The sequence below is a fragment of the Pristiophorus japonicus genome, chromosome 19 (assembly GCF_044704955.1).
Source record: "Pristiophorus japonicus isolate sPriJap1 chromosome 19, sPriJap1.hap1, whole genome shotgun sequence".
Taxonomy (NCBI): domain Eukaryota; kingdom Metazoa; phylum Chordata; class Chondrichthyes; family Pristiophoridae; genus Pristiophorus; species Pristiophorus japonicus.
The window spans coordinates 8,993,794-9,065,882 of record NC_091995.1 but is presented as its reverse complement, the minus strand read 5'-3'; the positions used below and the strand labels follow the sequence as shown (position 1 = coordinate 9,065,882).

Below are 72,089 nucleotides of genomic sequence, written 5' to 3'. Positions count from 1 at the left end.
ACCTCTATCCACCATGCTCGTTATATCCTCAAAGAATGCCAGTAAATTAGTTAAACATGATTTCCCCTTCATGAATCCATGTTGCGTCTGCTTGATTGCACTATTCCTATCTAGATGTCCCGCTATTTCTTCCTTAATAATAGCTTCAAGCATTTTCCCCACTACAGATGTTAAACTAACTGGCCTATAGTTACCTGCCTTTTGTCTGCTCTCTTTTTTAAACAGAGGCGTTACATTAGTTGCTTTCCAATCCGCTGGTACCTCCCCAGAGAATTTTGGTAGATTATAACGAATGCATCTGCTATAACTTCCGCCATCTCTTTTAATACCCTGGAATGCATTTCATCCAGACCAGGGGACTTGTCTACCTTGAGTCCCATTAGCCTGTCCAGTACTACCCCTCTAGTGATAGTGATTCTCTCAAGGTCCTCCCTTCCCACATTCCCGTGACCAGCAATTTTTGGCATGGTTTTTGTGTCTTCCACTGTGAAGACCGAAGCAAAATAATTGTTTAAGGTCTCAGCCATTTCCACATTTCCCATTATTAAATATATTTTTGTTGAGCACTATGAAAGAGCTCCTTAAAAGTCCTCCACAGTTCCTCAATTGTGCCACCGTTTAGTCTGTGTTTCCAGTCTACTTTAGCCAACTCTGCCCTCATCCCACTGTAGTCCCCTTTGTTTAAGCATAGTACACTCGTTTGAGACACTACTTCCTCATCCTCAATCTCTATTACAAATTCAAATTCAACCATACTGTGATCACTCATTCCGAGAGGATCTTTTACTAGGAGATCGTTTATTATTCCTGTCTCATTACACAGGACCAGAAAAAAGATAGCTTGCTCCCTTGTAGGTTCTGTAACATACTGTTCTAAGAAACAGTCCCGTATGCATTCTATGAATTCCTCCTCCAGGCTACCCCGTGTGATTTGATTTGACCAATCGATATGTAGGTTAAAATCCCCCATGATTACTGCCGTTCCTTTTTCACATGCCTCCATTATTCCCTTGATTATTGTCCGCCCCACCATGAAGTTATTATTTGGGGGCCTATAAACTACGCCCACCAGTGACTTTTTCCCCTTATAATCTCTAATCTCCACTCACAATGATTCAACATTTTGTTCATTAGAGCCAATATCGTCTCTCACAACTGCCCTGATATCATCCTTTATTAACAGAGCTACCCCACCTCCTTTCCCTTCTTGTCTATCTTTCTGAATTGTCAGATACCCCTGTATGTTTAATTCCCAGTCTTGGCCACCCTGCAAACATGTTTCTGTAATGGCCACCAAATTATACCCATTCGTAATGATTTGTGCCATCAACTCATTTACTTTATTTCGAATGCTGCGTGCGATTAGGTAGAGTGTTTTAATACTAGTTTTTAAACCATGATTTTTAGTATTGACCCCTCCTGCAGCCCCTTTATATTCATACATATTGTCCCTTCCTATCACCTTGTGGTTTACACTTACCCCAGTGCTACTCTGCTCTGTTGCCTCCTGCCTTTTGCATTCTTTCTTGGGTCCTGTTCATCTGAGCTCTCACCCACTCTAACTAGCTCAGAGCCCTCTCCTGGGTTCCGAATACTCCTTGCATTGAGGCACCGAGCTTTCATGCTTGCCTTTTTATTACACTTTGACCCTTTAGAATTTTGCTGGAAAGTGGCCCTTTTTGTTTTTTGCCTTGGGTTTCTCTGCCCTCCACTTTTACTCATCTCCTTTCTGTCTTTTGCTTTTGTCTCCATTTTGTTTCCCTCTGTCTCTCTGCATTGGTTCCCATCCCCCTGCCATATTACTTTAACTCCCCCACAACAGCACTAGCAAACACTCCCCCGAGGACATTGGTTCCGGTCCTGCCCAGATGCAGACCGTCCGGTTTGTACTGGTCCCACCTCCCCCAGAACCGGTTCCAATGCCCCAGGAATTTGAATCCCTCCCTGCTGCACCACTGCTCAAGCCACGTATTCATCTGAGCTATCCTGCGATTCCTACTCTGACTAGCACGTGGCACTGGTAGCAATCCCGAGATTACTACAAAGAGGCAGCAAGTGAGTTTAATGTCTGGTGAACAGACTGGAAAAGAAATGTAACAACCACAAACATTTTCCCACAGCATCACATACAACTCAGTACATAAGAGCAGCAGCCATTCGGCGGATCCCACAAGCAGTGTGTAAGAGGGACTGCCCATTTAAAATGGAGATGAGGAGGAATTTCTTCTCTCAGAGGGTCGTAAATCTTTGGAATTCTCTGCCTCAGAGAGCTGTGGAGGCTGGGTCATTGAATATATTTAAGGTTTTTGAACAATAAGAGAGTGAAGGGTTATGGGGAGTGGGCAGAGAAGTGGAGGCCAAGATCAGATCAGCCATGATCTTATTGAATGGTGGAGCAGGCTCAAGAGGCCAAATGTTCTACTCCTGCTCCTATTTCTTATGTAATTCTCTAGATTGATTCCTGGGTGAGAGGGCTGTCTTATGATGCGAGATTGTGTTGAATGGGCCTATACTCTCTGGAGTTTAGAAGAATGAGAGGTGATCTCATTGAAACTTACATGATTCTGAAGGGGATTGACAGGGTAGATGCTGAGAGGGTGTTTCCCCTGTCTGGAGTGTCCAGAACTAGGGAGCACAGTCTCAGAATAAGGGGCGGCCATTTAAGACAGAAATGAGGAGGAATTTCTTCTCTCAGAGGGTGATGAATCTTTGGAATTCTCTGCCCCAAGGAGCTGTGGAGGCTGGGTCATTGAAAAAATTTAAGGTGGAGATAGACAGATTTTTGAGCGATAAGGGAGTCAAGGGTTATGGGGAGCGGGCAGGGAAGTGGAGTTGAGTCCATGATCAGATCAGCCATGATCTTATTAAATGGCGGAGCAGGCTCAAAGGACCAAATGGCCTACTCCTGCTCCTGTTTCTTATGTTCTTATGTTCTTTCAAGAAGAGCAATGAGTTGTCCTGGTCAGAATATCTCCTTTCATGGAAACAGGATGATCTGTTCACAGTTGCTTGTGGGATCTCGCAAAATGGCTGCTGGATTTATGTGCAGGGTTACACGTGATGCTGTGGGAAATGTTTTCAGTTGTTACTTTTCTTTTGAAATCTGTATACCAAGCATTAAACTCACTTGCTGCCTCTGTGTAACATGATTACCACATGTGCCACCAGTTATTCACCGCGCCTGATATTCAATTCCCTTAAAGTGAACAGACGGGTGTATAACGGGCGATAGGTCGAATTTCAGCCTCTTGGAACTCTTTGGGGTGAAATTGTTCCTGGGCAGTAGCACCAATGGGCAATAGCGAATCAGCAGCTCCATTTGGAAAGGTAAATTGGACGGTGGTGTAAAGCGGGCTGTGCTACTGCTCAGGACCGATCTCATCGGCACCCCTTGGGTTTTACCCTGCTGCTGGAGGCTGCACTTTGTTCTGCGCGGCCTGTATCTTTTAATGAGCGGTCCCTTTAAATGTCTGCGCATGTGCAGTATTCACAATGTAGAAGCCTGTGAGTGGCCTGCGCACCTTAGCGGGAATATTGCCCCTGCCCCTGCCCTCCCAGCAATGTTTTGGGGAGTCCGATTCATGGGATGCTCCTGCCCGCTTCGGATTAAGGGCGCCACACAAAGCTTTAACTCAGCTTTTCTCTTTAAAACTGTGCCTAGTTCTGGTCAAAATGTTAGGCTCTTGTCAACAAGGGCAGACATTGATGATGAAGTCCAACATCACCTTCAGTGTGCTACTGCAGCCTTCGGTCGCCTGAGGAAGAGACTGTTTGAAGACCAGGGCCTCAAACCCGGCACCAAGCTCATGGCCTACAGAGCAGTGGTGATACCCGCCCTCCTATGTGGCTCAGAGACATGGACTACGTACAGCAGGCACCTCAAAGCACTGGAGAAGTACCCACCAACGCTGCCTCCACAAGATCCTGCAAGTCCATTGGAAGGATAGGCACACCAACATCAGCGTTCTTGCTCAGGCCAACAACCCCAGCACCGAAGCACTGATCACGCTCCATCAGCTCTGTTGGGCGGGTCACATCGTCCGCATGCCCGATACGAGACTCCCAAAACAAGCGCTCTGCTCGGAGCTCCGACACGGCAAGCAAGCCCCAGGTGGGCAGAGGAAACGCTTCAAGGACACCCTCTCAAAGCCTCCTTGATAAAGTGCAACATCCCCACCAACACCTGGGAATCCCTGGCCCAAGACTGCTCAAAGTGGAGAAAAGGCACCCGGGAAGGCACCGAACAGCTCGAGCCTCTACGCCGGGAACAAGCTGAAGTCAAGCGTAAACAATGGAAGGGGTGTACGGCAACCCAGATACCCCACCCACCCGTCCCTCCAACCACCGTCTGCCCCACCTGTGACAGAGACCGTAGGTCCCGCATTGGACTCTTCAGTCACCTGAGAACTCATGTTTACTGTGGAAGCAAGTCATCCTCGACTCCGAGGGACTGCCTAAGAGTGAGAGATATTAGAAAAAGCATACAGAGGCACTGGAGAAAGTGCAAAAAAGGTTTTCTAAGGATAATACCACAAATGAGAGGTTACAACTATCAGGAGAGACTGAACAGGCTAAACCCCTTTTCTCTTGCATAGGAAATAGTTACCTGGCCCCCGATCAGCCCGATGCACTTCAGCAGAGTGCTGGTCTGATCGCTCGTGGCCGAAGGGGTATCTAAAAAAATGAGAAACTGCATTTTTGATATTTTTTTGAACTTACCTTGCCCTTTAACTTTCCCGAAGCGCCCAGTCTCCTGATCAGTGCCGGTGTTGTCGCCCGGAGATGCTGCAGGGGATGGAATCAAAGTTTGGGTCTGGAGCGCTACCAGAGCCATGCGCACAGTGATGACGTCAATATCTCCGGGCAAAGGTCACTATCTCTGGCGCAACGTCCTACCACTGCCGCAAACCTCCCGCCGAATTTAGCGGGAGTCGTTCATCTCACCATGCCCGGTCAGTAAGTGGTTAGCGCCCTGTTATCACCCTTCCCCCCGCCCCCGAGGTGATAACAAGAGGCGCCAAGGAGACCAATTTCTAGGCCAGAGGGTTGTTCTGATAGAGGTCTTTAAAATGATGAAAGGGTTCGATAGGGTAGATCTAGAAAAGATGTTTCCACTTGTGGGGAGGGGTGTTCAAAGCTAGGGCCATAAATATAAGATAGTCACCAATAAATCCAACAGGGAATTCAGGAAAAACATCTTTACCCAGAGACTGGTGCGAATGAGGAATTTGCTACTACATCGAGTAGTTGAGGCTAATAGCAGAGATGCCTTTAAGGAGAAGGGAGATAATTACATGAGGGAGAAAGGAATAGCAGGATATGTTAATAGGGTGAGTTGAAATAAGGTGCGAGGAACAGGGGCAGATTAACCATGGGGTGGATGGGGCTGTGGCCCCAGGCCCACCAAAGAGCATAGGCCCACCAAATAAATATAGGAAAAAATATATAAGGAATCTAGTATTGCAATGTTACCAGAACCAGGATATATACCTAATTGACACAGAATATATGCTTTTATTGTTGAATTTACTGGCCTATATTTTCATACTCAGAATCAGAATCATATACACAATGTAATTGTAGTGTATGAAATGATACAATGAACTCCATACTGTGAGCCAGTGACCAGGTGTAACCTGGTCAGTCTTTAATGGCTTCCAAAGGTGAAGTTCAGGTTATGTACCAGGCCCACCATGAGTGTACCTATGACCCTCGGACCTCCGACGGTAGTGCCCCCCAGGTGGTGGGCAGACCTTATGTACATACATTACATCATCCCCCCCTCACCCCCTCCTAGTTCTTGGCACAAGTCCATATTACAAGTTCAGATGTTCGGAGTCCTTCGCTCCCTGGTTGACCGTCTCAGTACAATTCCAGTGCTTTCTGAGGCTCTCACAACTTGGAGCTGGGCGTTGACCACAGTGGGTACTTCTGATGGCTGGACGTGAGTTGGATGGTCGTCTAAGCTCGCGGTGTCTTCTTCCAACTGTTCCGGTTCGTCAGTGTGTCTTAGCTTGATTTGATCAGTGTGTTTCCTGCACACTTGCCCATTCTTGAGCTTAAGCATATACACCCGGTTACCCTCCTTATCTGTAACATTGCCTGGGAGCCAGTTGGGCCCTTGACCATGGTTAAGTACATACAATGGGTCATTTACAGATATGTCGTGTGACACTGCGGTGTGGTCATGATACCACTGCTGGCGTTGACGTCGGATTTCGACATGATCATTAAGGTCAGGATAGACGAGAGAGAGCCTGGTTTTGAGGCCTCTCTTCATCAATAGTTCTGCAGGTGGGACCCCAGTGAACGTGTGTGGCCTTGTCCTGTAACTGAGCAATATGCATGACAGGCGTGTCTGCAAGGAACCGTGAGTTACACGTTTCAGGCTCTGCTTGGTAGTTTGAACTGCCCGCTCTGTTTAACCATTGGGCGCGGGTTTGAACGGAGCTGACCTCACGTGTTTTATGCTGTTGCGTTTCATGAAACTCTTGAAACTCCAGGCTCATGAAACACGGTCCGTTGTCGCTGACAATGATGTCTGGCAGACCATGTGTGGCAAACATGGCTCTCAGGTTCTCAATGGTGGCAGTGGAAGTGCTGGATGACATGATCGCACATTCTATCCATTTGGAGTATGCATCCACCACCATGGAAAACATTTTACCGAGGAAGGGGCCCGCAAAGTTGATGTAGATTGTAGACCATGGTTTGGATGGCCATGACCACAGACTGAGCGGAGCTTCCTTTGGGGCATTGCTTAACTGCATGCAAGTGCTGCACTGATGCACACATGACTCTAAGTCCGAGTCAATGCCAGGCCACCGAACATGGGACCTGGCGATGACCTTCATCATGACAATACCGGGATGCGTACGATGTAACTCCCGTACAAATCTCGCCCTGCTTTTCTTGGGCATTACAACACGATTACCTCACAGTAAACAGTTGGACGAGATGGAAAGCTCATCTTTGCGACGGCTGTATGGTTTGGTTTCATCACCCATTTCCTTGGGGATGGTTGACCAGTCCCCGTTAAGAACACAACGTTTTACAACCGATAGGGTCGGATCCTGGCTGGTCCAGGTCTTAACTTATTGAGCAGTGACAGGCGACCCTTCACTCTCAAAGGCATCCATGACCATGAGTAGCTCTGCGGGCATTGGCGTTTCCACCTCCGGTGTGGGCAACGGTAACCGGCTCAATGCATCAGCACAGTTGTCGGTGCCTGGTCTATGGCGAATGACATAAGCATTGGCAGATAATGTCAGCGCCCACCTCTGGATGCGGGACGATGCGTTGGTATTGATACCTTTATGTTCCAAGAACAACGGTATAAGCGGCTTGTGATCAGTTTCCAGCTCGAAGCGAAGCCCAAACAGGTACTGGTGCATTTTTTTTATCCCCAAAATACATGCTAAAACTTCTTTCTCTATCATGACATAGGCTCTTTCCACCTTGGACAGGCTTCGAGATGCGTTTCCAACTTGTTGTAGTTTGCCTGACTCATTGGCTTGCTGGAGTATGCAGCCGACCCCATAGGATGACGCATCACAGGTCAAAACTAGACGCTTGCATGGGTTATACAGTACCAGTAACTTGTGGGAACATAACAGATTTCTAGCCTTCTCAAAGGCTCTGTCTTGAAGTTCACCCAGTCATCTCCTTTCCAGAGTAGCTTGTGCACAGGCTCTAATATTGTGCTCAATTTGGGTAAGAAGTTACCGAAGTAGTTGAGAAGACCCAGGAACGAACGCAGCTCCATCACATTCTGGGGCCTTCTTTGATGGCCTCTGTTTTCACATCTGTAGGACTGATTCCGTCTGCAGCAATCTTTCGTCCAAGGAATTCGACCTCTGGTGCCATGAAAACGCACTTCGAACGTTTCAACCTGAGTCCCACTTTGTCCAGACGATGCAGAACCTCTTCCAGATTGTGCAAGTGCTCGGCGGTGTCACAACCTGTGACTAGGATGTCGTCTTGGAATACCACGGTCCTGGGGAATGGGTTTCAATCGGCTCTCCATGTTTCTCTGAAATATAGCTGCCGCCGCACGAATGCCAAAAGGGCACCTGTTGTAAATAAACAGTCCTTTGTGCGTGTTGATGCACGTAAGTTTCTTTGATGATTCAACCAGTTCCTCTGTCATGTAGGCCGATGTTAGATCCAATTTGGTGAACGATTTTCCACCGGCTAGTGTTGCAAACAGGTCATCAGCTTTCAGTAGCAGGTACTGATCTTGTTTCGAAACTCGGTTGATCGTAACCTTGTAGTCTCCACAAATCCTGACCGTGCTGTTGCTCTTTAACACCAGAACAATGGGACTGGCCCATTCATTAAATTCGACATGTGAGATGACCCCCTCGCGTTGTAGCCTGTCCAATTCAAGCTTGACCTTTTCTCTCATCATGTGCGGGACCGCCCTGGCTTTGTGATGGATGGGCCTTGCGTCTGGGCCTAGGTGAATCTGCACCTTGGCTCCCTTGAAGCTGCCAATTCCCGGTTCAAACAGTGAGGAAAATTTGCTCAGAACTTAAGCGCACAAGTCTTCATCCACTGTTGACAAAGCTTTGATATCGTACCATTTCCATTTTATTTTCTCGAGCCAACTCCTGCCAAATAATGATGGGCCATTGCCCGGGATAATCCATAATGGTAGATCATGAACCGCTCCCTCGTGCAACACTCTTACTGCTGCATTACTGATCACTGGTATGAGCTCTTTGGTGTAGGTACGCAACTTCGCATTTATTGGACTCAGCTTGGGTCTCTCTGCCTTGGTCTCCCACAGCTTTTCGAAAGTCCTCTGGTTCATTATCGATTAACTCGCATCCGTGTCTAATTCCATGGATAACGGTACGCCGTTTAATTTTACCACCATCATTATCTGTTGGCTCTTTGTTAGGAATGCACTTATGCTATACACTTCCTCCTCGGAGCTCTCAAATGCCTCGGGCTGCATCGCCAGATCCACGCTGAATTGATCATCGTCCATGTGGTGTGTCGCAGCTCGCTTGCTCTGCTGTGGATACGTCCGCTGAAGATGCCCCGTCTTCGCACACCCTCTGCATACATACTGCCTGAAGCAGCACTGATGGGTTCAGTGATTGCCCCCGCAACGCCAACACATTGAGCGCGGATTTGCGCCCGAGCTTTGAGCAGCTCCTGTTCTCGCATACACAGTCGAGTAGGCCCTCGATAGCGAACGTTGAGCGGCTCCCTTTCTCGCATACGCAGTCGAGTAGGCCCTCGATAGCAAACTTTGAGAGGCTCCCTTTCTCGCATACGCAGTCGATTAGGCCCTCGATAGCGAACTTTGAGCAGCTCCTGTTCTCGCATACGCAGTCGATTAGGCCCTCGATAGCGAACTTTGAGCAGCTCCTGTTCTCGCATACGCAGTCGAGTAGGCCCTCGATAGCGAACTTTGAGCAGCTCCTGTTCTCGCATACGCAGTCGATTAGGCCCTTGATAGCGAACTTTGAGCGGCTCCTGTTCTCGCATACACAGTCGATTAGGCCCTCGATAGCGAACTTTCAGCGGCTCCCTTTCTCGCATACACAGTCGAGTAGGCCCTCGAGAGCAAACGTTGAGCGGCTCCCTTTCTCTCATATGCAGTCGAGTAGGCCCTCGAGAGCAAACTTTGAGCGGCTCCCTTTCTCGCATACGCAGTCAAGTAGGCCCTCGATAGCAAACTTTGAGCGGCTCCCTTTCTCGCATACACAGTCGAGAAGGCCCTCGATAGCAAACTTTGAGCGGCTCCCTTTCTCGCATACACAGTCGAGAAGGCCCTCGATAGCAAACTTTGAGCGGCTCCCTTTCTCGCATACACAGTCGAGTAGGCCCTCGAGAGCAAACTTTGAGAGGCTCCCTTTCTCGCATACACAGTCGAGTAGGCCCTTGATAGCAAACTTTGAGCGGCTCCCTTTCTCGCATACACAGTCGAGTAGGCCCTCGATAGCAAACTTTGAGCGGCTCCCTTTCTCGCATACGCAGTCGAGTAGGCCCTCGATAGCAAACTTTGAGCGGCTCCCTTTCTCGCATACACAGTCGAGTAGGCCCTTGATAGCGAACTTTGAGCGGCTCCCGGCCTTGCAGACACGGTCGAGCAGGCCCTTCCATGTGCAGCTCTGCCGGCTGTCGAAACAATTTTGTACACAGTACTGCCGTGGAGTTCCTGTTTTGTCGCGATATCTGCTTCGTACTTTTCTGCGTGGACATGCAAGCCTGGGCGATGGTGATGACCTTGCTGAGGTCCGGCGTCTCCGCAGCCAGCAGCTTACTTAAGATCGCCTCGTGGTTGACCCCGATCATGAAAACGTCACGCAGCATGTCTTCCAATGCAGGCCCAAATTTGCAAGGCCCTGCAAGACCTCTCAGGTCGGCAACAAATGCCGCTACGTCCTGGCCTTCTGGACAAACGTGCGTATAGAAGCGATATCTGGATATGAGGATTCCTTCCGTGGGTTTAAGGTGTTCCTGAACTAGAGCACACAGTTCTTTGTACTCCTTTTCTGTAGGAAGAGTGGGTGAGAGCAGAGTCTTGATGAGTGTATAGATCATGGGGCCACAGATGGTGAGAAGAACTGCCCTGTGCTTCTCTGCATCCTTGTCTTTGTTTAGGTTGTTTGCCATGAAATACTGGTCAAGACGATCGGTGAAATCTCCCCAATCCTCTCCCTCATTGAATCTCTCGAGAATTACAACAGTACGCGATCGTGATGTGCTCGCCATACTTTTGCGTGGATTTGTATTTGCCTCGTCGCCAGTTGTAGCATATGAAATGATACAATGAACTCCATACTGTGAGCCAGTGACCAGGTGTAACCTGGTCAGTCTTTAATGGCTTCCAGAAGTGAAGATACAAAGGTGAAATTCAGGTTATATACCGGGCCCAGCACGAGTGTACCTATGACCCTAGTGTTATATGTGCAAACTTGTATTTACTCCGTACAGCTACCAGAGAGCTCATCCCCTGGAGTGCGCAGAGATACCATAATCCCTTGGGAACACAAGTATTTAAGGAGGCCTCACAGGTTGGAGAGGCACTCTGGAGACTTGCAATAAAAGACTAAGATCACACGTTACTTTGAGCTCATAGTGTTCAGTCTGACTCTTTCTCCATACATAACAACTGGTGACAAGATATATAGAAACATAGAAATATAGAAAATAGGTGCAGGAGTAGGCCATTCGGCCCTTCGAGCCTGCATCACCATTCAATAAGATCATGGCTGATCATTCCCTCAGTATCCCTTTCCTGCTTTCTCTCCATACCCCTTAATCCCTTTAGCCGTATGGGCCATATCTAACTCCCTCCTGAATATATCCAATGAACTGGCATCAACAACTCTCTGCGGCAGGGAATTCCACACAACTCTTTGAGTGAAGAAGTTTCTCCTCATCTCAGTCCTAAATGGCCTACCCCTTATCCTAAGACTGTGTCCCCTGGTTCTGGACTTCCCCAACATTGGGAACATTCTTCCTGCATCTAACCTATCCAGTCCCGTCAGAATCTTGCACGTTTCTATGAGATACCCTCTCATCCTTCTAAACTCCAGTGTATAAAGGCCCAGTTAATCCTGTCGCTCCTCATATGTCAGTCCTGCAATCCCGGGAATCAGTCTGGTGAACCTTCGCTGCACTCCCTCAATAGCAAAAACGTCCATCCTCAGATTAGGAGACCAAAACTGAACACAATATTCCAGGTAAGGCCTCACCAAGCCCCTGTACAACTGCAGTTAACGAACCCAAAGATGCAGAGAACAGTGGGCATCCTGGAGAAATTTTCGGAGGGAGATGATTGGGAAACATTTGTGGAGCAACTCGACCAATATTTCGTGGCCAACGAGCTAGATGGGGAAGAGAACGCTGCCAAACGAAGGACGATCCTCCTCACCGTTTGTGGGCCACCAACGTATGGCTTCTTGAAGAATTTGCTCACTCTAGCGGAACCCATGGAGAAATCTTACGATGATTTGTGTACACTGGTTCGAGAACATTTGAACCCGAAGGAAAGCATTCTGATGGCGAGATACCGGTTCTACACCTACAAAAGGTCTTAAGGCCAGGAAGTGGTGAGTTATGTCGACGAGCTACAACGCCTTACAGGACATTGCGAATTTGAAGGACATTTGGAGCACATGCTCAGAGACTTTTTCGTACTGGGCATTGGCCACGAAACTATACCTCGCAAACTTTTGACTGTAGAGACTCCAACCTTGAGTAAGGCCATAGAGATAGCCCAGGCGTTCATTGTCACCAGTGACAATATGAAGCAAATCTCTCAGCACACAAGTGCTGCTACAAGTACTGTGAACAAAGCGATGTTGTTTTTGAATTGTAACGTACAGGGCAGGTCACACATGCCTGCAGCTGCACATCCGTAGATGTCTCAGAGTCCACCATCAAGGGTGATGAATGCAAGGCCATTAACACCTTGTTGGTGCTGCGGGGATGATCATCGCTTCCATTCATGCCGATTGAAAGGATACGTTTACAAGGGCTGTGAAACAATGGGACACCTCCAACATATGTGCAGGCGAGCTGCTAATCCTGTTAAACCTGCCAACCACCAAGTTGCAGAGGTGGACAGATCCACAGAGGATCACGATGAATCAGAGTTTCAGACCGAGGAGGCAGAGGTACATGGGGTGCACACATTCACCACGAACTGTCCCCCGATAATGCTGAATGTTGAACTAAATAGACTCCCGGTGTCAATGGAACTGGACACGGGCGCGGGCAAGTCCATCATGGGCAAAAAGACTTTCGAAAGATTGTGGTGCAACAAGGCCTCAAGGCCAGTCTTAACTCCAATGCGTACGAAACTAAGAATTTACACAAAAGAACTGATTCCCGTAATCAGCAGTGCTACCGTAAAAGTCTCCTGCAATGGAGCAGTGCACAAGCTACCACTCTGGGGCTACCGGGCGATGGTCCCACGCTGCTCGGCAGGAGTTGGCTGGGAAAGATACGCTGGAACTGGGACGACATCTGATCGCTATCGCCCGCTGACAACGCTTCGTGTGCCCAGGTCTTAAACAAGCTCCCTTCGCTGTTCGAACCAGGCATCGGGAAATTCCAAGGAGCAAAAGTGAAGATCCACCTAATTCCGGGGGCGCGTAGAGAGCACTGCTGATTACGGGTAGAGAGCAGTACCGTACATGATGAGAGAAAGGGTAGAGATCGAGCTTGACCGGCTGCAAAGAGAGGGCATCATTTCATCAATCGAGTTCAATGAGTGGGCCAGTCCTATCATCCCAGTCCTCAAGGGAGACGGCACCGTCAGAATTTGTGGCGATTACAAAGTAACTATCAATCGTTTCTCCCTGCAGGACCAATACCCACTACCAAAGGCCGACGACCTCTTTGCAATGCTGGCGGGAGGAAAGACGATCACGAAGCTGTATCTGACTTCAGCCTACATGACGCAGCAACTGGAGGAATCATCGAAGGGCCTCACCTGCATCAACACGCACAAAGGTCTTTTTATTTATAACAGATGCCAGTTTGGAATTCGATCAGCAGCGGCGATACTCCAAAGAAACATGGAAAGTTTACTGAAATCGGTCCCGCTCACCGTGGTCTTCCAGGACAACATCCTGGTCACAGGTCGGAACACAGTCGAGCATCTGCAGAACCTGGAGGAGGTTCTTAGTCAGCTCAACCGCATGGAGCTCAGGTTAAAACGATCGAAATGTGTTTTCCTGCCATCTGAAGTGGAGTTCCTGGGAAGGAGGATTGCGGCGGACGGCATCAGGCCCACCGGCGCGAAGGTGGAGGCAATCGAGAAAGCACTGAGGCCACAGAACGTGTTGGAGCTGCGGTCGTTTCTGGGACTCCTGAACTACTTTGGTAACTTCTTACCGGATCTCAACACACTGTTAGAACCACTGCATGTCTTACTACGAAAAGGGGGCGAATGGGTTTGGGGCAAAAGCCAAGAAAATGCCTTTGTAAAAGCAAGAAAATTGTTATGCTCAAACAAATTGCTTGTGTTGTATGATCCAGGTAAGCCTTTGGTACTAGCATGTGATGCGTTGTCATATGGTGTTGGGTGTGTATTGCAATAAGCTAATGATTTCGTGAAACTGCAACCGGTTGCTTATGCATCCAGGAGTCTGTCTAAGGCTGAGAGAGCCTACAGCATGATTGAGAAAGAAGCGTTAGCGTGTGTCTATGGGGTAAAGAAAATGCTTGGGCTAAAATTCGAATTGGAAACTGACCATGAGCCACTTATATCCCTGTTCTCTGAGAGTAAAGGGATAAATACCAACGCATCGGCCTGCATCCAGAGATGGGCGCTCACATTGTCCGCATACAACTACGCCATCCGCCACAGGCCAGGCACAGAAAACTGCGCCGATGATCTCAGTACGCTGCCATTGCCCAGCACGGGGGAGGAAATGGCGCAGCTCGCAGATTTCGCCATGGTTATGGAAGCATTTGAGAGTGAGTAATCACCCGTCACTGCCCGACAGATCAAAACCTGGACGAGCCAGGGTCCCTTATTATCCCTAGTCAAAAGCTGTGTGCTTCACGGGAGCTGGTCCAGTGTCCCAGTGGAAATGCAGGAAGAGATAAAGCCGTTCCAGCGGTGCAAAGATGAAATGTCTATACAGGCAGACTGCCTTCTGTGGGGCAATCGAGTAGTGGTTCCCAAGAACAACAGAGACACCTTCATCAATGATCTCCACAGTACCCACCCAGGCATCGTAATGATGAAAGCGATAGCCAGATCCCACGTGTGGTGGCCCGGTATCGATGTGGATTTAGAATCCTGCGTTCACAGATGTAATACGTGCTCGCAGTTAAGCAATGTACCCTGGGAGACGCCACTAAGTTTATGGTCTTGGCCCTCCAAACCGTGGTCTCGGGTACACATCGACTATGCAGGCCTGTTCTTGGGTAAAATGTTCCTTGTGGTTGTAGGCATGTACTCCAAGTGGATTTGAATGTGAGATAATGTCGGCTAGCACGTCCGATGCCACTACTGAAAGCCTGCGGGCCATGTTTGCCACACACAGCCTACCCGATGTCCTGGTGAGCGACAATGGGCCATATTTTACCAGTGCTGAGTTCAAAGAATTCATGACTCGTAACGGGATCAAACATGTCACATCTGCCCCATTTAACTCAGCATCCAATGGTCAGGCAGAGAGAGCAGTGCAAACCATTAAGCAAGGCTTGAAGAGGATAACTGAAGGCTCACTGCAGACTCGCCTATCCCGAGTCCTGCTTAGCTACCGCATGAGACCCCACTCGCTCACTGGGATCCCACCTGCTGAACTGCTCATGAAAAGGGCACTTCAGACAAGGCTCTCGTTAGTTCACCCTGATCTACATGAACAGGTAGAGAGCAGGCGGCTTCATCAAAGTACATACCATGATAGCCCAAATGTGTACGCTAGATTGAAATCAATGATCCTGTATTTGTATTGAATTCTGGACAAGGTCCCAAGTGGCTTCCCGGCACTGTCGTGGCCAAAGAGGGGAGCAGGGTGTTTCAGGTCAAACTTTCTAATGGACTTATTCACTGGAAACACTTGGACCAAATCAAACTCAGATTCACGGATTATCCTGAGCAACCCACCTTGGACCCTACCTTTTTTGATCCCCCAACATACACACCAGTGGCAACCGACACCACGATTGACCATGAAGCAGAACCCATCATCCACAGCAGCCCAGCAGGGCCCAACGCACCAGGCAGCCCAGCAAGGCCAGCTGCACAGCAGCCCAGCGAGGGCCCAACAAATGATTCAACAATACCAGCTTTCACACCGAGACGATCAACCAGGGCAAGAAGGGCCCCAAATCGACTCACATTGTAAATAGTTACACTATTGACTTTGGGGGTGGAGTGTTGTTATATATGTAAACTTGTATTTACTCTGTACAGCCACCAGAGGGCTCATCCCCTAGAATCCCAAAGGATACCATAATCCCTTGGGAGCACAGGTACTTAAGGAAGCCTCACAGGTTGGAGAGGCACTCTGGAGACCTGCAATAAAAGACTAAGGTCACACTTTACTTTGAGCTCACAATGTTTAGTCTTACTCTTTCTCCATACATAACACCTAGGACCTCCGACGGTAGTGCCCCCCTGGTGGTGGGCAGACCTTATGTACATACATTACAGTAATGAACATGAGCAAATATAACTATAGGTCTATTTGGATTGATTTGTCCCAGACCCATCAGGTCCTTAATCCAGCCCTGGCGAGAAGGCTTGTGTGGAACATAAAACTCTGCACAGACCTGTTGGGCCGAAGGGTCTGTTTCTGTGCTGTAAGTGTGATGTACTATGTAACCTGGCTTTGCATTTCTAGAATGTTTTAATTTTATATTGAATTCATGTAATTTACTGTGCCAGTCCAACTTCCCTCACGGTCAATTGGAATATAACCTTGGGTTAACTTAGCTCGTGACACAACACTTGCAATTGCTGCCCAGCCCAGAGGACATGAGTGTGACTGGAAACAGCAGCAGGGTTCTACAAGAGTCAGGATGTCTAGAACCTGCAGCTATCTTTGTGCAGTGCTTGCATTGTAAGTTTGGCTGCAGGGCCACAGTGAGGCAGCTCCAGAACTCAGCCCTCTCGCACAATCTCTTCCCCGGACAACAGCCAGACAACCCGGAGGTTCCAAACATGGGCAGCTCGCCTTCACTACACTTTTTGCAGAAACACCTTCAAAATAGCATCAGAACAGAGAAGACCAACCATTCTGCCCAGCAACAAGAGACATACTGCCCCTCGAGCCTGCTCCGCCATTTAATAAGATCATGGCTGATCTGATTCTGGCCTCAACTTCACTTCCCTACCCGCTCCCCATAACCCTTCACTCCCTTATCGTTCAAAAATCTGTCTCTCTCCACCTTAAATGTACTGAATAACCCAGCCTCCACAGCTCTCTGGGTTAGAGAATTGCAAAGATTCAAGACTCTCCGAGAGAAGAAATTCCTCATAATTTCTGTCTTAAATGGGCGACCCCTTATTCTGAAACTATGACCCCTAGTTCTAGATTCCCCACGAGAGGAAACATCCTCTCTGCATCTACCCCGTCAAGCCCCCTCAGAATCTTGCATTTTTCAACAAGATCACTTCATTCTTCTAAACTCCAATGTGTACAGGCCCAACCTGCTCAACCTTTCTTCATACGACAACCCCTTCATCTCAGGAATCAGCCTCGTGAACCTTCTGTGAACAGCCTCCAATGCAAGTATATCCTTCCCTAAATAAGGAGACCAAAACTGCACGCAATACTCCAGGTGTGGTCTCACCAATGCCCTGTACAGTTGGAGCCTTAATCAGGGGTCATGAGGTTGATGTCATCAGCAAAGAAAGTAGGTGCCAGCCCGGGCCAGGTGGGAGCTTGCTGTGCTTCCGTAACGAGGCCGCCCTCAGGAAATTCTGCCAGGTTGACCGTGGCAGAATCTTGCTTCACCCGCTTCAACACTGGGGCTGTAAAATCAGTCCTGCTACTGAAAGAGACAAGGCTGAGCGGTGACCTGAGCGAGACCCTTAAAATTAGGAGTGGGGTTTGATAGGGCCGATGTTGAGAAGGTGTCTTTCACTTGTGGGGGAGTCTAAAACTGGGGAACTACAGTCCTGAAATTGTGCTAAGCTTGAGCGGGAGCAGTGCTTGTTCATGGAGAGTGGGCTGTATGCACCCAGAACCTGATGTCAGACCTTTGGGGAGGGGCATTTATATTGTTTAGCATGCTAGTGGGGGAGTGTCTCCCAATCCCACAGCATCCACTGGTCGGAGGAACCTGGCTGGTCTAGCTCATTGACTCGCGGTTACCAGCCCCAATCCTCAACTTCAGCTTTGTAAATAGCCAGAACGCAGGGTCTCTGAAGGTCATAGTTCATGTGTTGCTCACACCTGGTTAATGATTTAGTGAAATAGATCCTGTTATTCTAGTTAGTTGTTTTAGTGGCAAGGCTATTTTTTTTTAAATCAACCGAAAGGAGGTTGAAATGAATGATAATGCCCTCTGCCTGATATTTACAATTCCTTCTGATCTGATAGCGAGATTCCTTCTTGTTATGTATGTAATAACTCGATAGACTGAATACTGTAAACTCACTCAGGTGCAAACCTGGCTCAACTTTATTCGGGCCCAAAGTGCCCACTTTACATAGTGGCTTGCTTTATATACCTGGCCCGCACACACGTGCGTACAGCCCAATGACCTCTGACAGTGACGCCCCCTGGTGGCTAGTAACCCCAAGCATATATACATGACACCTCTGTAAAGCATATGATTCCCTAAATTATCAACGGACTAATTTAGCAACTTTTCCAATGCACTTAGCCACCAGTGGGGGTCTTGCAGAAAAGTGGGGGTGGGCAGGCGACAATTTTCCAATCTGCTTCCTGCTCCATGCAAAGTCCCACTCATAGTGTAAGCCATCATAAAATTCCACCCATCGTGGATGACCTAGACCCAACTTACTGGGGTTTGATTGAGTCTTGTGACATCACTTAACTGGCTAAGCCATCATGATCATCATCGTCATCATAGGCAGTCCCTCGAAATCGAGGAAGACTTGCTTCCACTCTAAAAGTGAGTTCTCAGGTGACTGAACAGTCCAATACAGGAATTACAGTCTCTGTCACAGGTGGGACAGACAGTGGTTGAGGGAAAGGATGGGTGGGGAGTCTGGTTTGCCGTATGCTCCTTCCGCTGCCTGCGCTTGGTTTCTGCATGCTCTCGGCGACGAGACTCGAGGTGCTTAGCGCCCTCCCGGATGCTCTTCCTCCACTTAGGGTGGTCTTTGGCCAGGGATTCCCAGGTGCCACTCACAATGCAACAGCTCTACAAAACTGTGAGCATAGTCACAGGTGCATACATTACAGCTGGAGGAAATAAGAACGGAAGAAATAGGAGCAGGAGGAAGCCATTTGGCCGCCCGAGCGTGGTCCGCCGTTCAATAAGGTCATGGCAGATCTTCTACCTCAACTCCGCTTTCACGATTCAGTCGAATATGATGGGCCCCTATAAGGTCCTGATGGTGAAAGAACCTCTTTGGAAGGGGATGTGATTGGATGGGCCTTCCTTGGTAAAGATGGGTTGTAAATGTAAACACTTTAAAAAGGGACTGTGCTTAATCAGGGGTCATGATGTTGATGTCCTTCAAAGTGACATTCCAATGTGACCATCGCAAGTTAAAAAAAAAATTGCAAAAGATTTTTTTAAAAAAGGGACATACCAGAAATATTTATCAATGCTTCAACTTTATTGCCACACAAGGAAAATATACATTGTTATTGCTGCTTTTCAAAATAGAGTAAATTTGTTCCATCACAGGGGTTAACTCTTGGGAAAGGAAAAGTGTGATCTTACCGAGCAGGCCCGAAATGTGGTTTGAACCAGCGCCAATGTCAGTTTGTCATCCAGGCCACAGGTGGACACTGTTGCATGCCCTGGCAGTGCCAATGTATGTGTTTGGGCCCCCTTTGCACCAGGCCCCTGAATGAAAAGGTCCAGCTACTGAGAGCTGTTGTTAGAGCAACGCAAAGCGCAGCAACAAAACATCATGTTCCACAACTGGCATTTAATCATTTATTAAAAAGATTGTTTTCACCTACACTGACCTATGTCATTCAGCATGGGGGTACCCGGGCTTCCTATCAAAGGTCAGCGACAGAGGTTCCATACCTCACCACTCCCACCCACTGAAGCAGAATGTGACGGTGACACTTGATTTGGGAAATACATAGAAATTACAACACAGAGGCAGGCTGTTTGTCTCAACCAGTCCGTGTTTGGTCTTTATTCGACAGCATTCCTGATCACATGTTCCTGCCCCGTTCCATATTTCTTTATACCTCTTTTCCTTCAACTACCTGTCCACCCTATTCTTAAAAGGTGACACGGACTCTGCTTTAGTTAATAACTCCGGTAGTGCATTCAACAGGCTCACAGTCCTCTGCCCTCAACTCGTGCTCTGTCTCTTTTTTAACCAGTTTGTGCCTCCCTTCCCCACTAATTCCATACCTCTTAATCTGAAACTGCCTCCTGTGCGATACCTTGTCAAAGACTTTCTGGAAGTCCATGTACACCACATTCACTGTATTCCAATCAAGGTGTCGAGGGATAGGGCGGAAAAGTGGAGTTGAGGTAGAAGATCAGCTATGACCTTATTGAATGGCAGAGCAGGCTCGAGGGGCTGTATGGTCGCCTCCTGCTCCTATTTCTTCTGTTATTTCCCCCATCTGTAATGTATACACCTCCCACTATTTATCGGGGACTTGGCCTGGAAGGTGGTGCACGGAGCAGTCCGGTGCAATAAATGTTTTAAGTCGGTTCACGGGCTCCCAGCTTTGTAGAGCTGTTGCACCTGCTCGATGGTGGAGGAGTGGGCTGGATGGCGCCAGAGGAGCTGGCACGGTGCCTATCCTGGGCCGACGTCCGGCGCGCAGCCAATGCCATCGAGTCGCTAAAAACAGCGCTGGGCCCTGACTCCGTTAGGTGTGTCGAGGAGGCTCAAGCACGTGGGGAGATACCGTCCGAACTGATCCCTGTCCGGACGGAATTCCTCATCGGCGCCAAGCCCCGAAACCTCCCTCGGGAGCCGGCGCCTCACAACTTGAGCCGCCTCGGGGAAATCTCCTCCGTGCCTTTCAGTTCCGCGCGGAGGGGTTTCCTGTACGGGCTGCTCCTGCACACACTCCACCTTGCCATCCTCGCCTGCCGTCCGGACACGCCATGGCGCACCACCTTGCCGTCCGGAGGAGGCGGGGGTCCCCGATGGAGTGCACTCTACGCGGGAGTCCTCCCACTATTTATCGGGGACTTGGCCTGGAGGGTGATGCGCGGAGCAGTACCGTGCAATAAATTTTTAAGTCGGTTCACCGGCTCCCAGGCCGCCTGCAATCCCTGCGGTCTGGAAGAGTCCGTGTTCCATGTTTTTATGGAGTGTGCGAGGTTGCAGCCCCTGTTCCATTATTTAAAGGGGCTGCTCCTCAATTTCTGGTTGCACTTCAGTCCCACACTCCTGATCTTTGGGCACCCTGTACGGAGGGGAGCGGGTCGGTCCGAGGGCCGCCTCGTAGGACTGCTCCTGGGCACGGCCAAGGGTGCCATCAGCCGGTCCAGGCAGCGGGCGGTCGAGGGGGTCGTTCAGCCCGACTGCCTGCCACTCTTCCGTGCTTACATCCGAGCCAGGGTGTCCCTGGAGATGGAGCACGCGGTGTCCACCGGTACGCTCGCGGCCTTCCGCAAGAGGTGGGCGCCGGAGGGACTGGAGTGCATCATCACCCCCGGCAACTAAATTTTAATTTGATTTCACATGTTTTAAAGTTTAATTTGTTTTTATTGCCGGTTTTAGTGTCTCCCGAGTCAGGGGGCACTTGTATAAATTTGCCTCTCTGTGCCCTAAAAAAAACGCAAAAAAACCCCACAAAAAAACAAAAAAAAAGGGCACTTGAAAAGTGTTTGGAGTGTTTTCCCCCTATAATAAGGGGGCACGAGTTAATATTTGTTTTGTTTTTGCAACAAAAGAGTTGTAGAGCTGTTGCACCTGCTCGATGGTGGAGGAGCGGGCTGGATGGTGCCAGATGAGCTGGAATGGTGCCTATCCTGGGCTGACATCTGGTGCGCGGCCAATGCCATCGAGTCGCTAAAAACAGCTCTGGGCCCTGACTCCATTAGGTGCGTCGAGGAGGCTCAAGCACGTGGGGAGATCCCGTCAGAACTGACCCCCGTCCAGACAGAATTCCTCATCGGTGCCAAACCCCGAAACTTCCCTCAGGAGCCGGCGCCTCACAACTTGAGCCTCCTCTGGGAAATCCCCTCGGTATCTTTCAGTTCTGCGTGGATGAGATTCCTGTACGGGCTGCTCCTGCACACTCTCCACTTTGCCATCCTCGCCTGCTGCCCGGACACGCACCATCTTGCCGTCCGGAGGAGGCGGGGGTCCCCAGTGGAGTGTTCTCTACGCGGGAGTCCTCCCTCTATTTATTGGGGACTTGGCCTGGAGGGTGTTGCATGGAGCAGTCCCGTGCATTAAGTTTTTAAGTCGGTTCACGGACTCCCAGGCCGCCTGTAAGTTCTGCCGACTAGAGGAGTCCGTGTTCCATGTCTATGTTGTATGTGTGAGGGGGCTGCTCTTCAAATTCTGGTTGCACTTCAGTCCCACGCTCCTGAGCTTTGGGCACCCTGTGCTGAGGGGAGTGGGCAGGTCGGAAGGCCTCCTCGTAGGACTGCTCCTGGGCACGGCCAAGGTGGCCATCAACCGGTCCAGGCAGCGGGCGGTCGAGGGGGTTGTTCAGCCCAACTGCCTGCCTCTCTTCCGCGGTTACATCCGAGCCAGGGTGTCCCTGGAGATGGAGGACGCAGTGTCCACCGGTACGCTCGCGGCCTTCCGCGAGAGGCGGGTGCCGGAGGGCCTGGAGTCATCACCCCCGGCAACCAAATTTTAATTTGATTTAAGTTTACCATCCAAAGTTTAATTGGTTTATTTTGTTGGTTTTAGTGCCCCCCCATTTAATCAGGGGGCACTTGATTTATGTTTTCAACTAAAATAGTTGTAGGGCTGTTGCATTGTGAGTGGCCTAGCCAGTCACGTAATGTTCACAAGACTCAATAAAACCCCAGTCAGTTGGGTCTAGGTCATCCACGATGAGGTATGTAGTTGTGAGCCTGGTGGATGAACTGGTAATGTGTGGTTGTGATTGTTAAACCTTTGTTAATAAACCAACTAGTTCGTAATAGCAATGTGTTGCTATGAATGCTTAAGCAAAGAACCCATGAGCAAATACATTACACCACCCGCTATATCTGTCAGTTCCTCAAAGTTCTACCCCAGCTGCCTCGATCTCTCCCTCGTCTCCAACCTTCAATCTTTCTCTTTCTATCTTGAATTCTTATCTCTCTCTCTGTTTTCTCAATACTATTACTGTTATTCCCTCTTGAAACTGACTAAACTCCAACGACGTCCTCCTACATTCTGTTCCTCCTCATTCCTATACTGTTGAAATCAAGAGTCATCTCTTACTTTAGCTTCTTCTTTGGTAGTGCTTTGAACTTATGGAGCCCTTCATCTCCTTCCTCTGGAATCATGCTTGGGTGATAATGTTAACTTAAAGTGGCCTAAAATCCCACAGGATCGAATGGAATGCTTTTACACCCCAGCCCAATATCACTCTCTGTTGACTTCCATGAAGGTAGATTTAAGAATAACATCACATTTTGTCCCTACAGGTGACAGAGAGGGGGATGCAATTACCCTCGGTATCAATGGGCCAGCGACGGGGATGGTCACCCACCACTAATCATGATCCACTGCCCCTCCTTTGTGTCAGCTGTGGCTAAGTGGGTAGTACACTCATCTCTGATGTTAGAAGGTTGTGGGTTCAAGTCCCACTCCAGGGACTTGAACACAAAAAAAAATCTAGGCTGACATTCCAGTGCAGTGCTGAGGGAGCACTGCCCTGTCGGAGGTGCAGTCTTTTGGATGAGATGTTAAACTGAGGTCCTGTCTGCCCTCTCAGGTGGATGTAAAAGATCGCATGGCACTATTTCGAAGAAGGGCAGGGGAGTTATGCCCGGTGTCCCGGGGCCAATGTTTATCCCTCAATCTACGTAACAAAAAAACAGATTATCTGGTCATTATCACATTGCTGTTTGTGGGACCTTGCTTGTGTACAAATTGGCTGCCGCGTTTCCTACATTACAGTGACTATGCTTCAAAAGTACTTCATTGGCTGTAAAGCGGTTTGAGACTTCTGGTGATTGTGAAAAGCGTTATATAAATCCAAGTCTTTCTTTCTTGTCCTGGAAAGAAAGAACTTGCATTTCTACAGAGAATTTCACAACCTCAGGATGTTCCAAAGCACGTTACAGCCAATTAAGTCCTTATTCAAGGGTAGTCACTGTTGTAGGGAATAGTGGCAGCCAATTTGCACACAGCAAGCTCCCACAAACAGCAATGTGATAATGATCAGGCCACCTATTTTTTTTAAGTGATGTTGGTTGAGGGATAAATATTGGCCTAGCACACCGGGGAGAACTCCCCCTGCTCTTCTTCAAAATACTGCCATGGGATCTTTTACAGCCACTTGAGAGAGCAGACGGGACCTCACTTTAAGGTCCCATCCGAAAGATGGCACCTCCGACAATAGGCAGGCAGCTGCCTGTAAACTCCAAGACACTTCAAAGAACCAACGCAAAAGCCCCTGTCATCATTTGGCGGAGCCCCTGTGGCCTATAGGAGGGATGAGATTTACAATAAAGGACCTGGCAGTAGCTGGAATGTAGGAGCAGATATGCGGCACAGGACTGGCAGGCATATAGAAGGATTATTTTCAAAGTGAGTTAATGGAAGGTTCAACCCATTTATTTGAGCACATAAGCTAAGCTAAGTACTTTGTTGATAATAAATTTGATCTGAAAGTTGATTCTTTTTTTTGGCATTCTACTCAATGGAATGAGAGCTATTTCAAGCGGTCTCTCACTCTACACAAACTACAGGTACAATGTCTCAAGTCCGGCTGTCCGAAAATTGGAATTGTCTGAAAACGGGACATTTTTGTCAAAATCCCATTTGATATTCAGTAAAATAAAATCCGGAATTATTGTCCAAAAAACAGTCTAGTTATCGGCTTCGCCGTTATGTTACACATGGCGTGCGATCGGTCCGAGCCTTGCCAAATGACCCGTGGCCTGGCCCGGCCCCACCTGACCCACGCCATCATTAGTACTTTGTCTGTCTCGGTAGCACACGTAAGCTCTTCAGACGCTCTGGTGTTTATTGTGATTTTATTGAATTTATTGTCCAAAATCTGGACAAATCCAAAAACCAGCACGGTCTTGGTCCCGAGTTTGCCGGATTACCTGTAGTACAATGCTTATAGGAACAAGTGCAACTCAGGATACCTGAACTGGATTCTTCCTAAAGGATTGAAATATATTGTAACACAAGGAATAGAAATAACATATTTATATATAAATAGGATACAAAAGGTTGATTGATTTAAGGTTTGGGTCTTTTGCATGCATTGTGTACATTTTATAACTGATTTGCACTATTATTTCGAAACACACCGATTCGAGATCGACACTTACGGATTGGCTCACAAGCGCTAAAGTCACTATTATAGGGACCCGGGAGCAAGTCTCAAGCAGTTGCTGCACCTTTAAGAACATTTAAAGGGGTACTGTCGCGATTGTGATCCATCTCGCACGGCACCTCTTGCTCGTGTATAGAGGCAGGAATAGTGCACACGCTGCCAAGATGGGGCCCCGCTGAAAATTATTCACAGATCAAAGACAAACATAAGCGGGAAAATACAAACTGTTCACTTTGCGGAAAGTACAGCGTCTAGCCTGATCGGAACCATGGCCGTAAATCCCCAGCGGGGGGAGGGGCCGCTGTGGCCGGAGGGGGGGGTTAGCGGAGACTCGAATGACCAGGCACTACCCCAAGTGGCCGCAATTCCTCTTGGCCAAAGGACAGCCCTTGCACTGCTCCGAGGCCTCTCAAAAGGTATGGGTTTGCGGCTTAACGGGAGAGAGACGTTCCCACTGTGGTTCCCCCAAAAAGTGCGACAGGGAGGGGCCCTTTCCTCCACTGCTTTACCCTCCACCTATCTCTGTGGGGTGGAAGGCTGGGAACTGGGTAGGCTTACTGGGGCCTACCAGCATCATATATACGCAGCCAGGCTGGGAGTAAAGGTAGCTGGTGGCCATCCTAGTGCGAGCAGGAAAAACCCAGGTGGGGATAGGGGGTGGGCGGGGGGAGGCAGCGATCGGCCTCCCCCAATGTTCCCTCTAATTTTTTGGAATGTGCAGCCCATTCAAATTTCCGCACTTGCATGGTTTTTCCATTTAAAAGCTGGTGAGCTGACTGCACGGGACCTCCAGATTGCTGCACGGCCGTGCAGTTTCGCAGCTTAATGGGAACGTTGGCCTCAGTGCCCATTTTCCACTATCTCATCCAATTTGGCGGGGGGTGGGCGGGAAGCCAGGGAGAATATCAGATTCAGGCCTAGCTCTCCAATTACGCCATTGAATTGTGTGGCCGAATAATCCGAATGTTTAGTCTTTATAACCTTGTTTGGTAGATTATTCCCAAATATTTAGCGCTCTTTTGAGTGCAAAGGGGATAGAAGTTCTGCAGGAATTTCCAGGATCTCTTGTCATAACTTTGACAAAGCCTAGGGAATGGGGGAAGAACAGACCATTTTTCCCATTTCTCCAGGGTTTCCAGTGGGAGATGGGAAGAACGCCCCACCATGGAAATTCCCAGGTAAAGGTATTCTTTTTACCTCATATCCTAAAATTCAATCACTTTTGGCTACCATGACGGTAACATCGCCCTCCTTGTTTGCAGTGCACGCTGGATATTGTGCTCGTCATGTGCTCTGTAGCGGTGTTTTATTCACCTGCACTATTGATTAGGCTGCATAAACTGACCCCACTATTTTCGGCCAGAGTGGAGATGATTGGGTAATTCCCTTGTCAGTCACGCCGGGAGACCGCACTGCTGTAAGTGGCTGGGGTTAATTTTACGTACATCATTTCTAATATGTAACTAACCTCCACTCACTGCAATTTGCTGAAGAAATAAACTGCTTTCATCAGGAGGTTTTGCTGTAGTTTTGGTCATAACTTTTGTTTTGTGTAGTTCGAAGAGCTTCTTTTTAAATAGACTCTGTTTATGGAGTAAATAGAATGCTGTAAGGTGTTGTTTAAATAGACTCTGTTTGTTGTTTGCTAAGTAAATAGACTCTGTTGTTTGCTGAGTAAATAGACTCTGTTTGTTGTTTGCTGTTTAAATTGACTCAGTTTGTTGTTTGCTGAGTAAATAGACTCTGTTTGTTGTTTGCTGTTTAAATAGACTCTGTTTGTTGTTTGCTGAGTAAATAGACTCTGTTTGTTGTTTGCTGAGTAAACAGACCCTGTTTGTTGTTTGCTGAGTACATAGACTCTGTTTGCTATAAGGTGCTGGTTAAATAGACTCTTTTCTGTGAGGTGCTGGTTAAATAGGCTCTTTTCTGTAAGGTGCTGATTAAATAGACTCTTTTCTATAAGGTGCTGGTTAAATAGACTCTTTTCTATAAGGTGCTGTGTAAATAGACTCTGTTTGTTGTTTGCTGTGTAAATAGACTCTGTTTGCCGTAAGTTCCACCCGCCTCCACTCATTGGCTGACATAGTGTTGTTGATACTCACATGGTATTTTGTTTTAAACATAATGCCAGCATTGATTTTATGCTTGTAATGCACTGCAAGCAGGAGAAGCAGCAGCACATTCCTCCCTTCCTGGAAGTGAAAATAACTGCAGAAATCTGCTGGAGTGGATTGCCCCTCAGGACAGAGTGCACGCTGTAGGATTCTGGGGAGTGGGTCGCATCCGGTGGCCAAACCATTTGCAACTGTTAGTTGTGGGGGTGTTTGGCTTGAGTGCCCGGAGACTCAGGACTGAGTGACTCAATCACTGTATGCCCGTCAGTCCCCGCTTCCCTCTTCCCTGTCGCTTTAGGGTTGCCAACTCTAGTTGGACGTATTCCTGGAGGTATCACCACGCCCAAGTCCAACCGCCCCACCTAATCTCCAATATTTTTTATAACTAAAACAAAAGTGTTCAGAGAAAATGAGGAACAATGGCGTTTTTCACACCCTAATAAATTTTTTTTTCTCCCGGGTGTTGCTGGCAGCAGGGATTAATCTTGAATTCCTGGAGACTCCGGGAAAATCCTGGAGGGTTGGCAACCCTACCCTTGCTGTGCTGTAATTTCCCATCCCACCTCCAGTAGGCCTAGGGGTCCCATTCAGCGTCACGGTGCTTGGCCTCGATCGCCACAACTATCACCAGGATGCCGCAGAGGACCATGGCCGCGATTCCCACGGCAAGGCTGATGAACGAATAGTTGCGAGCCTGGCGGGAGGTGATCTCCGCCGATAGCTGGTCGCCCCGTGTCACCGCTGCCCGGGTCTGCGGGGAAGAGAAGGAGAACGTTAGCGATTCTCTGTCAACCTCAGTGCATCCAAAACCCTGCTGCCCGCATTCTATCTCGCACCATGTCCCTGTGCTGGCCAACCGAATATTGGCCTTAACGCTGGGGAGAACGCCCCAGCTCATCTATTGTAATGTATTTGCTTCATGGGTTCTTTGTTTAAGAAATCGTAGCAACACATTGCTACTAAGAACTAGTTGGTTTAGTAACAAAAGGTTTAACAATCACATTAAACATTACCAGTTTATTCACCTGGCTCACAACCAGCTGCCTCCTTGTGGGTTTCCTGAACCCAACCAGCTGGGTTTTATGGAGTCTTGTGAATATCACATGACTGGCTAAACCACTCACACTCAACAGCTCTACAGCTATTTTAAGTTGATCTGTAAATCAAGTGCCCCCTGATTAAAGGAGGGGTGGGGACACGCCAAACACTTTCAAACAAGTGCCCCCTTGGTTTTTTTTTTGAGGGCACTAAAACACAAATTATACAAGTGCCCTCTGGCTAAAAGGGGGGGGAGGGGGGGGGCTACTACTGGCACAATAAACAAATTTAGACATTTAAAATCAAATTAAAATTTGGTTGCCAAAGTTGATGATGCACTCCAGCCCCTCCGTCGCCCACCTCTCGCGGAAGGCCGCGAGCGTACCGGTGGACACCGCGTGCTCCACCTCCAGGGACACCCTGGCTCGGATGTAACCGCAGAAGAGAGGCAGGCAGTCCGGCTGAATGACCACCTCGACCGCCCGCTGCCTGCACGGGCTGATGGCCCCCTTGGCCGTGCCCAGGAGCAGTCCTATGAGGAAGGCTCTCGGACCTACCCGCTCCCCTCCGCACAAGGTGCCCAAAGATCAGGAGTGTGGGACTGAAGTGCAACCAGAATTTGAGGAGCAGCTCCTTCAAATATTGGAACAGGGGCTGCAACCTCGTACATTCAATAAAAACGTGGAACATGGACTCCTCTAGACCGCAGAAATTACAGGTGGTCTGGGAGCCCGTGAACTGACTTAAAAACTTATTGCACGGGACTGCTCCATGCATCACCCTCCAGGCCAAGTTCCCAATAAATAGAGGGAGGACTCCCGCATAGAGAGCACTCCATTGGGGACCCCCGCCTCCTCCGGACGGCAAGATGGTGCGCCATGGTGTGTCTGGGCGGCAGACGAGGATGGCAAGGTGGAGAGTGTGCAGGAGCAGCCCGAACAACAATCCTCTCCGCTCAGAACTGAAAGGCACGGAGGGGATTTCCCCGAGGCGGCTCAAGTTGTGAGGCGTCGGTTCCCGAGGGAGGTTTCGGGGCTTGGTGCCAATGAGGAATTCCGTCCGGACGGGGGTCAGTTCGGACGGGATCTCCCCATGTGCTAGGGTCTCCTCGACACACCTAACGGAGTCAGGGCCCAGCGCTGTTTTTAGCGACTCGATGGCATTGGCCGCGCGCCAGACGTCGGCCCAGGATAGGCACCGTGCCAGCTCCTCTGGTGCCATCCAGCCCACTCATCCACCATCGAGCAGGTGCAACAGCTCTACAACTCTTTTGGGGCAAACATAAACATTTAATCACGTGCCCCCCCGATCTGGGGGACACTCCAAATATTTGCCAATGCCTTTTTTTGTTGTTTTTTTTTGTATTTTTTTGTAGACTTTTGTGTTTTTTTTAAACCATATTTTACAAGTGCCCCCTATAAAAGGGTGGGGGGGGGGGCACACTAAAAACCCGACAATTGAAACAAATTAAACTTTTAAACTTTAAAACAAATATAAAATCAAATTAAAATTTGGTTGCCGGGGGTGACAATGCACTTCAGTCCCTCCGGCGCCCACCTCTCGCGGAAGGCCGCGAGCGTACCGGTGGACACCGCGTTCTCCATCTCTAGGGACACCCTGGCCCGGATGTAAGCACGGAAGAGAGGCAGGCAGTCTGGCTGAATGACCCCCTCGACCGCCCGCTGCCTGGACCGGCTGGTGGCACCCTTGGCCGTGCCCAGGTGCAGTCCTACGAGGAGGCCCTCGGACCTAGCCGCTCCCCTCCGCACAGGGTGCCCAAAGATCAGGAGTGTGCAGCCAGAAATTGAGGAGCAGCCCCTTTAAATAATGGAACAGGGGCCGCAACCTCGTACATTCAATAAAAACATGGAACACGGACTCTTCCGGACCGCAGAAATTGCAGGCGGCCTGGGAGTCCGTGAACCGGCTTAAAAAATTATTGCACGGGACTGCTCCGTGCACCACCCTCCAGGCCAAGTCCCCGATAAACAGTGGGAGGGCTCCCGCGTAGAGTGCACTCCATCGCGGACCCCCGCCTCCTCCGGACGGCAAGATGGTGTGCCATGGTGTGTCTGGGCGGTAGATGAGGATGGCAACATGGAGAGTGTGCAGGAGCAGCCCGTACAGCAATCCCCTCAGCTCTGAACTGAAAGGCACGGAGGGGATTTCCCCGAGGAGGCTCAAGTTGTGAGGCGCCGGCTCCCGAGGGAGGTTTCGGGGCTTGGCGCCGATGAGGAATTCCGTCCGGACGGGGATCAGTTCGGACGGGATCTCTCAACATGCTTGGGCCTCTTCGACACACCTAACAGAGTCAGGGCCCAGCACTGTTTTTAGCGACTCGATGGCATCGGCTGCGCGCCAGACGTCGGCCCAGGATAGGCACCGTGCCAGCTCCTCTGGTGCCATCCAGCCTGCTCCTCCACCATCGAGCAGGTGCAACAGCTCTACAAACCTGTGAGTATCCTCACAGGTGCGTACATTACATCTATGAAATTAGATCTTTCACGTACACCTGAGTGTGCAGACGGTGCCTTGGTTTTAACATTTCAGCAGGAAGATGGCATCTCCAACGCTGCAGCCCTCCTTCAGTACTGCATGTGAGTGTCAGTCTAGATTTTGTGCTCAAATCTCTGGAGTGGGACTTGAACCCACAACCTTCTGACTCAGAGGCAGGTCTACTGAACCACGGCTGACGCAAAAGATTGCACCCTATTGGAAAGGGTTAATCCTCACAACCACCTCTTCCCATTGACAGTTACTTACTGTATGGCCTATAGTCAGGCAGAGGGGATTCACTTCTTCACCAGAGTTGTCAACACTGGAGATGCATTGGCCATGATATTCACTGACAGCGGGAACACATTGTTTGTAAATGTGGTTAAAGATATCGAGCTGTGATTATTTGTACTGATGACATACATCAAACTAAGCCATGTTGGTTTTGAAGTAAAATGTGTGGAGACACTGAGTTTCTATTCATAGTCACTATTGGATGACCAGCAAATGGAGGGTGATTCACCACGTCACCCACCCAGGTTCATTAGAGCTGATTGGAATAACACACTGGGGTCAAAGCATCAAACACAGACACACCAGGATAAGCAGCGAGAACCGGAGACACAAGAGACATGAGCCTAGAAATTACTGCTTGTAGTGAAAGTAAGCTCATTCTTAACACATTACATCATATTCCATTGTTTGTTATTTTAACAGACGTGTTAACCTGTTTGGCATAAAGTGTCTCTAACATCGCGACACAGACGTATTTACGAGTACAAGACCCGACACAGATAGAGACACAGACGTATTAAAATACTGAAAATAAATCCATTAGAAGCAGAATTGCTGTCTAAAGATTCTATAAAATGAACAAAAGTGTTTTTTTTCCCCTCTTTATTTAGCCCCATTGCAATCCCTCTGTAGCCACTTGGGTTTCTGAATTCTACTGGGTTTAAACAACAGACAAATGGATGTTCATAAGAACATAACAAATAGGAGCAGGAGTAGGCCATTTGAGGTTGGATTGAAATGTTGTGGGGTTGGATTGTAATGTTGTGAGGTTGAATTGTAATGTTGTGGGGTTGGATTGTAATGTGAGGTTGGATTGTAATGTTGTGAGGTTGGATTGTAATGTTGTGGGGTTGGATTGTAATGTTGTGGGGTTAGATTGTAATGTTATGAGGTTGGATTGTAATGTTGTGAGATTAGATTGTAATGTGAGGTTGGATTGTAATTTTCTGGGGTTGGATTGTAATGTTGTGAGGTTGGATTGTAATGTTGTGGGATTGGATTGTAATGTTGTGGGGTTAGATTGTAATGTTATGAGGTTGGATTGTAATGTTGTGAGATTAGATTGTAATGTGAGGTTGGATTGTAATTTTCTGGGGTTGGATTGTAATGTTGTGAGGTTGGATTGTAATGTTGTGAGGTTGGATTGTAATGTTGTGGGATTGGATTGTAATGTTGTAGAGTTGGATTGTAATGTTGTGGGGTTGGATTATAATGTGAGGTTTGATTGGAATGTTGTAGGGTTGGATTGTAATGTTGTGGGGTTGGATTGTAATGTGATGTTGGATTGTAATGTGAGGTTGTATTGTAATGTTGTAGGGTTGGATTGTAATGTTGTGGGGTTGGATTGTAATGTGAGGTTGGATTGTAATGTTGTGGGGTTGGATTGTAATGTTGTGGGTTGGATTGTAATGTGAGGTTGGATTGTATTGTGAGGTTGGATTGTAATGTTGCGGGGTTGGGTGGTAATGTTGAGGTTGGATTGTAATGTGAGGTTGTATTGTAATGTTGTGGGGTTGGATTGGAATGTGAGGTTGGATTGTAATGTTGTGAGGTTGGATTGTAATGTGAGGTTGGATTGTAATGTTGTGGGGTTGGATTGTAATGTGAGGTTGGATTGTAATGGTGTGAGGTTGGATTGTAATGTTGTGGGGTTGGATTGTAATGTTGAGGTTGGATTGTAATGTTGTGAGGTTGGATTGTAATGTTGTGAGGTTGGATTGTAATGTGAGGTTGGATTGTAATGTTGTGGGGTTGGATTGTAATGTGAGGTTGGATTGTAATGTTGTGGGTTGGATTGTAATGTGTGGTTGGATTGTAATGTGAGGTTGGATTGTAATGTTGTGAGGTTGGATTGTAATGTTGTGCAGTTGGATTGTAATGTTATGAGATTGGATTGTAATTTTGTGAGGTTGGATTGTAATGTGAAGTTGGATTGTAATGTTGTGAGGTTGGATTGTAATGTGAGGTTGGATTGTAATGTGAGGTTGGATTGTAATGGTGTGAGGTTGGATTGTAATGTTGTGAGGATGGATTGTAATGTTGTGCAGTTAGATTGTAATGTTATGAGATTGGATTGTAATTTTGTGAGGTTGGATTGTAATGTGAGGTTGGATTGTAATGTGAGGTTGGATTGTAATGTTGTGAGGTTGGATTGTAATGTTCTGCAGTTGGATTGTAAATGTTATGAGATTGGATTGTAATTTTGTGAGGTTGGATTGTAATGTGAGGTTGGATTGTAATGTTAGGTTGGATTGTAATGTTGTGAGGTTCAATTGTAATGTGTGAGGTTGGATTGTAATGTGAGGTTGGATTGTAATGTTGTGAGGTTGAATTGTAATGTTGTGGGGTTAGATTGTAATGTTATGAGGTTGGATTGTAATGTTGTGAGGTTAGATTGTAATGTGAGGTTAGATTGTAATTTTCTGGGGTTGGATTGTAATGTTGTGAGGTTGGATTGTAATGTTGTGGGATTGGATTGTAATGTTGTGGGGTTAGATTGTAATGTTATGAGGTTGGATTGTAATGTTGTGAGATTAGATTGTAATGTGAGGTTGGATTGTAATGTTGTGAGGTTGGATTGTAATGTTCTGCAGTTGGATTGTAAATGTTATGAGATTGGATTGTAATTTTGTGAGGTTGGATTGTAATGTGAGGTTGGATTGTAATGTTAGGTTGGATTGTAATGTTGTGAGGTTCAATTGTAATGTGTGAGGTTGGATTGTAATGTGAGGTTGGATTGTAATGTTGTGAGGTTGAATTGTAATGTTGTGGGGTTAGATTGTAATGTTATGAGGTTGGATTGTAATGTTGTGAGGTTAGATTGTAATGTGAGGTTAGATTGTAATTTTCTGGGGTTGGATTGTAATGTTGTGAGGTTGGATTGTAATGTTGTGGGATTGGATTGTAATGTTGTGGGGTTAGATTGTAATGTTATGAGGTTGGATTGTAATGTTGTGAGATTAGATTGTAATGTGAGGTTGGATTGTAATGTTGTGAGGTTGGATTGTAATGTTCTGCAGTTGGATTGTAAATGTTATGAGATTGGATTGTAATTTTGTGAGGTTGGATTGTAATGTGAGGTTGGATTGTAATGTTAGGTTGGATTGTAATGTTGTGGGATTGGATTGTAATGTTGTAGAGTTGGATTGTAATGTTGTGGGGTTGGATTATAATGTGAGGTTTGATTGGAATGTTGTAGGGTTGGATTGTAATGTTGTGGGGTTGGATTGTAATGTGATGTTGGATTGTAATGTGAGGTTGTATTGTAATGTTGTAGGGTTGGATTGTAATGTTGTGGGGTTGGATTGTAATGTGAGGTTGGATTTTAATGTTGTGGGGTTGGATTGTAATGTTGTGGGTTGGATTGTAATGTGAGGTTGGATTGTATTGTGAGGTTGGATTGTAATGTTGCGGGGTTGGGTGGTAATGTTGAGGTTGGATTGTAATGTGAGGTTGTATTGTAATGTTGTGGGGTTGGATTGGAATGTGAGGTTGGATTGTAATGTTGTGAGGTTGGATTGTAATGTGAGGTTGGATTGTAATGTTGTGGGGTTGGATTGTAATGTTGAGGTTGGATTGTAATGGTGTGAGGTTGGATTGTAATGTTGTGGGGTTGGATTGTAATGTTGAGGTTGGATTGTAATGTTGTGAGGTTGGATTGTAATGTTGTGAGGTTGGATTGTAATGTGAGGTTGGATTGTAATGTTGTGGGGTTGGATTGTAATGTGAGGTTGGATTGTAATGTTGTGGGTTGGATTGTAATGTGTGGTTGGATTGTAATGTGAGGTTGGATTGTAATGTTGTGAGGTTGGATTGTAATGTTGTGCAGTTGGATTGTAATGTTATGAGATTGGATTGTAATGTTGAGGTTGGATTGTAATGTTGTGAGGTTGGATTGTAATGTTGTGAGGTTGGATTGTAATGTGAGGTTGGATTGTAATGTTGTGGGGTTGGATTGTAATGTGAGGTTGGATTGTAATGTGAGGTTGGATTGTAATGTTAGGTTGGATTGTAATGTTGTGAGGTTCGATTGTAATGTGTGAGGTTGGATTGTAATGTGAGGTTGGATTGTAATGGTGTGAGGTTGGAATGTAATGTTGTGAGGTTGGATTGTAATGTTGCGAGGTTGGGTGGTAATGTGAGATTGGATTGTAATGGTGTGAGGTTGGATTGTAATGTTGTGCAGTTGGATTGTAATGTTATGAGATTGGATTGTAATTTTGTGAGGTTGGATTGTAATGTGAGGTTGGATTGTAATGTTAGGTTGGAATGTAATGTTGTGAGGTTGGATTGTAATGTTGCGAGGTTGGGTGGTAATGTGAGGTTGGATTGTAATGGTGTGAGGTTGGATTGTAATGTTGTGGGGTTGGATTGTAATGTGAGGTTGGATTGTAATGGTGTGAGGTTGGATTGTAATGTTGTGGGGTTGAATTGTAATTTTGTGAGGTTGGATTGTAATGTGAGGTTGGATTGTAATGTTAGGTTGGATTGTAATGGTGTGAGGTTGGATTGTAAAGTTGTGAGGTTGGATTGTAATGTTGTGGGGTTAGATTGTAATGTTATGAGATTGGATTGTAATTTTGTGAGGTTGGATTGTAATGTGAGGTTGGATTGTAATGTTAGGTTGGATTGTAATGTTGTGGTGTTGGATTGTAATGTGAGGTTGGATTGTAATGTGAGGTTGGATTGTAATGTGAGGTTGGATTGTAATGTTGTGGGTTGGATTATAATGTGAGGTTGGATTGTAATGTGAGGTTGGATTGTAATGGTGTGAGGTTGGATTGTAATGTTGTGCGGTTGGATTGTAATGTTGTGCGGTTGGATTGTAATGTTGCGAGGTTGGGTGGTAATGTGAGGTTGGATTGTAATGGTGTGAGGTTGGATTGTAATGTTGTGAGGTTGGATTGTAATGTTGCGAGGTTGGGTGGTAATGTGAGGTTGGATTGTAATGGTGTGAGGTTGGATTGTAATGTTGTGGGGTTGGATTGTAATGTGAGGTTGGATTGTAATGGTGTGAGGTTGGATTGTAATGTTGTGGGGTTGAATTGTAATTTTGTGAGGTTGGATTGTAATGTGAGGTTGGATTGTAATGTTAGGTTGGATTGTAATGGTGTGAGGTTGGATTGTAAAGTTGTGAGGTTGGATTGTAATGTTGTGGGGTTAGATTGTAATGTTATGAGATTGGATTGTAATTTTGTGAGGTTGGATTGTAATGTGAGGTTGGATTGTAATGTTAGGTTGGATTGTAATGTTGTGGTGTTGGATTGTAATGTGAGGTTGGATTGTAATGTGAGGTTGGATTGTAATGTGAGGTTGGATTGTAATGTTGTGGGTTGGATTATAATGTGAGGTTGGATTGTAATGTGAGGTTGGATTGTAATGGTGTGAGGTTGGATTGTAATGTGGTGCGGTTGGATTGTAATGTTGTGCGGTTGGATTGTAATGTTATGAGATTGGATTGTAATTTTGTGAGGTTGGATTGTAATGTGAGGTTGGATTGTAATGTTAGGTTGGATTGTAATGTTGTGAGGTTGGATTGTAATGTGTGAGGTTGGATTGTAATGTGAGGTTGGATTGTAATGGTGTGAGGTTGGAATGTAATGTTGCGGGGTTGGGTGGTAATGTGAGGTTGGATTGTAATGGTGTGAGGTTGGATTGTAATGTTGTGGGGTTGGATTGCAATGTTGTGGGGTTGGATTGTAATGGTGTGAGATTGGATTGTAATGTTGTGGGGTTGAATTGTAATTTTGTGAGGTTGGATTGGAATGTGAGGTTGGATTATAATGTTGTGCGGTTGGATTGTAATGTGAGGTTGGATTGTAATGTTGTGGGGTTGGATTGTAATGTGTGAGGTTGGATTGTAATGTGAGGTTGTATTGTAATGTTGTGGGGTTGTATTGTAATGTTGTGAGGTTGGATTGTAATGTTGTGAGGTTGGATTGTAATGTTGTGAGGTTGGATTGTAATGTTGTGGGTTGGATTGTAATGTGAGGTTGGATTGTAATGTTGTGGGGTTGGATTGTAATGTGTGAGGTTGGATTGTAATGTGAGGTTGTATTGTAATGTTGTGGGGTTGTATTGTAATGTTGTGAGGTTGGATTGTAATGTTGTGGGGATGGATTGTAATGTGAGGTTGGATTGTAATGTTGTGGGTTGGATTGTAATGTGTGGTTGGATTGTAATGTGAGGTTGGATTGTAATGTTGTGAGGTTGGATTGTAATGTTGTGCAGTTGGATTGTAATGTTATGAGACTGGATTGTAATTTTGTGAGGTTGGATTGTAATGTGAGGTTGTATTGTAATGTGAGGTTGGATTGCAATTTTCTGATGTTGGATTGTAATGTTCTGCAGTTGGATTGTAATGTTATGAGATTGGATTGTAATTTTGTGAGGTTGGATTGTAATGTGAGGTTGGATTGTAACGTTGTGAGGTTGGATTGTAATGTTGTGCAGTTGGATTGTAATGTTATGAGATTGGATTGTAATTTTGTGAGGTTGGATTGTAATGTTGTGAGGTTAGATTGTAATGTGAGGTTAGATTGTAATTTTCTGGGGTTGGATTGTAATGTTGTGAGGTTGGATTGTAATGTTGTGGGATTGGATTGTAATGTTGTGGGGTTAGATTGTAATGTTATGAGGTTGGATTGTAATGTTGTGAGATTAGATTGTAATGTGAGGTTGGATTGTAATTTTCTGGGGTTGGATTGTAATGTTGTGAGGTTGGATTGTAATGTTGTGGGATTGGATTGTAATGTTGTGGGGTTAGATTGTAATGTTATGAGGTTGGATTGTAATGTTGTGAGATTAGATTGTAATGTGAGGTTGGATTGTAATTTTCTGGGGTTGGATTGTAATGTTGTGAGGTTGGATTGTAATGTTGTGAGGTTGGATTGTAATGTTGTGGGATTGGATTGTAATGTTGTAGAGTTGGATTGTAATGTTGTGGGGTTGGATTGTAATGTGAGGTTGGATTTTAATGTTGTAGGGTTGGATTGTAATGTTGTGGGTTGGATTGTAATGTGAGGTTGGATTGTATTGTGAGGTTGGATTGTAATGTTGCGGGGTTGGGTGGTAATGTTGAGGTTGGATTGTAATGTGAGGTTGTATTGTAATGTTGTGGGGTTGGATTGGAATGTGAGGTTGGATTGTAATGTTGTGAGGTTGGATTGTAATGTGAGGTTGGATTGTAATGTTGTGGGGTTGGATTGTAATGTTGAGGTTGGATTGTAATGTTGTGAGGTTGGATTGTAATGTTGTGGGGTTGGATTGTAATGTTGAGGTTGGATTGTAATGTTGTGAGGTTGGATTGTAATGTTGTGAGGTTGGATTGTAATGTTGTGAGGTTGGATTGTAATGTTGTGGGGTTGGATTGTAATGTGAGGTTGGATTGTAATGTTGTGGGTTGGATTGTAATGTGTGGTTGGATTGTAATGTGAGGTTGGATTGTAATGTTGTGAGGTTGGATTGTAATGTGGTGCAGTTGGATTGTAATGTTATGAGATTGGATTGTAATTTTGTGAGGTTGGATTGTAATGTGAAGTTAGATTGTAATGTTGTGAGGTTGGATTGTAATGTTGTGCAGTTGGATTGTAATGTTATGAGATTGGATTGTAATTTTGTGAGGTTGGATTGTAATGTGAGGTTGGATTGTAATGTTAGGTTGGATTGTAATGTTGTGAGGTTCGATTGTAATGTGTGAGGTTGGATTGTAATGTGAGGTTGGATTGTAATGGTGTGAGGTTGGAATGTAATGTTGTGAGGTTGGATTGTAATGTTGCGAGGTTGGGTGGTAATGTGAGATTGGATTGTAATGGTGTGAGGTTGGATTGTAATGTTCTGCAGTTGGATTGTAATGTTATGAAATTGGATTGTAATTTTGTGAGGTTGGATTGTAATGTGAGGTTGGATTGTAATGTTAGGTTGGATTGTAATGTTGTGAGGTTCGATTGTAATGTGTGAGGTTGGATTGTAATGTGAGGTTGGATTGTAATGGTGTGAGGTTGGAATGTAATGTTGTGAGGTTGGCTTGTAATGTTGCGAGGTTGGGTGGTAATGTGAGGTTGGATTGTAATGGTGTGAGGTTGGATTGTAATGTTGTGGGGTTGGATTGTAATGTGAGGTTGGATTGTAATGTTGTGAGGTTGGATTGTAATGTTGTGGGGTTGAATTGTAATTTTGTGAGGTTGGATTGTAATGTGAGGTTGGATTGTAATGTTAGGTTGGATTGTAATGGTGTGAGGTTGGATTGTAAAGTTGTGAGGTTAGATTGTAATGTTGTGGGGTTAGATTGTAATGTTATGAGATTGGATTGTAATTTTGTGAGGTTGGATTGTAATGTGAGGTTGGATTGTAATGTTAGGTTGGATTGTAATGTTGTGGTGTTGGATTGTAATGTGAGGTTGGATTGTAATGTGAGGTTGGATTGTAATGGTGTGAGGTTGGAATGTAATGTTGTGAGGTTGGATTGTAATGTTGCGAGGTTGGGTGGTAATGTGAGGTTGGATTGTAATGGTGTGAGGTTGGATTGTAATGTTGTGGGGTTGGATTGTAATGTGAGGTTGGATTGTAATGGTGTGAGGTTGGATTGTAATGTTGTGGGGTTGAATTGTAATTTTGTGAGGTTGGATTGTAATGTGAGGTTGGATTGTAATGTTAGGTTGGATTGTAATGGTGTGAGGTTGGATTGTAAAGTTGTGAGGTTGGATTGTAATGTTGTGGGGTTAGATTGTAATGTTATGAGATTGGATTGTAATTTTGTGAGGTTGGATTGTAATGTGAGGTTGGATTGTAATGTTAGGTTGGATTGTAATGTTGTGGTGTTGGATTGTAATGTGAGGTTGGATTGTAATGTGAGGTTGGATTGTAATGTGAGGTTGGATTGTAATGTTGTGGGTTGGATTATAATGTGAGGTTGGATTGTAATGTGAGGTTGGATTGTAATGGTGTGAGGTTGGATTGTAATGTTGTGCGGTTGGATTGTAATGTTGTGCGGTTGGATTGTAATGTTATGAGATTGGATTGTAATTTTGTGAGGTTGGATTGTAATGTGAGGTTGGATTGTAATGTTAGGTTGGATTGTAATGTTGTGAGGTTGGATTGTAATGTGTGAGGTTGGATTGTAATGTGAGGTTGGATTGTAATGGTGTGAGGTTGGAATGTAATGTTGCGGGGTTGGGTGGTAATGTGAGGTTGGATTGTAATGTTGTGAGGTTGGATTGTAATGTGAGGTTGGATTGTAATGTTGTGGGGTTGGATTGTAATGTGTGAGGTTGCATTGTAATGTGAGGTTGTATTGTAATGTTGTGGGGTTGTATTGTAATGTTGTGAGGTTGGATTGTAATGTTGTGAGGTTGGATTGTAATGTTGTGAGGTTGTATTGTAATGTGAGGTTGGATTGTAATGTTGTGGGGTTGTATTGTAATGTGAGGTTGGATTGTAATGTTGTGGGTTGGATTGTAATGTGTGGTTGGATTGTAATGGGAGGTTGGATTGTAATGTTGTGAGGTTGGATTGTAATGTTGTGCAGTTGGATTGTAATGTTATGAGACTGGATTGTAATTTTGTGAGGTTGGATTGTAATGTGAGGTTGTATTGTAATGTGAGGTTGGATTGTAATTTTCTGAGGTTGGATTGTAATGTTCTGCAGTTGGATTGTAATGTTATGAGATTGGATTGTAATTTTGTGAGGTTGGATTGTAATGTGAGGTTGGATTGTAACGTTGTGAGGTTGGATTGTAATGTTGTGGGTTGGATTGTAATGTTGTGGGGTTGGATTGTAATGTGAGGTTGGATTGTAATGTTGTGGGTTGGATTGTAATGTGTGGTTGGATTGTAATGTGAGGTTGGATTGTAATGTTGTGAGGTTGGATTGTAATGTGCAGTTGGATTGTAATGTTATGAGACTGGATTGTAATTTTGTGAGGTTGGATTGTAATGTGAGGTTGTATTGTAATGTGAGGTTGGATTGTAATTTTCTGAGGTTGGATTGTAATGTTCTGCAGTTGGATTGTAATGTTATGAGATTGGATTGTAATTTTGTGAGGTTGGATTGTAATGTGAGGTTGGATTGTAACGTTGTGAGGTTGGATTGTAATGTTGTGCAGTTGGATTGTAATGTTATGAGATTGGATTGTAATTTTGTGAGGTTGGATTGTAATGTGAGGTTGGATTGTAATGTTAGGTTGGATTGTAATGTTGTGAGGTTCGATTGTAATGTGTGAGGTTGGATTGTAATGTGAGGTTGGATTGTAATGGTGTGAGGTTGGAATGTAACGTTGTGAGGTTGGATTGTAATGTTACAAGGTTGGGTGGTAATGTGAGGTTGGATTGTAATGGTGTGAGGTTGGATTGTAATGTTGTGGGGTTGGATTGTAATGTGAGGTTGGATTGTAATGGTGTGAGGTTGGATTGTAATGTTGTGGGGTTGAATTGTAATTTTGTGAGGTTGGATTGCAATGTGAGGTTGGATTGTAATGGTGTGAGGTTGGAATGTAATGTTGTGAGGTTGGATTGTAATGTTGTGGGGTTGGATTGTAATGTGAGGTTGGATTGTAATGGTGTGAGGTTGGATTCTAATGTTGTGGGGTTGAATTGTAATTTTGTGAGGTTGGATTGTAATGTGAGGTTGGATTGTAATGTTAGGTTGGATTGTAATGGTGTGAGGTTGGATTGTAAATTTGTGAGGTTGGATTGTAATGTTGTGGTGTTGGATTGTAATGTGAGGTTGGATTGTAATGTGAGGTTGGATTGTAATGTGAGGTTGTATTGTAATGTTGTGGGTTGGATTGTAATGTGAGGTTGGATTGTAATGTGAGGTTGGATTGTAATGTTGTGGGTTGGATTGTAATGTGAAGTTGGATTGTAATGTGAGGTTGGATTGTAATGGTGTGAGGTTGGATTGTAATGTTGTGAGGTTGGATTGTAATGTTGTGCGGTTGGATTGTAATGTTATCAGATTGGATTGTAATTTTGTGAGGTTGGATTGTAATGTTGTGATGTTGTATTGTAATGTTGTGAGGTTGAATTGTAATGTGAGGTTGGATTGTAATGTGAGGTTGGATTGTAATGTGAGGTTGGATTGTAATGTTGTGGGTTGGATTGTAATGTGAGGTTGGATTGTAATGTGAGGTTGGATTGTAATGGTGTGAGGTTGGATTGTAATGTTGTGAGGATGGATTGTAATGTTGTGCGGTTGGATTGTAATGTTATGAGATTGGATTGTAATTTTGTGAGGTTGGATTGTAATGTGAGGTTGGATTGTAATGTTAGGTTGGATTGTCATGTTGTGAGGTTGAATTGTAATGTGTGAGGTTGGATTGTAATGTGAGGTTGGATTGTAATGGTGTGAGGTTGGAATGTAATGTTGCGGGGTTGGGTGGTAATGTGAGGTTGGATTGTAATGGAGTGAGGTTGGATTGTAATGGTGTGAGATTGGATTGTAATGTTGTGGGGTTGAATTGTAATTTTGTGAGGTTGGATTGGAATGTGAGGTTGGATTATAATGTTGTGAGCTTGGATTGTAATGTGAGGTTGGATTGTAATGTTGTGGGGTTGGATTGTAATGTTGAGGTTGGATTGTAATGTGAGGTTGTATTGTAATGTTGTGGGGTTGTATTGTAATGTTGTGAGGTTGGATTGGAATGTGAGGTTGGATTGTAATGTTGTGAGGTTGGATTGTAATGTGAGGTTGGATTGTAATGTTGTGGGGTTGGATTGTAATGTGAGGTTGGATTGTAATGTTGTGGGTTGGATTGTAATGTGTGGTTGGATTGGAATGTGAGGTTGGATTGTAATGTTGTGAGGTTGGATTTTAATGTTGTGCAGTTAGATTGTAATGTTATGAGATTGGATTGTAATTTTGTGAGATTGGATTGTAATGTGAGGTTGGATTGTAATGTGAGGTTGGATTGTAATGTTGTGAGGTTGGATTGTAATGTTCTGCAGTTGGATTGAAATGTTATGAGATTGGATTGTAATTTTGTGAGATTGGATTGTAATGTGAGGTTGGATTGTAATGGTGTGAGGTTGGAATGTAATGTTGTGAGGTTGGATTTTAATGTTGCGAGGTTGGGTGGTAATGTGAGGTTGGATTGTAATGGTGTGAGGTTGGATTGTAATTTTGTGGGGTTGGATTGTAATGTGAGGTTGGATTGTAATGGTGTGAGGTTGGATTGTAATGTTGTGGGGTTGAATTGTAAATTTGTGAGGTTGGATTGCAATGTGAGGTTGGATTGTAATGGTGTGAGGTTGGAATGTAATGTTGTGAGGTTGGATTGTAATGTTGTGGGGTTGGATTGTAATGTAAGGTTGGATTGTAATGGTGTGAGGTTGGATTGTAATGTTGTGGGGTTGAATTGTAATTTTGTGAGGTTGGATTGTAATGTGAGGTTGGATTGTAATGTTAGGTTGGATTGTAATGGTGTGAGGTTGGATTGTAAATTTGTGAGGTTGGATTGTAATATTGTGGTGTTGGATTGTAATGTGAGGTTGGATTGTAATGTGAGGTTGGATTGTAATGTGAGGTTGTATTGTAATGTTGTGGGTTGGATTGTAATGTGAGGTTGGATTGTAATGTGAGGTTGGATTGTAATGTTGTGGGTTGGATTGTAATGTGAAGTTGGATTGTAATGTGAGGTTGGATTGTAATGGTGTGAGGTTGGATTGTAAATTTGTGTGGTTGGATTGTGATGTTGTGGGGTTAGATTGTAATGTTATGATGTTGGATTGTAATGTTGTGAGGTTAGATTGTAATGTGAGGTTGGATTGTAATTTTCTGGGGTTGGATTGTAATGTTGTGAGTTTGGATTGTAATGTTGTGAGGTTAGATTTTAATGTTGTGAGGTTAGGTTAGAATGCAAGGTTGCATTGTAATGTTGTGGGGTTGGATTGTAATGTGAGATTGGATTGTAATGCTGTGGGGTTGGATTGTAATGTGAGATTGGATTGTAATGTTATGAGGTTGGATTGTAATGTTATGAGGTTGGATTGTAATGTTGTGAGGTTGGATTGTAATGTTGTGGGGTTGGTTTGTCATGTTGTAGGGTTGGATTGTAATGTTGTGAGGTTGGTTTGTAATGTGAGGTTAGATTGTGTGGTTGGACTGCAACAGAATGGAAACAGCGAAATTCCAATGAGCTGAGTTTACTAAATCTGTCACTTGAATATATCTCAGCGAGCTGAAACAAAGTCAATTGGCCAGACTGTCGCTTCCACTGATGATTTGTTTGTGAAATAACTGAGCGTGGAATCGTTTACCTCCAGGGCTTTAATAATGGCAATGATTCCGGTTGGCCAGAAACAGCAAACTGTGGTCAGCACCGCGATGGGTAGGTAGTCATGAGGCGGCCTTTGTGATTCTATGATCCGGAATCCCGAAGGAGCCTGAGGCTGCTGCGTGCCTGGAGGAATCCCGCCGTACCCTGGCAAGTAGGGCTGAGGATGCTGGAAGAGAATCGGAGAGTGTTGTGTCAAACTCCTTTGCAGATTTAATACCACTGCAATTGGCTGAACGGCACGAGTCACACACATCTGATGAAAGCACTGCCAGTTGTAATAATATGACAAACATTAGCACTCTCCTTTGACTTCAATGGCGAGTAAAAATCGGGCAGCGTGCGAAACCAGCATTGTATCCAATTTCGTTAGTTTCCTGATGGGTGGGTTGGGAGCATTCTAGCTATGAGGAGAATTGTTTTCTTTGGAACAGAGGAGGCTGAGCGGAGATGAGGTGTATAAAATGACGAGAGGCCTAATTAGAGTGGATAAGAAGGACCTATTTCCCTTGTGAGAGGGGTCAATAACCAGGGGGCGCAGAATTAAAGTGATTGGTCGAAGGATTAGATGGGAGTTGAGGATAACATTTTTCACCCAGAGGATGGTTGGGGTCTGAAACTCACTGCCTGAAAGAGTGGTAGAGGCAGAAACCCTCAGCTTATTTAACAAGTAGTTGGATGTGCACGTCTTGTAATTTACAGGGCTATGGACCAAGAGCTGGAAAGTGGGATTAGGCTAGATAGCTCTTTTTTTAGCCGGCACAGACACAATAGGCTGAATGGCCTCCTTGTGTGCCGTAAACGTCTATAATTCTATGAAGTCGGCTCATAGTGAATGCACAGCACATTTCCACTGCTCACGGTCATCTTTTCTGTTGATTATTTTTGTCCTTATTCGCCCTGGGTTTTTTTGTCTCTGGGTTTTAGTGTCTAATCACAATGCTCCAACCATCATGGTCTGTGGGGCAGGCTTAATGGACCTGCTAGTCTTCTCCTGCCCGTCGATATCGTATGTTCAGTGGAAAAGCAGGTCGGTGAGCGGTGTAACGTGAGCTGCCAATGGGTCAGGAGCATGTTCAAGGCTACCGGCGAAGACCAATTTCACTCCCGTTGTGTCAAGGATTAGCCAGCCAAGCTGCCCAAGTAAGTTCCGGCCCTGAATGAAAAGTCGGCATCTTGGTATGGGGACTGGTGGCACTATGATATGCCTGTTCAACTGGCCCCCTGTCGGGTGCATGAATAAAACCCATTCTGTCATAATTTCAAGCAATACCCAGGGCCAGATTTAACAAACTATATTGCCTCAACGTTAATGCAACATGCAAAAGCAAACAAACGAAAGTCTACGGAGCCTGGATCCATCAGATGCCTCACCCCAAGAACCATCCTTAACCATAACAACCTTGTGCACCACTGGGTGTTAACCCTTTGTAAACTGAATCTAAATGGAATCTAAACAGAATCAACTAAATACTGGGGAGAGTGAAGCCATTGCCTTTGGTCCCTGCCACAAACTCTGTTCCCTAGTCACCAACTCCATCCCTCTCCCCGGCAGACCATTCGCAACCTTGGTGTCGGATTTGACGGCGAGTTGAGCTTTCAGCCACATACCCGCTCCATCACCAAGACTGCCTACTTCCACCTCCGTGTCACTGCCCGACCCCAACCCTGTCCCAGCTCATCTGCTGCTGAAACCCTCTTCCATTCCTTTGTTACCTCTAGACTTGACTTTTCCAATGCTGGCCAACAGGCTGGCCTGCCATCTTCCACCCTCCATAAACTTGACCTCATCCCAAACTCTGCTGTGTGTATCCTAACTCGCTCCAAGTCTCGCTCACCCATCACACCAGTACTCGCTGACCTACATTGGTTCCCGGTCCGGCTACACCGCAATTTTAAGATTCTCATTCCAGTTTTCAACACTCCCTGGCCTCGCCCCTTCCTATCTCTGTAACCTTCTCTAGCCCCACAACCCTTCGAGATCTCTGTGCTAGTCCAATTATGGCATCTTGCACATCCCTGATTATAATGGCTCCACCATCGGTGGGCGTGCCTTCAGCTGCCCTGGCCTTAAGCTCTGGAATTCCCTCCCTAAACCTCTCTGCCTGTCTCCCTTTCTCTCCTCCATTAACACACTCCTTAAAACCCACCTCTTTGACCAAGTCTGTCGAAATGTCTCCTTATGTGGCTTGGTGTCAAATTTTGTTTGATAACACTCCTGTGAAGCACCTGGAGATGTTTTACCCTGTTAATGGTGCTATATAAATGCAAATTGTTGTTGTTGAATCTAACCTTTATAGAAATATCAGAACATGAATTAAAACACGGCCCTTCTATAAGGCAGTCCACTAGATCTCTGTTTACAATCTCATCAAACCATCTTACTACTGTCCCTATATCTGGATTTCTCCGTTAAAAAAAAAAGCAGAGGTGACAGAGAAATACTGGTTGGCCTTTTCAGAACTGAATGATTTTATTTCGACACTCGGTCCAGAGACAGTTCACCTCAGAAACCCGTCCGACAGGTACAGGTCTGTTGTCGACTGGGGTCAGAGAAATCTCTTCATCAGATGATGTTGTCATTTCACGAAGACAGCCGCCCGTCAAATGTCAAAGTGAGGCAATCAAAGCTTTGAGCGTGCTCTGTTGTATTTGTAGTGAAGGAGCACTGCACTATCTTCCTGCAGATCTCTGAACTCGCCATCAATTACTGGGCAATCTGTCACAGTGACTGACATTTGTTGCTCGATGGACTCCAGGCTGAATTTGCAGGCTGGTCGTTCAAGGAAAAGAACGCAGCAAGCTGAATTAGGAAACAGTGCTGGTTTCCTCTCCCTCCCCCTTTCCTGTTACAGCTGCAGCAGTGGGAGTGGGAGACGTTTTGCACACAAGGATTCCCATTTTTTTAAATTGCCCATCTCCAGTTGCCCAGAGAAGGTGGTAGTGGGCATTATTCTGCAACAGCTGCAGCCCCTGTGTTGCGAAGCAGTTATCTTACAACCGGTTGGCTTGCTAGGCCACTTCACAGTGTGTCAGCCAAGGCACCAAGGTCATGGTCTACAGAGCAGTAGAAATGCCCGCCCTCCTATATGCTTCAGTGACATAGGTTATGTACAGCAGGTACCTCAAAACACTGGAGAAGTACCGCCAACATTGCCTCCGCAAACTCCTGCAAATCCACTGCAGGATAGGTGCACCAGCGTCAGTGTCCTCTCTCAGGCCAAGCTACAAGACTCATGCCTGATACAAGACTCCCGAAACAAGCACTGAGCAAAAGGGTTCTTGGTTTAACGTCTTATCTGAAAGACGGGCACTCGCTCAGTACAGCACTGGGAGTGTATGGCAAACCAAGCACCCCATCAACTAGTCCCTTCAACCACCATCTCCCCCACCTGTGACAGAGCCTGCAGATCCTGCATCAGACTCACCAGTCACCTTAGAACTCATATTGTGGAAGCAAGTCATCCTCGACTCTGGGAGACTGCCTAAGATGAAAAAGAGTGGGTAGCACTCTCGCCTCTAGAGTCAGGAGGTCATCGGCTCAAGTCCCACTCCAAAAACGCAAGATCTAGGCTGACACTCCCAGTGCGGTACTGCGGGAGTGCTGGACTGTCAGATAAGACGTTAAACCGAGGCCCCGCCTGCCCTCTCAGGTAGACATAAAAGATCCCACGGCCCTATTTCGAAGAAGAGCAGGGGAGTTCTCCCCGGTGTCCTCTTCGATATTTATCCCTCGACCAACATCACTGAAACAGATGATCTGGTCATTATCACACTGCTCTTCGTGGGAGCTTGCTGTGTGCAAATTGGCTGCGTGCTTCCTACAATCGTGCTTTGAGACATCCTAATGCTGTGAAAGGTGCAGCGTAAATGCAAGTTCTTTCTTTCAGAGGGCATTCAGAATCAACTAGACAGTGTGGAAATAGCCCTATGTAGGCCAAAGTAAGTGCAGTTGGCAGCTTCCCTTCCCTGAATGACATTATTGATCTGTCTGTTTTTAATGATTTATTAAATTTAATTTCATCACTTGCCATCGTGGGGTTTGAGCTTGAACTTACAGCCTGAGTTGCCATTCCAGTACCACTACTGTACCGTAACCCCAGGAAGTATCGTGCTGGGTGTGGCGAGGGGACAGTGAACACAAGGGGGCATTGACCATGCTTGATCAACTCCGATGGGTGGGACACATCGTCCGCATGCCCGATACTAGACGCCCAAAACAAGCGCCCTACTCGGAGCTCCGACACAGTAAGCGAGTCCCAGGTGGGCAGAGAAAACGCTTCAAGGACACCCTCAAAGCCTCCTTGAAAAAGTGCAACATCCCCACCGACACATAGAATCATAGAAGTTTACAGCACGGACAAGGCCATTTCGGCCCATCGTGCCTGCCAACAAGAGGCTATCCGGCCTAATCCCACTTTCCAGCTCTAGGTCCATAACCCTGCAGGTTAGGGCACTTCAGGTGCCCATCCAAGTACTTTTTAAATGTGGTGAGGGTTTCAGCCTCTACCACCCTTTCAGGCAGTGAGTTCCAGACCCCCACCACTCTCTGCGTGAAGAAATTTCCCCTCAAATTACCTCTAAACCTTCTACCAATTACTTTAAATTTATGCCACCCGGTTGTTGACCCCTCTGCTAAGGGGAATAGGCCCTTCCTATCCACAAATCCAAGCCCCTCATAATTTTATACACCTTAATGAGGTCTCCCCTCAGTCTCCTCTGTTCCAAGGGAAACAAACCCAGCCTATCCAATCTGTTCTCATAGCTAAGATTCTCCACTCCCGGCAACATCCTCGTAAATCTCCTCTGTACTCTCTCCAGCGCAATCACATCCTTCCTGTAATGTGGTGACCAGAACTGCACGCAGTACTCCAGATGTGGCCTAACCAGTGTTTTATACAGTTGAAGCATAACAGCCCTGCTCTTTTATCCTATGCCTAATAAAGGCAAACATTCCGTATGCCTTCTTAACCACCTTCTCTACCTGGCCTGCTACTTTCAGGGATCTGTGGACATGCACTCCAAGATCCCTTTGTTCCTCTAAACTTCTCATTGTTCTACCATTTAATGTATATTCCCTTTCTTTGTTAGCCCTCCCCAAATTCACTACATCACACCTCTCTGGATTAAGTTCCATTTGCCACTGTTCTGCCCACCTGATCAGTTGATTGATATCTTCCTGCAGTCCACAGCTTTCTTCTTCATTATCAACCACACAGCCAATTTTAGTATCATCTGCAAACTTCTTAATCATACCCCCTATATTCAAGTCTAGATCATTGATGTATATCACAAAAAGCAAGTGACCTAGTACTGAGCCCTGAGGAACCCCACTGGAAACATCCTTTCAGTCACAGAAATACTCATCAACCATTACCCTTTGCTTCCTGCCTCTGAGACAATTTTGGATCCAACTTGCCACTTTGCCCTGGATCCCATGGGCTTTTACTTTCATGACCCGTCTGCCATGTGGGACCTAATCAAAAGTTTTGCTAAAATCCATATACACTACATCAAATACACTACCCTCATCAACCCTCCTTGTTACCTCCTCAAAAAATTAAATCAAGTTAGTCAGACCTTCCCTGAACAAATCCGTGCTGACGGTCCCTGATAAATCCGTGTCTTTGCAAATGAAGATTTATCCTGTCCTTCAGGGTTTTTTCCAATAATTTTCCCACCACTGAGGTTAGGCTGACTGGTCTGCAATTACTCAGTCTACCCCCTTTCTCCCTTCTTAAACAAAGGTACAACTTTAGCAGTCCTCCGGTTGTCTGGCACCATACCTGGGAATCCCTGGCTCAAGACCACTCAAAGTGGAGGAGGAGCATCGGGGAAGGCGCCCAACACCTCGCGTCTCTGCGCCGGGAGCGCGCGGAAACCAAGCGCAAACAGCGGCAGGAGCACACGGCAACCCAAGCACCCCACCCACCCGTCCCTCCAACCACCGTCTGCCCCACCTGTAACAGAGACTGTAGATCCAGCATTGGACTCATCAATCACCTGAGAGCTCACACTAGTGTGGAAGCAAGCCATCCTCGACTCCGAGGGACTGCCTAAGAAGAAGAAGTGGCGAGGGGGCAAAAAGCAGAGTCCAGACATTCCAAAAATGATTGGACATGTTGAGAGCTGAGGTTGCTAAAATCCCCTGAGATTTGTTCAAGTCCCCCTTCCACTACTGTGTCACCATTCGCGGACTACTTATACTGTTCATTTGTTCCTTTCTATTTGCCAGCACTTCACACTTGTCTGTATTAAACTTCATTGGCCATTGTACCACCACCCACTTGCTTATTTGATTCACTCACTGAGAAGATTGAACTTTCAATCAACAGACCCAAATATTGGAGCTGAGCCCGGCCCAGCAGACACCACGGAATAAATCTCAAGGCGAGACTTCCCATTCTCCGGCCCCCAAGTGTCGAAGTGCATTCTACGCTTCCTAGACATTGCAGGCCAAGAGGTATGGGCCAAAATGTTTGGCTTCAGTGCGCTGGGAGAATGATGGGAGCCTGTAACAGGAAAGTGCATACCCCAACCCCCCACCCCCTACCCCCCACCTCCAATTCAATTTACCAGAAAGGTAATCACAGGCTGGGAGTGTAGAATTTCCAATAATTCCTCGATATGAAAGTTCTTCTGGATTTCAAATTCCTCCGTGGCCTCGTCCCTCCCTATCTCTGTAACCTCCTCCAACCCTCCAACACCCCCTCCCCGAGGTCTCTGCGCTCCTCCAATTCTGGCCTCTTGTGCAGCCTCAATTTGCTTCGCCCCACCATCGGTGGCCGTGCCTTCAGCTGCCTGGGCCCTATGCTCTGGAATCCTCTCCCTAAACCTCACCACCTCGCTACCTTTCTTTTTCTCCCTTAAGATGCTCCTTAAAATCTACCTCTTTGACCAAGCTTTCGGTCACCTGTCCTAATATCTCCTTTTGTGGATCGGTGTCAAATTTTGGTTGATAACGCTCCTGTGAAGCGCCTCAGAATGTTTTACTAGAAAGAAAGACTTGCATTTATATAGCGCCTTTCACAACCACCAGACGTCTCAAAGCTCTTTACAGCCATGTAGTGTGGGAAACGCGGCATTCAATTTGCACACAGCAAACTCCCACAAACAGCAACGTGATAATGACTAGATCATCTGTTTTGTTATGTTTATTGAGAAAGAAAGATTTGGATTTATATAGCACCTTTCACGACCACCGTACGTCTCAAAGCGCTTACAGCCAATGAAGTACTTTTGAAGTGTAGTCACAGTTGTAATGTAGGAAACGTGGCAACCAATTTGCGCACAAGCAAGCTCCCACAAACAGCAATGTGATAATGACCAGGTATTCTGTTTAGTGATGTTGATTGAGGGATAAATATTGACCAGGACACCGGGGATAACTCCCCTGCTTTTCTTCGAAATAGTGGCATGGGATCTTTTACGTTCACCTGAGAGAGCAGATTCGGTTTAACATATCATCCAAAAGATAGTACCTCCGACAGTGCAACACTCCCTCAGCACTGTACTGGAAGTGACAGTCTAGATTTATGTGCTCAAGTCCCTAGAGTGGGATTTGAACTGACAACCTTCTCACTAAAAGGCGAGAGTGCTACTCACTGAGCCACAACTGAAACTGTACGATGTTTAATGTCCTAGATAAATGCAGGTTGTGTGCGAGGGGGGGGTCAAAGCGGAAAATACCAGCGCGGAACTTTACAAGGCTAACTTGCCCTGACCCCTCACCCATCGAGCAGTGGAACCCCTGGGGCTCTGACAGAGAGAGGCAGAACAGAATCACAGGAGAGAAGGAAGTGCTGCCTATAATCAGACGCAAATAGCAGGCATGAATAATTCAGTATTTCCCACCCAGAGTTCACCTCCTGAACAGTGACATTTAGAAATAATGTAAAAACGGAATCAAATGAACCTTGCGTTTCAATTATATATTTTTTTTTGAAATTAGAGCAATCGTCAATTGGACTAAGGTGCTGAATGGTTTTCAGGTGCAGAAATGACCCAACGCACACTTCGCCTACTCAACACAGTTTGCTAAAATGTTGCTGTCCCATTCATCACTGTCCAATACAAAAGTACCAAAGTGTGAATTTTGCACTTAACAAAAGGAGGAAATGTTAGCGCCAGCAAAGGGAACACGTTTAGCACTAGCACAAACACACTACTTAGGATGGTTATATGCTGAGTAATGCTCCCCCTGCTCTATCCCAGGAAAGACCCCTCAACACAGCAACAACCTTCATTTATATAGCATCCTTAACATAGTAAAACATCCCAAGGCGCTTCACAGGAGCGATTTGTCAAAACAAATTCAACAGAGAGCCACATAAGGAGATATCACTGTTGTAATAAGGAAAACGCGGCAGCCAATTTGTGCACAGCAGGAGCCCACAACCAGCAGTGAGACACATGACCAGGTTTTTTAAAGTTATGTCGATTGAGGGACAAATATTGGTCAGGACACCGGGGAGAACTCCCCCTGCTCTTCTTGAGTCGGTTGAGTAGGTTGGGCCTCTCCACATTGGAGTTCAGCAGAATGAGAGGTGATCTTATCGAAACATATAAGATCATGAGGAGGCTTGACAAGGTGGATGCAGAGAGGATATTTCCACTCATAGGGGAAACTAAAACTAGGGGATATAGTCTCAGAATAAGGGGCCGCCCATTTAAAACTGAGATAAGGAGAAATTTTTTCTCTCAGTGGGTTGTAAATCTGTGGAATTCTCTGCCCCAGAGAGCTATGGAGGCTGGGTCATTGACTATATTTAAGGTGGAGATAGACAGATTTTTGAGCGATAAGGGAATAAAGGGTTATGGGGAGCGGGAAGGGAAGTGGAGCTGATCCATGATCAGATTAGCCATGATCTTATTAAATGGCGGAGCAGGCTCGAGGGGCCGAATGGCCTACTCCTGCTCTTTTTTCTTATGTTCTTACGTTCTTCGATTATTGCTGTGGGATCTTCTACATCCACCCGAGAGGCCAGATGGAGCCTCAGTTTAATGTTTCATACGGAAGATGGCATCTACTGACAGTGCAGCACTCCCTCAGTACTGCACTAGGAGTGTGAGCCGAGATTATGTGCTCAAGTCTCTGGAGTGGGACTTGAACACAAGACTTTCTAACACGTAGAGGCAAAAGTGTGACCCACTGAGCCACAGCTGAGTTTAAAACAGGGCCTGTTATGTTTGCATAATCTGATCCAATTATCACCTGCCGTCTAACTCCACTTCACCTAAACTGCACACTTGTTCTTGATTCCCCATAATAATTCATATTAATTTGACTGATTTCAAAAATAATAGCAAATACCCACAATAAGGATGCTCCATAATCAGTAGGTTGCTGAGTACTCACATTCCCAATGGGATAGACTGGGATGAGCGTTGCATAGGGCTGGAGCTGCACGGCGTAGCCTGGGGGTGGTGGTGAGATGTAGGGTCCCGGCCCCATGGGTCCGTGTGGCAGCAGGGCAGTGTATCCTGGGGCTCTGCCATGGAACTGCGTCTCCTGAATGTAGCCCCGCATGCCCATGGGAAGAGGGGGCAGGTGAGACGGCACGGAATACCCCGGGGACAAGGCATTGTGGTGTGCCTCGATCACTTGGCTGTAGGGGGGAGGCGAGGAGGGCTGTGCAGGTCCATCAGACGAACCTAAAACATAAAGAAAGGGGGAACGATTCATGAGCTGACTGACACACCGATTACCAAACGCAATGCATTCACACCCAAATACGGAGGAACCCACATGTTGAATAGCAGGACTTCCAATTCTCCCACATTCTGGAATCACACACTTCAGGATCACAATCCCCTGTGTGTGTACTCGACCACTAAATCCTGGCAGGTAGGTCGGTGATAGATTGATGAGGTTGATGAGATTGATAGATGCACAGACAGATACAGGAATATAAATATATAGACAAAACACATTGTAGATAGAGATAGATAAATCGATAGAGAGTGAGATAGAAAGAATGAGATAGAGATAGTGAGAGAGATACATAAAGAGTGATAGATAGATAGATAGATAAATAGACAGAGACAGACAGCCAGCTAGAGAGATAGACAGACAGGAATATAAATATATTGACAAACACATTCTAGATAGATAGAGAGAGATATAAATAGATAGATAGAGAGATAAAGAGATATAAATAGATAGAGAGATAGAGAGATAGATAGATAGATAGACAAATAGATAGACAGCTAGATAGACAGATAGATAGACAGATAGATAGACAGACAGACAGACAGATAGATAGATAGATAGACAGGAATATAAATATATTGACAAACACATTGTAGATAGATAGAGAGAGAGATGGATAGAGATAGATAGATAGAGAGAGAGATAGAGAGATAAAGAGAGAGAGAGAGAGAGCGAGAGCGAGAGAGACAGATAGATAGACAGATAGATAGACAGACAGATAGACGGATAGATAGACAGATAGACTGATAGACAATTAGATAGACAGACAGAAGAGAGATAGACAGATAGACAGAGAGATAGACAGATAGATAAAAAAGAAAAAAAGAAATACAGATTTGTTTTGAAATGACTAATAACACTTATCATTTCAAAAGGACCTCCCAGTACACTAGAGCACACTGCTCTGCAGATTCGGTGTGTTTGGAAACCAACATGAAGTAATTGGACTGTGCTTCAACCAGGTGCTTCCCACAGTGCCTCTCCGAGTGTAACATCCTCCAATCAATTATCACCTTGCTGCATCGCTGGCGCATCCTCACCAACAGCAGGAACTGTCATCACCTCCAGAGAGAGAGACAGGGAGGCCTCAGTCCCCAGCCATAGGGCAGCTGCACATGTACAGACCCATTACCTTGCAAAGCATGAATCCTGTCACAGCTCACACTCACTTCATTACTTCCCCGTCACTTTGTACAAAAATATTTTATATGTAAAAATGTGCATTCATTAATGCTGCATTATAAACATTCCATAGTAATATTTCACAGTTCCATGATAAACTTATAATAATGATATTACAATCCTTAACTCTACCTTGTGAGCGTTATCAATTATTGATGACAATCAATCACTGTTAGAACAACATCAAATCATCAGTTAGTGATATATTAAAAAAACACTTCACTCCCAGTTATTCTATATACAGATCCATTACCCGAAGCCCTCGATTAGATTCCAGCCTGTAACTCACTCCACAGGTATCTGTTATTCTATATATACCCACACCCCCCAAAAAAAACACCCTTGATGTGATTCTATCTGTAATCTCACCCGGGTATCTGCTGTTCTCTATATAAACCCCCCACGCTGAATCCCTCCACTCCTGGGTATCTGTTATTCTATATATAAACCCCCCAAACCCCTCGATTAGATTCTACCTGTAACTCACTCCTGGGTATCTGCTATTCTATATATAAACCCCCCAAACCCCTCGATTAGATTCCAGCCTGTAACTCACTCCTGGGTATGTGCTATTCTATATATAAACCCCCCAAACCCCTCGATTAGATTCCAGCCTGTAACTCACTCCCGGGTATCTGTTATTTGATATATAACCCCCCAAACTCCTCGATTAGATTCCAGCCTGAAACTCTCTCCCGCATATCTGTTATTATATATTTAAAAAAACCCTCCTGATTCGATTCCAGCATGTAACTTACTCTTGGGTATGCGTTATTCTATATATAACCGCACCACCCCCCACTCCGCTCCCAACCCCTAGATTAGATTCTAGCCTGTAGTTCACTCCCGGGTATCTTCTATTCTATATATAAACCCCCCTGAACGCCTCGATTAGGTTCCAGCCTGTTATTCCCGGGTATCTGTTATTCTATATATAACACCCCCGAACCCCTCGATTAGATTCCAGCCTGTTACTCACTCCCGGGTATCTGCTATTCTATATATAACCCCCCCCCCAACCACCCCCTCCAAACCCTTGATTAGATTCCAGCCCGTAACTCACTCCTGGGTATCTGTTATTCGATATATAAACCCCCTGTACCCGTCGATTAGATTCCAGCCTGTTACTCCCGGGTATCTGCTATCCAATATATAAACCACCCGAACCCCTCAATTAGATTCCAGCCTATAAGTCACTCCCGGGTATCTGTTATTCTATATATATAAACCCACTGTACCCCTCGATTAGATTCCAGCCTGTTACTCATTCCCGGGTATCTGCTATTCTCTCCATAAACCCCCCAAACACGTCGCTTAGATTCCAGTCTGTAACTCACTCCCAGATATCCGTTATTCTATATATAAACCCCCTGAACCCCTCGATTAGATTCCAGCCTGTAGCTCCTGGGTATCTGTTATTCTATAGATGCTATCCAGAACACCTCGATTAGATTCCAGACTGTAACCCACTTCCTGGTATCTGTTATTCTATATATAAACCCCGCCCCCCCCCACCCAGAACCCCTTCATTAGATTCCAGCCTGTAACTCTTTCCCGCGTATCTGTTATTCTATATATAAACCCCCCAAACTCCTCGATTAGATTCCAGCCTGTAACTCTTTCCCGCGTATCTGTTATTCTACATATAAACCCCCCGAACCCATCGATTAGATTCCAGCCTGTAACTCATTTCCTGGTATCTGTTATTCTATATATAAACCCTCCAAACTCCTTGATTAGATTCCAGCCTGTACCTCACTCCTGGGTATCTGTTATTCCATATATAAACCCCCAAACTCCTCGATTGGATCCCAGCCTGTAACTCTTTCCCGCGTATCTGTTATTCTACATATAAACCCCCCAAACTCCTCGATTAGATTCCAGCCTGTTACTCATTTCCTGGTATCTGTTATTCTGAATATAAACCCCCCGAACCCCTCGATTATATTCCAGCCTGTAAATCATTTCCTGGTATCTGTTATTCTATATATAAACCCCCCAAACTCCTCGATTAGATTCCAGCCTGTACCTCACTCCTGGGTATCTGTTATTCTATATATAAACCCCTCAAACTCCTCGATTGGATCCCAGCCTGTAACTCTTTCCCGCGTATCTGTTATTCTATATATAAACCCCCCAAACTCCTCGATTAGATTCCAGCCTGTTACTCATTTCCTGGTATCTGTTATTCTGAATATAAACCCCTCGAACCCTTCGATTAGATTCCAGCCTGTTACTCACTCCCGGGTATCTGCTATTCTATATATAAAACCCCCCGAACTCCTTGATTAGATTCCAGCCTGTAACTCACTCCCGGGTATCTTCTATTCTATATATGACCCTCTGAACCCCTCGATTAGATTCCAGCCTATTACTCACTTCCGGGTATCTGCTATTCTATATATAAACCCCACCCCTCCCCCCCCCCCAAACCCCTCGATTAGATTCAGCCTGTAGCTCACTCTCGGGTATCTGTTATTCTATATATAAACCCCCCAAACCCCTCGATTAGATTCAGCCTGTAGCTCACTCTCGGGTATCTGTTATTCTATATATAAACCCCCCAAACCCCTCGATTAGATTCAGCCTGTAGCTCACTCGCGGGTATCTACTATTCTATATATAAAACCCCCCGAACTCCTTGATTAGATTCCAGCCTGTAGTTCACTCCCGGGTATCTGCTATTCTATATATAAACCCCCTCCCCCAAACCCCTCGATTAGATTCAGCCTGTAGCTCACTCCCGGGTATCTGTTATTTATATATAAACCCCCCTGAACCCCTCAAATAGATTCAGCCTGTAACTCACTCCTGGGTATGTGTTATTCTATATATAACCCCCTCGAACCCCTCGATTAGACTCCAGCCTGTAACGTAAGTCTCCAGGACTTCCCTTGAGATTGTGTTCCACGTTCTCACAGCCTTTTGTGCGAAGAGGTTTTCTTGGTTCTCTTAAATTGGCTTAACTTGAATTCTAAGATAACGTTCCCCTTATTCTAATTTCCTAGACCGGGGTGGTGGGAGAAGTTCGCTATCTGCCCTGTCAATTCTTTTTAATTATGTTACACATCTCAGTCAGATCTCCCCTTAACCTCCTCATCCCCTGGGAATATTATCCAAGGACAACCTGTCTCTCATCGCAAATCAGTCCCTCCATCCCAGCTGCCATCCTGGTGAATTGTCGCTGGATTCTCTCCCGGACCTACACTTGCTTCCTAAAAGTGCGGCTCACAAAGCTGAACACACTAGGGTTAATCCCGCACTCTCGTCTCCCCAGTGGGGAATTGCCTTTGCAGTGGAACAGAGCATTGCCCCACATTCAGGACCCGGGTCAGTATGGGGTTAAATACAGAGTTAAGCCCCCCACCCCCACTCCCCACTCCTCTCCAACAAGTATAAACCCAACCTCAAAAGAGCAACCCTTCAATGCCCGGTTAGGGCATTTCCATGCCTGACTAGTCATGATTATGGCGCAAGTGTAGGGAGGGGGCCGATAACTGATGCATGGTCCTCATGGAGGAGACCTTCATGGTTGAGATAAAGCAGGTCGCAGGACATGCTTGCTGAAGCTGCCCAGCTTCCTGATGACAATGACCAATCTGATCTTGTGAGTGAATTAGCAGAGGGCTGAAATTAGATCTGAACAATAGGCTCCGCATGTGGTTTGCCAAGCTATTACTGTAATTCCACTGCTTTTGTGCAAAATTCAAGATGGGTAGTGGGGGAAACATTTTATTCCAAGTATCTCTTCCTCTGCTGTCTATTACATGACAGCTACAGCACGGAAACAGGCCATTGGGCCCAACAGGTCTATGTCGGTGTTTATGTTCCACATCAGCCTCCTCCCAACCCTCTTCATCTTACTCCATCAACATATCCACTCCTATCTCCCTCATGTGCTTGTCCAGCTTCTCCTTAAATCCATCTGTACTATTTGTCTCAACCATGCCTCGTGGTAGCGAGTTCCACATTCTTACCACTCTCTGGGTAAAGAAGTTTCTTCTGAATTTCCCATTGGATTTATTGGTGACAAGTGGAAACATCTTCTCTATGTCTACCTTCTCAAATCCCTTCCTAATTTTAAAGACCTCCATCAGCCTTCTCTTTTCTAGAGCTAAAAGCTACAGCCTGTGCAGCCTTTCCTGATAAATATATCCTCTCAGTTCTGGTATCATCTTTGTGAATCTCCAGTGCCTTTACATCCTCTTTATAATATGGAGACTAGAATTGTACAGTACTTGCTCCAAGTGTGGTCTAACTGATTATCTGCCTTCGTCCTCACCATCCAACCTGATCTATTTATCTGTATGTCTTTTCTTCGTTCTTCCTGTCTATTCAACTACTCTTTAACTATTCCCCTGCATTTGTACAGAATGCTCCACGCAGGTCACAGTGTGCCTATCTATATCTGTCAGTTATTCACCACACAACCGCTCACATTAAATTCCTCACTGAAGCGTTAATGCACTTCAAGTAAACAGTTTTAGCCTCTCCATAAAAATAATGGAATGAGGAACTTTGTGCCAGTTCAATACACATTCAGCAACAAGAAGGTACATTTATATAGCGCCTTCAGCACAGTAAAATATCACAAACCTTTCAAAGGGGAATTGAATAAATACCTGAAGGGAAAAACTTGCAGGGCTATGGGGAAAGAGCAGGGGGGGAGGGAGGGGTGGGGGGGGGGGGGGAAGGGGGTAGGACTAATTGGATAGCTCTTCCCAAGAGCCGGTACAGGCAATATGGGATGAATGGCCTCCTTCTGCGCTTATGATTCTATGAGAGGGATAGCAACAGTGAGAATACCGTCTCTCCCCATAATTCACCTTACTGATTAATTGCTGTTTCTATGTTAACACCAGCATGGTAGCGACACTTCTGTTTGGTTGCCAGGTGACATTCCAGTATACCAGCCTGAATAAACATGAGAACATAAGAAATAGGAGCAGGAGTAGGTCATTTGGACCCTTGGGCCTGCTCCGCCATTTAATAATATCATGGCTGATCTCATCATGGACTCAGCTCCACTTCCCTGCCCGCTCCCCATAACCCTTTATTCCCTTATCGCTCAAAAATCTGTCTATCCCCGCCTTAAATATATTTAATGATCCAGCTTCCACAACTCTCTGGGGCAGAGAATGCCATAGATTTACAATCCACTGAGAGAAGAAATTCCTCCTCACCTCAGCTTTAAATGGGCGTCTCCTTATTCTGAGACTATGTCCCCTAGTTTTAGTTTCCCCTATCAGTGGAAATATCCACTCTGCATTCACCTTGTCGAGTCCCCTCATGATCTTATATGTTTCGATAAGATGACCTCTCATTCTTCTGAACTCCAATGAGTATAGGACCAACCTATTCAACCTATCTTCATAAGTCAATCCCTTCATCTCCGGAATCAACCTCGTGAACCTTCTCTGAACAGCCTCTAATGCAAGTATATCCTTCCTTAAATACGGAGACCAAAACTGTACGCAGTACTCCAGGTGTGGTCCCACCAATATCCTGTACAGTTGTAGCAGGACTTCTCTGCTTTTATACTCTATCCCCCTTGCAATAAAGGCCAACATTCCATTTACCTTCCTGATCACTTGCTGTACCTGCATACTCATGTTTTGTGTTTCATGCACAAGGATCCCCAGGTCCCTCTGTACTGCAGCACTTTGCAATTTTTCTCCATTTAAATTATAATTTGTTTTTCTATTTTTTCTGCCAAAGTGCATAACCTCACATTTTTGCACATTATACTCCATCTGCCAACTGTTTGCCCACTCACTTAGCCTGTCTATATCCCTTTGCAGATTTTGTGTGTCCTCACAATTTGCTTTTCCACCTACCTTTGTATTATCAGCAAACTTGGCTACATTACACTCAGTCTCTTCATCCAAGTCATTAATATAGATTGTAAATAGTTGAGGACCCAGCACCAATCCCTGTGGCACCCCAGTAGTTACTGTTTTCCAACCAGAAAATGACCCATTTATCCTGACTCTCTGTTTTCTGTTAGTTAACCAATCCTCTACTCATGCTAATATATTACCCGCAAGCTTTTAGCTTGTGCAGTAACCTCTTATGTGCCATCTTATCGAATGCCTTCTGGAAATCCAAATACACCACATCCACCAGTTCCCCCTTATCCACCCTGCTCGTTACATCCTCAAAGAACTCCAGCAAATTTGTCAAACATGATTTCCCTTTCATAAAACCATACTGACTCTGCTTGATTGAATTATGCTTTTCCAAATGTCCCGCTACTGCTTCTTTAATAATGGACTCTAGCATTTTTCCAACCACAGATGTTAGGCTAACTGGTCTATAGTTGCCTGCTTTTTGTCTGCATCCTTTTTAAAATAGGGGCGTTACATTTGCGGTTTTCCAATCTGTTGGGACTGCCCCAGAATCCAGGGAATTTTGGTAGGTTACAACCAATGCATCCACTATTTCTGCAGCCACTTCTTTTAAGACCCGAAGATGTAAGGCATCAGCCATAAAACATTGGAGGTATGGCCAGGACAAGTTTACTTCAATCGTGGGTATCCCTGCCTGTGTATATAACAATGCCACTGTAAATTGATGGAGCTGTTTATCTAGATCTAAGAAAGAACTTGCATTTATATAGCACCTTTTACAACCTTGGGATGTCCCAAAGTGCTTTACAGCCAATTAAGTACCTTTGAAGTGTACCACCTGAGAGGTTAGACGAGGCCTCGGTTTAACGACTCATCCAAAAGGCGGCACCTCTGACAGTGCAGCATTCCCTCAGTACTGGCACTGGGAGCATCAAACTGGATTATGTGCTCAGGTGTCGGGAGTGGGCCTGGAACCCACAACAGTGCCCACTGAGCCACTGCTGACACCTATATCAGTGGATGCACCTCCCAACTCCCATTGAGAATGATCTTATCTTCATCTCAATGATTCCTCAACCTGTTGCTTCAAAAGTAATTTTCAACACATAGGCCCAGAATTTGGGGTGGGTAATAACAGCAAACAAAGTATCCACTGTTATTACCCCTTTGAAACTGCCCACAACTTCAGGATTTAGCACTTGCGCATCCTAACGCTGAAATCCTGAAGTTGCAGTCAGTCAGTCACTGCTCTGACACGGGCTGTGCTCTGTATCCCCATCCCCCACCCCCACAGCCTCTAGCTATTTATTAAGAGCCAGAGGGGAGATGATGAGATCTTTGTTTTTATGCAGCGGGTTGTTATGATCTGGATTGCACTGACTGGAAGGGTGATGGAAGCAGATTCAATAATAATTTCCAAAAGGGGACTGGATAAATACTTGAAAATCAAAAATTTGTAGAGCTATGGAGAAAGAGCAGCGGGAGTGGGACTAATTGGATAGCTCTAACAAAGAGCCAGTATAGGCACGATGGTCTGAATGGCCTCCTTCTGTGCTGTATGTGTCTCTGATTCTATCTAAATCTGCAGTAGATAGAGATCTGTAACTCTCTGGAGTCTCTCTATCTGTCTCTGTGTCTCTGGATATATATCAAACTATGTCCAAATGAAGTCCCTTTCTCTATCTCTCCAGCGAACATTTATCTGGATGTTACTTTGCAATACAGTATAGATTTTTCTCTACCTATCACTGGTTTGTCTGCCTCTGCCTTTGTCTCTATGCAGTACCTATATCTGTGTCTATCAGAAATCTCTCTCTCCTCGTCTCTCTGCGATATCTGATGCCTCTCTGTGCAACCTATCCCTATCCATATCGATTATTGACTTCATTGGAAAATAAAATTGAGCTGCTGATTCACTATCACCTAATTTGCGCTACCGCCCAAAGAACTATTTTACCCTACACTATCTCTGTCTTCCTCTGCAATAGAGCCATCACTGTACATATCTGAACTTTCTATCTTTCTATCAGTCTCGTTGCAATATAATCCCTATCGGTATCAACAACAGTCTCTCTCTGTGCAGTATATCCCTACCTGTATCTATTTACAGTCTCTGTCTCTCTCTCTCTCTCTCTCTGTGCAGCATATCCTATCTGTATCTATCTGCCGTCTCTCTCTCTCTCTCTGTGCAGCATATCCTATCTGTATCTATCTGCCGTCTCTCTCTGTGCAGTATATACCTATCTGTATCTATCTACAGTCTCTCTCTCTCTGCGCAGTATATCCCTATCTGTATCTATCTGCCATCTCTCTCTCTCTGCGCAATATATCCCTATCTGTATCTACCTACACACTCTCTCTCTCTGTGCAGTATATCCCTATCTGTATCTATCTACAGTCTCTCTCTCTCTCTCTCTCTGCGCAATATATCCCTATCTGTATCTATCTACAGTCTCTCTCTCTCTCTCTCTCTCTGCGCAGTATATCCCTATCTGTATCTATCTACAGTCTCTCTCTCTCTCTTTCTCTGTAGTATATCCCTATCTATATCTATCTAAAGTCTCTCTCTCGCTCTCTCTGTGCAGTATATCCCTATCTGTATCTATCTACAGTCTCTCTCTCTCTGCGCAGTATATCCCTATCTGTATCTACCTACACTCTCTCACTGTGCATTATATCCCTATCTGTATCTACCTACACTCTCTCACTGTGCATTATATTCCTATCTGTATCTACCTACACTCTCTCACTGTGCAGTATATCCCTATCTGTATCTATCTACAGTCTCTCTTTCTCACTGTGCAATATACCCTTATCTTTATCTATCTACAGTATCTCTCTGTGCAGTTTATCCCTAACTGTATCTGTCTAGTCTCTTTCTCCCTCTTACTGAAGTATATCCCTATATGTATCTATCTAGAATCTCTCTCACTGTGTAATATATCCCTATCTATATCTATCTATAGTCTCGCTCTCTCACTGTGCAGTATATCCCTATCTGTATCTATCTGCAGTCTCTCTATGCAGTATTTCCGTATCTGCATCTATCTATAGTCTCTCTCTCTCATTGTGCAGTATATCCCTATCTGTATCTATCTGCAGTCTCTCTATGCAGTATTTCCCTATCTGCATCTATCTATAGTCTCTCTCTCTCGCTGTGCAGTATATCCCTATCTGTATCTATCTATTTCTTATGTTCTTATGTTCTTATATTCAGTCTCTCTCTGTCACTGTGAAGTATATCCCTATATGTATCTATCTACAGACCTGATGGCTTACATCCTAAGGTCTTACGAGAAGTGGCTGCAGGGATTGGTTATTTGATTGTAATCTACCAAAATTTCCTGAATTCTGGGGCGGTCCCAGCAGATTGGAAAACCGCATATTTTAAAAAGAAGGCAGACAAAAAGCAGGAAACTATAGACCAGTTAACCTAACATCTGTCATTTGGAAAATGCTGGAGTCCATTATTAAGGAAGCAGTAGCAGGTCATTTGGAAAAGCATGATTCAATCAAGCAGAGTCAGCATGGTTTTATGAAGGGGAAATCATGTTTGACATGCTGGAATTCTTTGAGGATGTAATGAGCAGGGTCGTTAAGGGGGAACCAGTGGATGTGTATATTTGGATTTCTAGAAGGCATTCGATAAGGTGCCACATAAGAGGTTACTGCACAAGATAAAAGCTCACGGGGGTGGGGGCAATATATTATCATGGATAGAGGATTGGTTAACTATCAGAAAACAGAGAGTCAGGATAAATGGGCCAGTTGTCAAACAGTGATTAGTGGGGTGCCGCAGGGATCGGTGCTGGGTCCTCAACTATTTACAATCTATATTAATGACTTGGATGAAGAGACCGAGTGTAATGTAGCCTACTTTGCTGATGATACAAAGATGGGCGGGAAAGCAAATTGTGAGGAGGACACAAAAAATCTGCAAAGGGATATAGACAGGTTAAATGAGTGGGCAAACATTTGGCAGATGAAGTATAATGTGGGAAAATGTGAGGTTATCCACTTGGCAGAAATAATAGAAAAGCAAATTAGAATTTAAATGGAGAAAATTTGCCAAGTGCTGCAGTATAGAGAGACCTGGGGGTCCTTGTGCATGAAATACAAAAAGTTAGTATGCAGGTATGCAGCAAGTGATCAGGAAGGCAAATGGAATGTTGGCCTTTATTGCAAGGTGGATAAAGTATAAAAGCAGAGCAGTCTTGCTATATCTGCAGAGGGTTTTGGTGAGGCCACACCTGGAGTACTGCATACAGTATTGGTCTCCGTATTTAAGGAAGGATATACTTGCATTGGAGGCTGTTCGGAGAAGGTTCACTAGGTTGATTCCGGAGATGAGGTGGTTGACTTATGAGGATAGGTTGAGTAGGTTGGGTCAATACATATTGGAGTTCAGAAGAATGAGAAGTGATCTTATTGAAACATATAAGCTAATGAGAGGGCTCGACAAAGTGGATGCAGAGAGAGTATTTCCACTCGTAGGGGAAACTAAAATTAGGGGAAAAGGGCTAGAACCTCCACTTTCATGCTTATTGCCCAAAAATGGGCGTTATTTCCAATGTGGGCGGTAAAAAAGGGTTTTCAGATCGCCGGCTTCTCGCCCATTCTCAATATACCTAGTTTACATTTTTGAAAATGGGCGTTACCGTGAGCGATATCAAATGGGCGGTAGCGTTAAATTTTTTTGCGCTGTAAGGTGTGGCTGTCCTTAGCAACGGCATGGCAACGCTCCATTCCCACAATTTAGGAGGTCAAGGGTCATTATGACATGCGCAGAAGAGGAGACAGAGAGAGAGGGAGCTCAGAGGGACTGAAGGTTGGCTGGGTGTGGTGTGGCTGCTTTGGGAGGAAGGAGGGAGACTTTAGAGCTTCACAGCAAGTAGGCAAACAAAAATGATCTGTTAACAGCCACATATTTGACTGAATTTGGCCTATAATGGAGGGAGAGGAGGAGGCATCACAGCACACTGTGGAGACTGAAGCTGGAGAGAGCAGTGAGGTGGGAGAGGAGCACATTGGACGCCGCAAAAGAGCCAGGAGGTTCTAGGAAGAGGCAAATGCCTCCCTCCTGCAGTAAGTCGAGTCACGCTGGGGTGATTTGACGCAGGAAGGGCGTGGGAAGCCCCCCCAAAGGCCTACCAGAGAATATGGGCCGAGATAGCAGAGGTGAGTCTCGTCGGCGACCAACGAGGTGCGTGAGGGCAACCAATGCCGCAAACGATGGAACGATCTTGTGGGATCTGCAAGAGTAAGCATTACATTGCTTTACATGTACTTATGTATTTATATAATTTGATTTGTAACAGTCATGAGTAACTATCAGCAGATGTGAGGTTTGCACTTTTACTGGGAATGTTTTACTCAAAATCTGCGGTCACGGTGTATGTCTTTAGGTAAAGAATGATAATAATCATAATAAACATGATTACATCTGTCGGTTATGTGTTGTATCAGTGTCTGTGACAGTACCTAGCAATGATATCATGCAATGATCTCATGCCATGTCGTCTTTTACAGAAGAAGCTCTCGACGATGAGGTCCATGCAGAGGCGAATGGGTGGGGGCCACCAGTCCCCAGCGACATCACTGACATGGAGGAACGAGTGCTCGCACTCGTGGGGAATCACCCCCGGACAGCCACGGATGCATCTACAGACCCTGAAGTGATGCCACGTGAGTAAAACTTACACCATTGCGTGATGTAAAGTCAATAGATGCCACACCAACTCATATCCGACTAATCACATATGAAAGATGATTTCTAAAAGTGTCATAGAAATAATGCTGGCCTAATGAAAATCATTGCAATCCACAATGTGTTGATGGTCATGAAATGTGATGTCTCTGATGATTTTGGGAGTGGTGGTGCTTTTGTCGTGCATATGCTGTGGGTAGCGCTGGACTCACCTTGTCACTCTAGCACCTCCCTTCTCCTCTAACAACCTCATTTGTGTCTTGCAGCTCAGCCAGCAGTGTGGCCTCAGGCAAGGCCACAGAGGCCAGAAGGTGGGGGCGCGGGGCAGGAGTCAGCGGATGATCCTGTTACATCTGGTGTTGAGGAGCTCCGATTGTCGTCTGTCAATCCGCTGGGTTTGTTCTCGACGGATGAGAGCGCGGACTTCTAAGAGCCTGCATCGCCACGCTCCAGAACCCATTTCACTCCAAGGCCTTCTATTGGTCCTCCGGTCATTCCCTCCTGCACTCTGGAGGTGCTGGCCCCAAGCACCTCTCCACAGGGCACCCCATTTGCCCCCAGGACGGCGCCGACCCTGCGGAGGCCTCGTGGACGTGGCAGGTCTGTTCCTCGAGCGCGACATGACAGCGGAGAAATGGCACAGTTGTCCAGGAGGACTGTAGACATTGGTGACCAGCTCGTCGAAGCTTTGGGGGGGCATATCCCGACTCTTGGCCACCATTTCCGAGTACATTCCGCGCATGGCGGAGTCCCTGGATGTGATAGCCAGGAACACTACTGCCACAGCCTTCCCAGTGGTCCCAGAGCGTGGCACTCCACCCCTAGGTTCCACACCACCACTGCGAACGACAGATTCGAACATCCTGCTTCTGCATCAGAGAATATTGGTCCCTCGGCACACCCGCTCCCATACCTGTCCAACCAATGCATCTGCCTTCATCCCCCCCAATGAGGCACCACCTGAGGAGCTCCTCGGCCAGGCGCTGTGGAGCGAGGAGGGGAAGGGCTAGAGGTGGGGAGAAGATAGAAAGAGGGAAAGGAAAGTAAGGTGCATGTGCGCAGATGATGGCTGTGTTATATCTCCATCTGGGTGTATGCAATTTGTTGCAATGTATGGGGGCTGGGGACCACGCTCTGCTTTGCCTTTGTATTCTGTGTTACTGGACATGTTGACCATGTGATTTATGTCAATGTTGGAAAAAGTGGGATGTGGGCAGGGGTTGGGTGTTATTGGCTGAGTTACTTATGATTTCAGACCAATGTTGGTATTAAACTTTTGTTATTGAACATAACCTTGTTGCACATTGTCTCAGATAGCTGGACCGTTGCACACTGGTGATTCCTTACTGTGAAAGGGTTAAATACAACTTAACATCAATCAATGTAAACTTTAACTGGCACCAAGATGATGGGCACCATTGATGTCTGAGCTGCACACACACAGCAGTGTGTCAGCATTATCACTCACATCAGTGCTTTTTCAGGCAAATCTTTCTGATATCAGCTCTTCACGTTAGAGTGAGATTTAACAAATGCCAGCCACACCGCTGGTATCTGTTCCGGTTAGTTCCAATTTTTGTGGGCAGTTTTTTGAGCGGGCGATATTCTGGGCGATATGTGTACGAGGTGGTGAAGTTAACAGTGGGCGATCTCCATGGCCGTTAGTTTGGGTAAAACTGCTCTTTACGACCAAAAACAGTCGGCAGGCATTATTTTTGAATCTCGGTGTTAAGTCCATGAGGAAAGTAACGCTGGGCAATAATATGGGCATTGAAATCGCCTGTTCTGCTGATTCCGCCAAAAAAAACTGGGCGGGCGGTAATATTTTTTCTCGCCGTTAAGCACATGGGGAAAATAACGCTCGGTGATAAGACTCCTAAAAAAGACCGTCTGTTTCCATTTTATGCCAAAATGGGCGATATTTGGGCGTTATACATCATTTCAGCAGTTAAATGGGAATTAAGTGGGCGTTAAGCAGGTAAAAAAAGTGGAGATTCTAGCCCATCGTCTTAGTTAAAGAGCAGTCCATTTAAAACTGAGATGAGAATAAATTTCTTCTCTCAGAGAAATCTATGGAATTCTCTGCCCCAGAGAGCTGTGGAAGCTGGGTCATTGAGTATATTTAAGGCGGAGCTAGACAGATTTTTGAGTGATAAGGGAGTAAAGGGTTATGGGGAGTGGGCAGGGAAATGGAGCTGAGTCCATGATCAGATCAGCCATGATCTCATCAAATGGCGGATCAGGCTCAAAGGGTCAAATGACCGACTCCTGCTCCTATTTCTTATGTTTTTATGTTCTTATCTCTCAGTTTCTCTCTCACTGTGCAGTATATGCCTATCTGTATCTATCTACAGTCTCTCTATGTGCTATATACACCATTCTGTATCTATCTATAGTCGCTCTCTCTCTGTGCAGTACATCCCTATCTGTATCTATCTAAAGTCTCTCACCCTGTGCAGTACATCCCTATCTGTATCTATCTACAGTCTCTCACTCCTATATACTTCAGAGACATGGACCATATACAGCAGGCACCTCAAACCTGAGAAGCACCGTCAACGCTGCCTCCGCATTGGCAGGATAGGCGCACTAACCTAGTTCTCGCTCAGGCCAACATCCCAGCATTGAAGCATTAAGCACATTCGATCAGCTCCAATGGATGGGCCACATCGTCCCCATACCCAATACCAGACTCCCAATACAAGCGCTCTACTCGGAGCTTCGACACGGCAAGCGAGCCCCAGGTGGGCAGAGGAAATGCTTCAAAGACACCCTCAAAGCCTCCTTGAAAAAGTGCAACATCCCCACCGACACCTGGGAATCCCTGGCCCAAGACCGCTCAAAGTGGAGGAAAAGCAGCGGGAAGGGGCCGAACACCTCGAGTCTCATCGCCGGGAGTAAGCGGAAGCCAAGCGCAAACAGCGGAAGGAGCGCACAACAACCCAGGCTCCCCACCCACCCATCCCTCCAACCACCGTCTGCCCCACCTGTGACAATCACTGTAGGTCCTGCACTGGACTCTTCAGTGGAAGCAAGTCATCCTCGACTCCGAGAGACTGCCTAAGAGAGATATCCCTATCTGTATCTATCTAAAATCTCTCTCCCTGCAGTATATTCCTTTCTGTAGCTATCTAAAGGCTCTCTGTGTGCAGTATATCCCTGTCTGAATCTATCTAAAGACTCTGTGCAGTGTATCTCTGTCCGTAACTATCTAAACTTTGTCTCTAGCTCTGAACTCTATTTTCAGGGCACTCCCCTTTATTAAGCCCATCCATTTGAAGGGGGGCTGTTACTCACATGCGCTCTGTGGATCTACACGTCAGACAGATTGTAGCTTCTGACGTGTTTCTACATGACTGCATCCCTGCATCAGAATGCAGACTTCTAACGTGTACCAGTACATTTCCATGACTAAAAACGTTGCTTATGGGAGTTAACAGCAGCGCAAACACTGAAGCGCAAAAAAAAAAGGTTTGAGAAAACGAGGAAGCTAGATGTACCGAAAAATGGGTTTTCATTTACCCCAAACACACATGCGTTGCATTACACTCTGCATATTGTTTTAGTAATGACTGGTGCCTCGGTATGAAATCCTCTTGTTTTTATAGGGGAGGCGCTCAACCCGTTACAGTGAGACAATCAGACCAATGTAAATGCTGATGCCGATTCACCATCGCTATCGTCCAAGATTCAGTGGGCCGTATTTTAATGCATTCAAGAATAAAGATTCACTGGAAACAACAGGCCCACAGGCATGGCCAATGTGAGAAATCCGCTTGTAAACGCGTAAAATGAAAGAAACGAATTCCGTTCAGAGAGAGGAGGGACAACCCTTCCCTTAAACCAGAACTGCCATAATTCCATTGCTGCAGGGAGGGAGAGGGGGCTGGGGAGATAAAGACCCCTGACATGGCAGTGATTGACAGCACATGGAAATACAGAAACATAGAAAGTAGGTGCAGGAGTAGGCCATTCGGCCCTTCGAGCCTGCACCGCCATTCAATATGATCATGGCTGATCATGCAACTTCAGCACCCCATTCCTGCCTTCTCTCCAAACCCCCTGATCCCTTTAGCACACGTCCCATCGTTTCCCCACAGCCCGAATCCCAGCCGTCCCCACACACCTTTCCTCCCCGAATATGCCACCCACTCATTTCCCTGGGGCGGTCTTGTCGGTTCGTGGGTTGAGACAGCGCAGTGCTGGGCAGCATCGCACGGGGCCGGGCGTGGGAGGGAGGGAGGGAGGGAGGTTGGAGACATCGGAGCTGCACCCGCGTCCTGCCCAAATCTCACAGCAGCACCGGGCACGGTCGTGGGGAAAGTGTCGCCCGCCCTGGGCACCGAAAGGGCGGCGGGAGCGGAGGCAGAGAGGACAAGAGCTGGGCATTGTTGCAAAGCTGCATCAGGCGCTGGTGACTCTGAACGAACTTCCTCTGGAGAGAAACAACCAGATTTGGAGCCAATGCCAATGTGCAGCCAATGAGAAAGGAACAATAGAGGGGAAATACAGAATATTTAGAGAGTGCACAGCGAGAGGCACATATCACACGTAACGCCAGTTCACTCCCCCTGGTGCCCTGGTGATCAAACATCACTGGACTAATTTGCGATCGAGACCTTTGTGGTTGTTGCAACGAGCGCACGATTAACACCACATTGCTCTGACGGACGATTCGCATTTTTTGACTTGTCACAACATTAGGAGCGTTCCTTTAATAATCCGACACAAATCTCCCCACTCCGCCGGCCTCGGCAGCACACCACACACGGAACAGACTCATTTGGGTTCATCGCACAGCCGGCGTCACCCGCCACAAGGGAAAACAATTTTACCTGTTTTCTCAGCAGACATGGTTTGTGTGTGAAAGCGGAAACGGCACTGGAAGCCTCACATTTGTTGGAAACGGGGGAGAAGAGGGGGGTAAGGGGAGGAGGAAGTCATCAATTCAAATTGCTCAGATGAATTGCAGGAATTCCTTTTTCTGCTCGCATCCCCTATCAGTTGGATGTGTGCAGAATTGCTCTCTCAACCGAGCCTGGCACTGCATCTCTTGTCTCCTCCGCCCCCTTCTTGTTGCTGCCGCTGGTTGGTGCTCAAAGCACAAGGATCAACCCGCTGTGGTAAATGACCCTTTCTGATTGCTCAGTCCCCACATCCATCACAGACATTCATTTTTACAGTCAGGATTGCTTACCTCCTGTTGGTTACTTTGTGCCGGCTGACTACTTTTAACCCTTTGGCTGCCCGGCAGCGATGCTGAAGTAAAACGTGCAAACAACAACTTGTATTTATATAGCGCCTGCAACGTAATAAAATGTCCCAAGGCACATCACAAGAGTGT

At 45.9% G+C, this 72,089-nt stretch overlaps 1 protein-coding gene across 1 annotated transcript; it reads right to left on the bottom strand.

The window, feature by feature from the left end:
* Window positions 1-24,776: 24,776 nt before the first annotated feature.
* On the bottom strand, window positions 24,777-71,801 carry LOC139230342 (proline-rich transmembrane protein 1-like). The gene is made up of 4 exons (XM_070862169.1): window positions 71,581-71,801; window positions 53,654-53,949; window positions 44,279-44,464; window positions 24,777-27,947 (listed from the first exon to the last, which is right to left on the bottom strand). Exons 1-4 carry the CDS (start codon window positions 71,597-71,599, stop codon window positions 27,771-27,773), a joined length of 678 nt encoding a protein of 225 aa, XP_070718270.1. The 5' UTR covers window positions 71,600-71,801; the 3' UTR covers window positions 24,777-27,770.
* Between the last annotated feature and the right edge of the window lie 288 nt (window positions 71,802-72,089).

What these genes read in the sequence shown, in the direction of transcription:
- LOC139230342 (XM_070862169.1), bottom strand. An exon ending in CAGTCTATCCCATTGGGAAT is followed by an intron (nt 44,465 to 53,653) that starts GTGAGTACTCAG and finishes ATTCTCTTCCAG; the next exon opens with CATCCTCAGCCCTACTTGCC. An exon ending in CCATTATTAAAGCCCTGGAG is followed by an intron (nt 27,948 to 44,278) that starts GTAAACGATTCC and finishes TCTTCCCCGCAG; the next exon opens with ACCCGGGCAGCGGTGACACG.